At 40.9% G+C, this 72089-nt stretch overlaps 2 protein-coding genes, 1 long non-coding RNA gene and 1 pseudogene across 13 annotated transcripts in view; 3 read left to right on the top strand and 1 right to left on the bottom strand.

The window, feature by feature from the left end:
* The first annotated feature begins 36266 nt into the window (after positions 1-36266).
* LOC114315488 (putative pentatricopeptide repeat-containing protein At5g52630) lies at positions 36267-39681 on the top strand (annotated as a pseudogene). Its single transcript, XR_014361178.1, has 4 exons — positions 36267-37961; positions 38220-38374; positions 38811-38907; positions 38991-39681. The product of XR_014361178.1 is annotated as a putative pentatricopeptide repeat-containing protein At5g52630 (transcript).
* On the bottom strand, positions 36950-38714 carry LOC145820143 (uncharacterized). Its single transcript, XR_014361179.1, has 2 exons — positions 38215-38714; positions 36950-37953 (listed from the first exon to the last, which is right to left on the bottom strand). It is a non-coding gene; the product is annotated as an uncharacterized LOC145820143 (long non-coding RNA).
* On the top strand, positions 38787-39674 carry LOC145814670 (uncharacterized). Its single transcript, XM_082911651.1, has 3 exons — positions 38787-38971; positions 39161-39434; positions 39552-39674. The coding sequence occupies exons 1-3, from the start codon at positions 38787-38789 to the stop codon at positions 39672-39674; spliced, it is 582 nt and encodes a 193-aa protein (XP_082767777.1).
* Positions 39682-70797: 31116 nt separating the features above from the next.
* Positions 70798-72089, top strand: part of LOC114315490 (uncharacterized) — an 18666-nt gene continuing 17374 nt past the window's right edge. For 3 of the 10 annotated variants that reach the window (XM_082914910.1, XM_082914908.1, XM_082914906.1), the window contains exons 1-2: positions 70822-71068; positions 71158-71253. Coding sequence is in view for 6 of the 10 variants with exons in the window: in XM_082914903.1 (XP_082771029.1) it covers positions 70924-71068 (145 nt within the window). In the remaining 4 variants the exon portion in view is untranslated. Of the gene's footprint in view, positions 71069-71157; positions 71254-71523 lie in introns of all 10 variants that reach the window. The other 7 variants (XM_082914911.1, XM_082914902.1, XM_082914909.1 and 4 more) reach the window with 6 other exon arrangements.

Raw genomic sequence — 72089 nt, 5'->3', positions numbered from 1 at the left:
CAAGTTTGGCGACTAAACTGATTTTAGTCGCCATTTGTCCTACTTTCAGCGACGAAAATACTTATTTTAGTCGCCAATTCTGCATTTTCTTGTAGTGTAAGAAAGGGAAAAACAGAAGGACCGAACTAAGGATGAGTTCGGTTTATTCAGTGGCTCTGCATAGCCAAGCTTATTTCGGTCATGTAGTAGTTCGGCCAAAGTAAAAACCATCCCACTTGGTTTAAGCAGTGGGGGAGGGTGTAAAAGGATAAGCATTATCCTTAGGAGTATGAATCCTAGGAGGACTCTGCATGGAGAAATAAAAGTCCTACTAGGATTATGCCACTCGAAACCTATAAAAGCTCACAAGCATCACCTTGGATGAGGTAATTGAACACAATTTTTCTAAGAACTTAGAGCTTTGTCTATTTGTCAAGTTTTCTGACTTAGGCATCGGAGAGGTTTCCGGCACACACCCGCCGGCCAGCTCACGTTTGTGTTTTCAGGTGACAAAGCGACGTCGTACGGAGGAGCGTGGACTTGGTCAACAGGATTATACGAGGAAAATTATTTCTTCCCCGTACAATTGGCGCCGTCTGTGGGAACAAACAGACAAGAACAAAAACCTCTTGACTAAGCTTCTCCTTTTCTCAATCAATGGCACACATTGAAGAACAACCGCAGTCCGCCGTCGACGGGCTAACTCCAGACGGGGGCGCAAGGCGAGAAGGATTACCCTCTGTCCCTCCTATGGCAGATCTGGAGCCCCAACAACTTAACTCCAGGAGGAGTGGCAGGGGAAAGCGGAATAACAGCCCTCGTCACTCTCAAAGTCCTGACAGGCAAAGGAGGAGAATTGATCCTCAAGCCCTGGAAGATCGCGTAAAGGAGCAAGATGAACTAATTCGGAAGATGGCGGCGGACATGGAGGCATTAAAACGCCAGATGAAGACTAAAGATGTGGCGACAGGAGAGAGGCGCAAGCACAAGACGCCCCCTCGCCACTCAGAGAATCGTAGTAGGAATATTACACCCTCCCAAGGAGGGAGCAGAAGCCTCAGGACAGGCAACATTCATTCCTTGTCTTCCAGGACTCGTTACTCCAGGTCTGAGAGGACGAGATCCGAAAGATCATACACTGAAGGAAGCACGTATTGGCCTTCACATTCACACCAAACCAGATCTAGACAAACAGAGCTGCCCAGGTCATCCGACTTACGAACCGTGCTCGAAGAAAAAGCACGATGCAAGGAGGATGCCAGGGCAAGGGATCCACACCGAGTTTCGGCCTTACAACGGTTGGCTCCTCGGACGCATGGAAGCGTCGAGGTTGGAATGCCAATACCGCGACCGGCCTACGAACCAATGGACAAAGCATTGGCAAGACTACAGACTTCGCCGTTTGTTCCAGCAATCGAAAACGCGCCCCTACCATCAGGCTTCCTTCAGCCGAAATTCACTACATATGAAGGGAAGACGGACCCGTATTCACACTTGAGCCACTTTCGCCAAGTCATGGCTGTGTACAGGCGAAACGAGGCCTTAATGTGTATACTCTTCCCATCAAGCCTTGGCGACTTGGGCTTGACTTGGTTCGAGAAACTCCCAGAAGGCAGCATAGCCTCCTGGGCTCAACTGGTAGAAGCATTTGTAACAAGATTTCGAACAAACACTAAAACGCTGGTGGAGATAGACCAGTTACTCTCCATCGACATGGGTGAAAAAGAGACCCTCAGATCTTACAACAGTCGCTACTGGGAGACATTCAACCAGATTGGAGACTGCCCCACCAATCTAGCCATTGCGCAATATAAAAGAGGCCTACCAGTAGGGAACAGACTAAGGGATTCGATTACCATGATGCCACCCCTCACTATGGAGGCCCTGATGGAAAGAGTGCATCAGCACATCAGGGTAGAAGAGGATGGCGCACGTGCAAAAGCAAAATCTAGTGCAACCACGGTACCAGAAAAGAAGGCCTCAGCAAAGGTCAACACAGTAGATCGGCAGAATAAAAACGGGCGTGGCAGACGAGATAACGGAGAAGACCCAGACAAAAGATGGTTGAGAATCCGCACTGCCATAACAACGATGTTCAAAAAACCAATATATCGGATTCTGAGCGAAATAAGAGACGAGCCTTTTGTCAAGTGGCCAGCCAAGCTGGGAGAAGCTCAGAAAGACTATGACGACAGATCACGGTGCACCTTCCACAAAGAAAAGGGGCACCGGGCTGAGAATTGCACACCACTAAGACAACACTTGGAAGAACTGGTGGCAGCAGGCCACTTGGACAAATATATTGAAGGAGGTACACAGCCAGCCCCCCAGGATCATAATAACCCCAATGGGATGCCGATCGACGCCCCACCACAAGGCATCATCAATGTAATACATGGAGTCTTTGAACCTGAGCGTGTATGCGAGCTCAGAGGATCAATCAAGAAGGCTGAGCACTTTAGGGAAGTATTAAGTGCCCAACCTGCCATCAAGAAAGGGAAGACAGAGGCAACAAACGTCATGTCTTTTTCGGATAAAGACCTGGATCGAATATACTGTCCTCACAATGATGCTCTGGTTGTCACTCTCCGAGTCAAAGATTTTGACGTCAAGCAGATTCTGATTGACCAGGGTAGTTCATGTGAGATCATGTACTACGACACATTTAAACAACTGAAGCTGCAAGACAAAGACTTGGCGCCTGCAGTTTCTCCTCTGATTGGATTCAACTCCATGCCAGAGTGGCCTGTCGGCAAAATAATCCTTCCAGTCAGAGCAGGGAGTGTAACAAAACAAGTGGAGTTCTGGGTATTGAAGGTCCCCTCCACATACAACATCATCTTGGGCAGAACATGGTTGCATGCCATGCGTTCGGTAGCATCATTATACCATCAGGTAATGTGGTTCCCCAACGACACCGGCATAATTGAAGAAGTCTATGGCGATCAGATCATGTCAAAACAATGCTTCGCCACAGCGAATGGAAGCCGAGCTGCCAAAGGATACGTTCATTCGGTGGAAGAACCAGAAAGTAATGAACTATTCGCAGACGTCGGCAAAGTGGCGGATCAAAAAGCAGTGGAGGACTTGGTGGAGGTCAAAATAGATGAGAAGAACCCGGATAAGTTCTTCTTGCTTGGCTCATCGTTGTCCAGCGCTGAGAGATTAGAGGTCTTGGAATTCTTGACCTCTAACATCGAAGTGTTTGCCTGGACGCCGTACGACATGCCAGGCATTGATCCAAACTTCATCAGACACCAACTCAATGTCCACCCATCCGCGAGACCAGTCATTCAACGCACACGCAGATCGGCACTCCACCACGCCGAAATAGTGGCAGAAGAGGTAGGCAACCTGCTGGAGGCAGGAGCAATAAGGGAAGTGCACTACCCAAGATGGATCTCCAACACGGTCGTAGTGCCAAAAAAGAATGGTAAATGGCGTGTCTGCGTCGACTACAAAACTGTCAACAAGGCCTGCCCAAAAGATAGCTTTCCTCTACCAAGGATAGATCAACTGGTGGACCTAACGGCAGGGCCTAACCGACTTAGCTTTCTGGATGCATACAGAGGCTATCACCAAATCGCCATGCATGAGCCAGACCAAGAGGTCACATCCTTCACAACACCAAGGGGATTATATTGCTACAAGGTCATGCCCTTTGGCCTAAAGAACGCAGGGGTGACATTCCAACGGATGGTCACCAAGATGTTTGAACCATTGTTAGGCAAAACAATGGAGGCTTACATCGACGACATGGTGGTCAAAAGCAAGAATGAGAATGACCATCTTAAAGACCTAGGCGAGATGTTCCAGATCTTGAAGAAACACAAGTTGCGCCTCAATGCGTCCAAATGCGCATTCGGAGTTGGATCTGGCAAATTCTTGGGCTTCCTGGTGACCAACCGGGGTATAGAAGCAGACCCCTCTCAGATTAAAGCAATCCAGGAGTTGGAGAGACCAAACTCTGTCAAAGAAGTGCAGCATCTCACTGGTATGGCGGCTGCGCTCAACCGGTTCATAAGCAGGTCATCAGATAGACTACGACCATTCTTCCAAGCTTTAAAAGCCAAGTTTGAGTGGGATGAAGAATGCGACCAAGCTCTGGAAAGCTTGAAGGAGTACATGTCTTCCCCACCACTACTTGTTACTCCAGTACCTGGTGAAGAACTCTTTTTGTACCTGGCAGTCTCTCAGCACGCAGTTAGCGCGGTGTTGGTTCGTGCAGAAGGAATACAACACTTGCTCATCTTTTATGTCAGCAAGACATTATTGGGAGCCGAAACAAGGTACTTGCCCTTGGAGAAACTAGCATTAGCATTAATGATGGCCTCCAGGAAATTGGCGCACTACTTTCATGCCCACACCATAGTCGTCCTCACAGCCTTTCCACTAAAAGCTCTGTTTGAAAGGGCAAATTTTAGTGGGCGAATTTTGAAGTGGGCAGCAGAGTTGGGACAATTCGACATCAAATTCCAACCCAAGACCGCAATAAAAGCCCAATCTTTGGCAGACTTCGTCGCAGAGTTTACTCCTGGAAGTCATCATATCTGCCCAGTCGACCTAACTGACACAACCGAACTAGGGACGGAAGTTGACGCCGGAATAGCGCAACCCCTAGTAGAAGGTAGTCAATCAAGCACCAAGGCAGACCATACTAAGGACAACAAGGAAGAGACAAACAAAGGCTCACCAACAGTTCAAACAGAGGACGAAGGGCAGACAGCCAACATGGACCTTGAAGAAAACACCATCCTTGACCCCACGACATCATCTGACCCCTCCACTTGCTGGAAGTTATTCGTTGGAGAGATGTGGAAGCTCTTTGTGGATGGAGCGTCCAACCGGCATGGTACAGGGCTTGGCATAGTCCTCATCTCCCCAAACGGCCTGGTTGTAGAGCAAGCAATCAACCTTGGCTTCCCAGCATCCAACAACGAAGCGGAGTATGAGGCGCTTCTCGCAGGACTCAAGTCAGCCTACTACCTGAAGGCCACCGAACTAATGGTATACAGTGACTCCCTACTGGTAGTAAACCAAATCTCTGGTGACTACGAAGCAAAGGATGATAGGATGGCCAAGTACCAAGAATTGGTCAGAACAGAGATCAAGAAGTTTGATGTAGTAAGGATAGAACAAATTGGAAGGGAGGAAAACAGCCGTGCGGACGAACTAGCAGGCTTGGCCTCAATGGCAGATACATCAATCCCTCATCCATTACTCATCGACTACTTACCAAGACCAAGCATAGAAGACCCCGAAGCAGAAGAAGTATGTTGCACAGAACTAGGCCCCTCTTGGATGGATCCTATCATCCTGTTCCTAAAAGACGACATCCTACCAGAAGAGAAAAAAGAAGCCAACAGAATAAGGGCAACGTCACAGCGATTTTGGCTATCTCCATCTTTGGCATTGTACAAGAAGTCATTCTCAGGGCCTTACCTAAAATGTGTTCATCCCAGCAAAGTGGAAGCATTCTTGTTCGAAATACACGAAGGGGTGTGCGGAAGTCACCAAGGGGGAAGGTCGCTAGCTTACAGGGCTATTTCGCAAGGATATTGGTGGCCATATATGCAAGCAGACTCTGAGAAATATGTGAAGAAGTGTGAGAAATGCCAGAAATTTGCGCACCAAATACATCAGCCAGCAAGAGAACTCCTACCATTAACTAGCCCATGGCCTTTCGCAATGTGGGGCTTGGACATAGTAGGACCACTTCCAACAGCGCCCGGCAGCAGGAAGTTCTTCCTCGCAGCAACAGACTACTTCACAAAGTGGGTGGAAGCAGAAGCATTGGCATCAATCAAAGAAAAAGATGTAAAGAAGTTTGTTTGGCAGAACATCATCACTCGGTTTGGCATTCCAAAAGCCCTAATTTCAGACAATGGCACTCAGTTCGACAGCAGAATCTTCAGAAGCTTTTGTGAAGAGTATAAGATAGAATTCTACGATTCTACACCGGCATATCCTCAAGCAAATGGACAAGCAGAAGCATCAAATAAAGTCGTCCTGGATGGATTAAAGAAAAGGCTAGAAAAGGCTAGAAAAGGCAAAAGGCAAGTGGGCAGATGAACTTCCTCACGTTTTATGGGCTTACCGCACCACACCTCGACGATCGACAGGAGAAACACCATTCTCCTTAGCCTATGGAATGGAGGCAGTAATCCCACTAGAAGTTGGCCTCCCCACAATTCGAAGCGAAAATTTTGATCCAAAATTAAATGGAGAAGCCATAGCCTTAGAACTCGACCTTGCAGAAGAAAGAAGAGAAAGAGCACTAGTCCACATCGCCTCATACCAACGAGAGTTAATCAGAAAATACAGCAAAAAGGTCCATCCAAGACAATTCAAGATTGGAGATTGGGTACTGCGCAAAGTAATGGGAAACACCTCAAACCCAGGAGATGGCAAGTTAGGCCCAAACTGGGAAGGTCCTTATAAGGTGGTTGGGTTAGCAGGCAAAGGGGCATACCACCTAGAAGACAAGGATGGCAAAGCAATCCCTAGGCCATGGAACACGGCCAATCTCAAGTTATTTTACTTTTAGCTTTTCTCTTTTCAAACATATGTAATTTTTTTCTCCTTCAATAAAACAAGCAATTCTTTTCAGCACAAGATGTTCTTTGTAAAAGTTAGCCTTAGTAAAGATTAGGTATATTGCAAGCATTGTTCTAAGTTAGCTGGAAAAAACTAACTTAGAGGTTGGCTGGAATAAACCAACACTTGTTACTCTTCAGCCGAAGTAAGTGCATGGCTGAAGAGTGGTTGGCTGGAATAAACCAACACTTGTTACTCTTCAGCCGTAGTAAGTGCAAGGCTGAAGAGTGGTTGGCTGGAATAAACCAACACTTGTTACTCTTCAGCCGAAGTAAGTGCAAGGCTGAAGAGTGGTTGGCTGGAATAAACCAACTCTTGTTACTCTTCAGCCAAAATAAGTGCATGGCTGAAAAGTGGTTGGCTGGAATAAACCAACTTTTGTTACTCTTCAGCCGAAGTAAGTGCAAGGCTGAAGAGTGGTTGGCTGGAATAAACCAACACTTGTTACTCTTCAGCCGAAGTAAGTGCAAGGCTGAAGAGTGGTTGGCTGGAATAAACCAACTCTTGTTACTCTTCAGCCGAAATAAGTGCAAGGCTGAAGAGTGGTTGGCTGGAATAAACCAACTCTTGTTACTCTTCAGCCGAAGTAAGTGCAAGGCTGAATAGTGGTTGGCTGGAATAAACCAACTCTTGTTACTCTTCAGCCGAAGTAAGTGCATGGCTGAAAAGTGGTTGGCTGGAATAAACCAACTCTTGTTACTCTTCAGCCGAAGTAAGTGCAAGGCTGAAGAGTGGTTGGCTGGAATAAACCAACTCTTGTTACTCTTCAGCCGAAGTAAGTGCAAGGCTGAAGAGTGGTTGGCTGGAATAAACCAACACTTGTTACTCTTCAGCCGAAGTAAATGCAAGGCTGAAGAGTGGTTGGCTGGAATAAACCAACACTTGTACTCTTCAGCCGAAGTAAGTGCAAGGCTGAAGAGTGGTTGGCTGGAATAAACCAACTCTTGTTACTCTTCAGCCGAAGTAAGTGCATGGCTGAAGAGTGGTTGGCTGGAATAAACCAACACTTGTACTCCTCAGCCGAAGTGATTGTATCGGCTAAGGAGTGGTTGGCTAGTAAGCATAGTTTAACCAGCCAAAACCGAAATAACAGTTGGAGTAAATAGAAGACATTACAAGTGAAAGCATATGAATCAGAAACCGGAATAAGAGTCCAACAAAATTTTCATTCATTAAAAAGCAAGTACAAGAGGACATAGCCCGGTTACAACAAAAAGGTAACAAAAAAGGAAAAAATCAGGAAAAAAGTTCTTCAATTTCGGCGTCAAAAGCCGCGTCACCAGCGACTTGAAGACCGGTTTCAAGAGGAAGTTCACTCTCGGTTGCCAGGATGCTTTCGGTTGGAACCACGGTTTCATTTGGCTGTTCGATAGGTAGGTCCTCTACCATGGGTTCCAACCGAAGTGATGGGTCTGCACTAACAACCGGAATGTCTTCGGGAGCAGAGAAGTCATCAGAATCGGAGTCTTCCAGAAACTCTTGTTGCAAGGCATCCGCATACTCCGCAAGGGACTTCGGTATAAAGTAAGCTGGAGGGTCGAAGACCTCGGTCTGCTGATCATGACTGAGCTTCTCAACAGCCGCCCTCCAGCCGCACTTGAAGAACAGCTCCTTGGCAGCGTCGCATTGTTTAACATAGGCATCTTCTGCCTTCTTGTAACCTTGCTTGTACCCCTCCTTTTCGGCTTCCTCCGCGCTCTTTTTGAGTTGAGTTATTTCGGTGTCTTTTCTCTTCTCAAGCTTCACCAACTCCCGCAGATACTTGTCCTTCATAGCGATGGCGGCTTTCTGCTTCTCCGCTTCAGCCGAATTAACCAGATCGGCAAGTCGGCCGTTCTCTGCTTGCATCTCGGCCATTTTCTTTTCAGCTTCTTCTAGCTCGGCCACCTTTGCCTCGGCTTCCGCCATTGCATGCCTTGTGGTTTTTCTAAGCTCTTGGACTTTCTTGTATGTGATGTTGTTCTTCTGTAAGGCCTGACAAAACGAAGACTTCTCTTAAGCCGAAGTAAAAGTTAGAAATCAGACAGAAAAAAACTGACAGGGCTACTTACCAAAATCATGGACTTCGATGCGGACCGGATTGACTTCATTTCGGTGTTTAGCTGCTTCAAGTGGTGCTCCATATCTTTTGGGAGGCACACACTCTTGGCCAAGTTGAATGCCAACAAATGATCTTTTTCAGCTACAACCGAATCGGAAACTTTGATATCTCGGTCGTTGAAGGTTAGCTTCGGAGACCAATTGGAAGGTTCAGCTCGGTCGGTTTGCTCCGGTTGGAGGATAGGTGGAGGACTCTGGGGGATGGATTCAACCTCATCGATAAGTTGCTGTTTGGTTGATGTAGATCGGGCGCGTTTGGAAGGGCGAGAGGAAGAAGGCCGTTGTGAAGGGAGGGCCACAACGGCAGGCTGCGTTTCGATAGTTGGTGGTACTTCGGCCCTGGTTGTTGCAGTCAGAAGGGCCCTAACTCTGCTTTTCTTTGCCATCTCTTCTTCAGCAGTTAACGGGACAAGTCGTATTTCGGGCAAGTTTGGGTCCGGTTCTGGTGCTTCCTCAAGAAGGAAGTCGGTCACTCGGGCCTTTCGACGACCGCTATATCGGTAGGTCGGTTCAAAGCTTAGAAGCTTGGCCCAACTTCTTTCTTTAATCCGTAGTGCGGCTCGGAGTGTGTTCAGATGTGGGTAACTATAGTAGGAAGCAAGGTGGGCCAAGTCTGCAAAAAATATACGACTGTTAGATCGGTCATGACGCCTGAAACCGAAGTAAAAGAAAGACATGCATAAAACCGAAGTAACTTTACCAGGTTCTCCTTTCTTCCAGTTAATACTTCGGCCTGGGATTTGGGCTTGGTGATCCTCAAAATTGCCCGATACCCAGAAGAAGTCGTCGTCATTAACATCCTTATCCGGGGTATCTTTTATTATCTTTTCTCTACGTCGGCGTATCCTAAGGTAATAAACCCAGCCATCATCTTGGAACCTATGGAGTACTGGTGGAAGATTTCGGCTAAACCGAGGTTCAAGCCTGCTTGGCGGTTTAGCTCGGCAATACCCATTATTATCCGGTATGTATTGGTGGATAGCTGGGTTGGGCATAGTCTGGTTTGCCTAAGAAATTCGCAAATTAAAGGTTGGACCGGGAACCTTAGTCCGGTTTCTATAATAGATAAAACAGTAAAGGGGACAAAGCCTTGGTTGTTCCACGGAATGGTTTCCTTTTTGGCTAGGGTAAGGTGTACATCATCTGGAATGCCATAATCCCTTCGGAATTCGGCCATGCCACCTGGGGTATCTACCAGATACCTATACTTACCCATTTGTGGTATAAATTATTAATAAGTTATCTCGGTCGGAAGATTGGACTCAAGTAGCTCGGTTGGGCACAAGAAGGAATGCCTGGGCAACCTAAGTCTGCAAAGTAGAAAACAAAGGGGTTAAGCACAGATCATAGGACCGTGCTACAAATTAAAAACAAGGTAAAAATGCCCTATTTCGGCTTTAAGGGCAGGTGATATCTCGGTTTGGCAAAAGGTTTGGTAAGCTCGGTTTGAGCAAGTTGCTTATTAGACCAGTTCGCCATCTAGGGGCAGCTTTCTTAGTTCGGTCTAAAAACTAAGAGAGCTGGCTTAGCCCCAGGGCCTAAATCGGTTGACCTATGTGTTTTGTTACTTTGGTTGAGCCTCTAGGGGCAGCTTTCGGAGTCTGATATAGAAACCGAGAAAGCTGGCTTAGCCCCCAAGGCTTAGCTCGGTTAATGACTGAGGTTCCTGGTTTATTGAGTTTATACTTCGTTCGGTGATCTTATTTCGGCTGAATTGAATCGGAAATTTGTTTTTCAAGGCTACTATCATCTTACAAGTTCTAGTTCGGTTAATTGTCTAAGATAATCTACCGCTGTAGCACAAAAACAGTATCCTAGTTCGGTTGGGGCAAGATTTTGGATCAGAGACTAATTTTCTACAGAATAGTTCATACACATACATGAGTTCTACTGAGAGTTCAGAAGCAAAACAGAAAGCGAAGAACATGTTTTGCAAAAACACATTAAACCGAATACGTAGAACAGATACGAAAGCAAAATGAAGGAAGGAAAATGAGTTTACTTACCAAGATTGAAGAAGAGGGAACTAAAGATGTGATGATGGCAGCAAGATCAGTCTTCAGAAGCAACGAAAGAGCAGCAAGAACACAAGGTAGAGAGAGAAGAAAGGAAATGATAGAGTAGTTAATCCAAAGGTGAATGGTTCAAGTATGAAAAGAGTGTTTTGTGAAATGAGAGAGAGGGAAAAGAAAAGGGAAGAAGCGGGAACTGTTCAAAAATTATGAAACACGAAGACGGCGTTGACAGCTGTCTTCTACGAATGGGAGCATGCCACGTGTATACGGAAAGAGAAGCGTTACAGTCGTGATTGAAGAGACGTTTTGACCGGACAAAGTGAAGCCCGAAGTAAATTTAGCTCGGCTGGAGAGGCTAAAGGGTTTTTAGCTCGGCTGGAAAAGCTTAATAACTTCAGCTCGGTTGGACTGATAATCCCAATCATGCTGTGCAGATGGAATTAAGGGGCAATTGAGAGGGTAATTTTTGGTAAAAATTGGGCCGAGCTATGAGATGGGCTTTGTGGCCCAAAGTGCCAAAAACTTGGTGAAAAGGCCGCAATATTACTCCGGCCCAGGGAAGGCCGCAATGTTACTCCGGCCCAGGGAAGGCCACAGTGTTACTCCGGCCCAGGAGAGGCAAGGCTACTCCGGCCTAAGGGAGATAAAGTTACTTCGGCACAGTGACTATAAAAGATACTTCGGTCCGAAAGCAACTTGGAGTTATACCGGTATTGGGGTTAGACTGGCCGAAAGTCGTTGGTTCGGTCCAAGACCGTACCATGGGTTCTACATGGAAAGCTGAGATAAGAAAGGGAAAAACAGAAGGACCGAACTAAGGATGAGTTCGGTTTATTCAGTGGCTCTGCATAGCCAAGCTTATTTCGGTCATGTAGTAGTTCGGTCAAAGTAAAAACCATCCCACTTGGTTTAAGCAGTGGGGGAGGGTGTAAAAGGATAAGCATTATCCTTAGGAGTATGAATCCTAGGAGGACTCTGCATGGAGAAATAAAAGTCCTACTAGGATTATGCCACTCGAAACCTATAAAAGCTCACAAGCATCACCTTGGATGAGGTAATTGAACACAATTTTTCTAAGAACTTAGAGCTTTGTCTATTTGTCAAGTTTTCTGACTTAGGCATCGGAGAGGTTTCCGGCACACACCCGCCGGCCAGCTCACGTTTGTGTTTTCAGGTGACAAAGCGACGTCGTACGGAGGAGCGTGGACTTGGTCAACAGGATTATACGAGGAAAATTATTTCTTCCCCGTACAGATTCTATTCTATTTTTGATATCACACTTATGAGCTTGCACCTCACATATTTTTTTTTAAATATCTTGTATAAAATCTGGATGCTCTTGCTAGAGATTGATTGTTAGATTATGCTCAAATTGATTGTTAGATCATACTCAACTGCTTCACATATACTTTTAACAATTTGGTATCTCCTTAGCTCTTGCTTGAAAATAGATTGAAATAACATGAATTCTTCATAATGGATAAGCTCATTGATTCATTGTTGCCGTATTATCTTACCACAACAGCATGTGTGTCTCATTCTTGACCTTTGGAACTTCTTCTTATTGCACCCATGGCATTTATCTAAACTTGATGCTACATTGTGATAATACTAGTGCCATCAATTTAAGCACAAATCCAGTTCAACACTCACGAACAAAACATATTGAAATCCGACATCATTTTTTAAGAGATCGTGTTTAAAAAGGGGATATTGTACTTGAATTTGTAAACACCGACAAGCAATTGGCGGATATTTTAACAATTTGCTATTCTCCTTAACAGTTTGATATTCTCAACTGTGTAATTTTTTTTGGGTTATGCATCTTGAAGTAAAATTAACTTTACATACATTGATTTTTTTAAACCCTCATGATATTTTTTTTACATTACCATTCCAGCAACACCAACGTCCCATTAAGTTTAATTTTTACTGGTATTATTTTATTTTAATTTATTTTATTTTTTTATTTTGCTATTAAGCTTAATTTCTTTTATTTTTATTTTTTTTCCATTATTATTTTTTGTTTGGGTTTAATTTTCTTATTTTTTTTACTTTTTAATTTCATTTTTCAGTACTTAAACATAAAAACAAAAACAAATCAAAATACAAATATTTTCATAAAAAAAACCGTTCATTTTTTTACGGCCACACACCGATCAAAATAAACATAAAAAAAGAAACAACACCCTTCATTTTTTTCCGGCCATACGCCGATCTTACTTACTTGCCTTTTCCATCGTTTTCTTCTTCTTTTTATCACCTTGGGCGACCCTTGACACCCTTGCCCCCGTGCTTTCGTCGAGAGCGACAACTCCTCGCTGACTATCAAAGGCTAAGAACGACGTTGCTCCAAATCAGGCTATGGAGGTGGTATTCTGTTTAAACTCTTTATTTTCGGCCTTCAGTGCGCCTATTTTTGCTCGCGTATCCTTGTACATGCGCTGGAGCAAAGAGAGTTGGACATTGACTTGGTGGAGCTCACTCGTTTTGTTCTGTAGTCGATGCGCCAATTTTGTGACTGCAGTCACCGTCTCCATACAGGACATTAGTGTGAAATGATTGGCTTCAATATCTGATTGTGCTGTCATTATTTGCTCAATCGACATCATAGGAAGGTTGTGAAGAGTAGGCGCCGGGGCACTCGGCCCAGCAGCGCTTGAGGGGTCATTCATGTCCGGAAAGAGAGTAAGAGGACGGGATGAGGCCATGCAGTAGAAGAGAGAGATGTACTCGAAAGGAATGTCATTTTTTGTAGCCTTTCTGCTCTGCTCAGTCTCTATATTCTGTCTCTTGAGGAAGAAGAAGATCAAAGAGAGTGATGCAGAAGAGATAGCAAAAGAGATAGAAGAGAGTAAGGTGAAGAAGAAGAAGCAGACGCGTGTGATTAAGAAGAAGGCTGAAGAGAAGAAGAAGAAGGAGAGAGAGATAGTTGAGGCGAGCTGCAATTGAGGAGAGCTACTTTTGTCGGCTGACACAAAAGCAAGGACGCGTGTCCGACGTAATTTTCGACAGAAAAGAGAGAGGCGTGTGAATCGTATATATATATATATATATATATGTATATATATGTTTTGAATTGTATAGATTCCATTTATCCCTATCATTTTCCTCCTCTTCCTCCTCCAAATTCTGACCCATGATTTCCTTTTGATAATGTCACAAGGGGAGAAAATTATGATGTTATGTATTATGGTATTATTTTCAAATAATGGAATTATTTTCAAACTAATCTGATGTTATGTATTTATAATTTGATATCTTAGTCTCATATCATGTTTCTAATTAAAGCTTATTTATTACACATGTTCTAACCTATATTTTTAGAAATGAATTCAAGAATCATGACTTGAGAAGGAGCTTTTCTTACTCCCAAATCAAATCAAAACATCATTGTGTGCCATCATAAAAAAATGGGGAGATTGTTAGATTTATTTATTTTGATGTTTTATTTAATTATATTTTAATTTATTTGAAAGAGAAAAATAGAATCAAAATTTATTTTGATGATTTATTTGAAAGAGAAAAATAGAATCAACATTTATTTTGATAATTTATTTAATTATGTTTTAATTTATTTGAAAAAAAAATAGAATCAAAATTTATTTTGCCCCATTATTTCTCACCTAAACCTTTATCCTAAATGTTGTTAGAATGTATTTAATATTTGATTAAATCAAGAGTTCAACTAGCCCAAAAATAGAGGTCAAACAGCCCGGCACATCAGCAGTTCAAAAGGTTCAAAAGGTTTCAAGTGAAAGATATTCAAATTAGTAATGATGGAGTATGACGGCTATAAATTCAAATGAATACAACGGCTATAAGTTTCATTATATATATCAAAGCCTCTAATGTAAACAAGTTACAAAAAAACCAGAAAATATTCTTTGATCTATAATCACTCACATCTATTCTCTGAAAAATTCTCTGGGAAGTGTTTTTCAATTTTTGTTTACATCCTCTCTCAAAAATTATACACTGAGCCTTATAGCATTAAGCTCATATTTCTTGTGTGAGGTTTATAGAAAATTCAGAGCTTTATTTTTATATCTGACATGGGTAAGCCCATAAAGATTATAGCTCACCATTTGGGGCCCAATACATAACTCAAATGCTAAAGCCCAACACTACTGAAGCCCCATGTAGCAATAAGAACCAATGACATCAAGACACATGGTGAGAGAAGGGCAAACCACATCAGCAGAGAAAGATCTGCAAAGTTATTGCCACGGCACATCGCCATTAATGAGGCCCCTTACAGCATTTATTGCGATAACCCCTCTCCGTCAGAATAGAACGCCTTCACCATAAACAAGGTAAGCTAGAGCATAGACTTTCGGCCAAGGTAACAGGTCAGAAGGGACAACGAAATGATTACCACAAGATATTAGCAAAGGTCGAAGACAGAAAGAAGGTTAAGTTTTTTATCTCTAATTCATCTCTATACTCTACTTCTCTCTCTAACTTGCTTGTCGGTGGGTTCGCTGGGGGACTCCCCATTCCCCGTTGAACTCTTGTGCAGGTCTTCGGGTGGGCTTGGTTGCTCGAACACTGGCCAGAGGAGCGTAGATCAGTCCGACCCGTTCCACTTGGAACGAACTGCATCATCAGTTGGCGCTATCTGTGGGAAAGTTTTCTTTTGTGTGCCAGTTGTGTTCATTGTCGCCGGAGACCCTCTCCGCGTAACCCCCTCCTACCACCTGTGAACGTGGATGGTCACAACTAGATCCATGGTTTCTCACCCCAATGTTGCCGACCATCAAGCCGACCCTCCCAATCCAAACAACCCACCACAGTATTTCACCGAGCTCACCAACAGCATTAACCGCCTGGCTGAGCAAAACCAAGCCCTGATTAATGCTTTACTCCAAAGAAACCTTCATATGCCTCCTTCTCCACCTCCAGATATCCCACCCAACCAAGAGCGAGCCCGAGCCATACTATCCAACAGCCTAATCCACCCAACTTGGAAAGCTGGCGACCCTTTTCCCCAGATATAAATCCACCACTCCGCGCCCCACATCCATCAATCCTGGCACCAACCCCTGAAGGAGAGGCCAGCAGCGTCCAGCCCCCGCTGCCCTCCGATGGTGACAACATTCCTCTCTAGGATGCAGAACTCCGAGCTATGAAGCTCTAACTCCAAGGAGTCATGCAGAACATACAACATAGACCCTCCACCACAGCCAACTCACCATTCGTCGCCTCCATTTGGGACAAACCTCTACCCCCCAAGTTCAAAAAGCCCACCATCAACTCTTTTGACAGTACGACGGATCTAGTCGACCACTTGGAGACCTACAGAACCCTCATGATCCTCCATGCATTCCTTGACGAAATCATGTGTCGGGCTTTCCCCGTGACACTCAAGGGGTCAGCTTGACTTTGGTTTAGTCAATTGCCAGCAGACTCTGTCTCCACTTTCCAGCACCTTAGTGACTCCTTCCTCAGCCATTTCATTGGAGCCCAGCGCCAGCGGCGTCCGACAACCCGACTCCTCAACATCCGTCAGACCGAGGGGGAGTCGCTGCGCAATTTCGTTACCTGCTTCAACACCGAAGCCTTACAGGTAGCGGAAAACGATGACAAGGTCATCCTTACGGTTTTCATGGCCGGTTTATGGTCGTCTGACTTCATTTTGTCCCTCTCTAAAAACCCCCTGACCTTCATGGCAACCCTACTCTTCAAAGCCCAAAAATACATGAATGCCGAAGATTCCCTAGCCGCTTGCCAAGACCCTACAGCAAAAAACCCGACCCCTCGAGAAAAGCAAAAAGACTCAGAAACCAGAAATACCCAGTATAATAACCCAATAAGTCAGTATACCGACCGACCCCCCCGAGCCGACCGGTCGACACCAGCCCGACCGCCCGGGCGGTTCGAGCGGTACACACCCCTCAATTCCTCCATGGAACAAGTCCTCAATCAGATTCAGCGGGGCTACCCTCTAAAATGGCCCCAACCATCACGGACTCCTTCCAGTCGGAGAGACTAGTCCAAATATTGTCGTTTTCACCAGGACCACGACCATAATACCGAGGAGTGTGTTAACCTCAAAGATCAGGTCGAGGGCTTGACTCGCAAGGACGTCTCAGTCGATTCACGGATGCTCGCCCTCAGTAGAGGCCACGGACTGAACCCATCAGAAACAACCGCCAGCGCATCCCTCCCCGACAACCAGCGCAACCTAACCAAGGTCATGATCGCCCTCCACAGCAACCTCGGGCATAAGGCAACCCCACCCCGCCTGTTGAAGAAATCATAGTTATTTCCGGTGGGCTTGCTTGTGGAGGACCATCCCGCTCGGCTCAGCGGGCAAAACTCAGAAAAATAAGGCAGGGCTTAGACAAAGAAGTTGCCACATTGGACCGACCCCCCAAACAGCCCTGGCAGTGGACCGAGCCTATTACCTTTATGGACACCGACTGCACAGGCATCCGTTACCCCCATGACGACCCTCTCATCATTTCTGCTTTCCTCTCCAATTACAAGGTCAGACGAGTTCTCGTCGACAACGGCAGTTCTTCAGACATCATCTTCCTCAATTGCTTCCGCTAGCTCAAGATCGGGGAAGAAAGTTTGTCTCCTCTCCAAACTCCTTTGGTTGGTTTTACTGGCGACCGGGTGACCTCCATCGGCTCCATCGATATTCCTATTACAATCGGCGAGTACCCGCGACAGACCACAAAGTTACTCACCTTCCTTGTTGTTGACTGCCCCTCTGCCTACAATATCATCCTTGGCTGCACTACCCTAAATGCTTTCCAAGCTATCACATCCACTTACCACCTTGCCATCAAGTTCCCCACCGATCTTGGGGTTGGGACAGTAAGGGGAGAGCAGACCGTGGCCAGAGAATGTTATGTCGCCTCACTTAAAGAAGTCAAGCTGAAGGAGGCTATGATCATAAAAGGACTCGATGTCAGAGACGAGGACGAGCTAGTTAGGGGCAAACCAGTGGAAGAACTTGTCGAGATCCTCATCGATCACACCAACCCAGCAAAAACTGCTAAGATCGGCAGCCAACTATCCACCTAGGCAAAAGCCGACCTTACCGCCCTCCTGATCGAGCACAAAGATGTATTTGCCTTGACCCACTCTGATATGCCGGGTATCGACCCCTCCTTCATAACCCATCGCCTCAGCATTGAACCCCATTTTCGACCCTTCCGCCAGAAGCAGCGCATCTTTCATCCAGAGCGCAACACTCTTATTGCCGCAGAGTAGTAGATAAGCTTCTTGAGGCATAATTCATCAAGAATGTGGACTACCCTAGATGGTTGTCAAACGTGGTCTTGGTCCGTAAGAACACCGGTAAATGGCGACTCTGTGCCGACTACTCCGACCTCAACCGAGCTTGTCCCAAATACAGCTATCCCCTTCCTCGCATAGATCTGCCGGTTGATGCCACGGCCGGTCATCAAATGCTCAGCTTTATGGATGCCTTCTCTGGGTACAACCAAATTTTGATGCACCCGTCTGATCGGGAACACACATCCTTCATCACCGACGTGGTACCTACCATTACCGTGTGATGCCATTTGGGTTGAAGAATGCTGGGGCCACCTACCAACGGTTGGTCAATGCTGTCTTTCATCATCAGATAGGCCGAAACATGGAAGTATATGTCGACGACATGCTAGTCAAGAGCAAGCTTTCCACTGATCATCTGGCCGACCTGCGAGAGACCTTCGCCACCCTACGAAAGTACCAAATGAAGCTCAATCCGGAGAAATACGCCTTCGGTGTAGGATCTGGGAAGTTTCTGGGTTTCATGGTCAGTCAACGGGACATTGAAGCTAACCCTGAAAAGATCAAAGCCTTGATTAAAATGCAGTCACCCAGAATGGTTAAGGAGGTTCAGAAACTTACTGGCTGAGTTGTCGCCCCCAACCGCTTCATTTCTCGTGCAACGGACAAGTGCCTCCCCTTCTTCAAAGTTCTTCGGCAAACTTTTGAGTAGACGGCTGAGTCCGAAGAGGCCTTTCAACAATTGAAACAGTGCATGGCCAATCCCCCCTCCTTTCTCAGATAATCACGGGCGAACCCCTCTTCCTCTATTTAGCCGTGTCAAACACCGCAGTCAGTGCAGCTCTCATCAGGGAAGACAGCTTCGTCCAACGGCCAGTCTACTACATTAGTCGGGCTCTCAGGGGAGCGGAACAGAATTACCGATTGTTAGAAAAAATGTCCTTGGCTTTGGTCACTGCCTCCAGACAACTCCGTCCTTACTTCCAAACCCATTCCATAGTGGTCCTCACTGACCAACCATTGAAAAAGATCATACAACAACCAGAGCTCTCCGACAGACTTATGTAATGATCGGTCGAACTCAGCCAGTTTGATATCTTCTACCGGCCTCGGACAGTGATTAAGGGGCAGGCTGTTGCCGATTTCATCCTGGAATTCACTAATCTCATCCCAACTACAGCTCATCCACCCCTACCAACCCCTACCGAACTAGAAGACCCCCACTCATGGACCCTCAATGTCAACGGATCATCATGCAAGGAAGGCAGTGGGGCTGGTCTTATCCTCACCGCCCCTGAGGATGGATATTTCAAATGTGCCCTCCGTTTCTTGTTCGATGCAAGCAATAATGAAGCCGAATATGAGGCGTTGATTGCAAGTCTCCGCCTCGCCAGAGACATTGGTGTCAGCCATATCCAAGTGTTCAGTGATTCCCAGCTCATTGTCGGTCAAATCATGAGGAAATTCGATGCCAAAGATGACACAATGCGGGCTTATAGGGATATTGCACTCCCTCTCGCTCGCCTCTTCACCAGTTTCCATATCAAGCACATCCCTCGGACCGAAAACTCCAAGGTAGATGAAATGACTCAGTTGGTTTCGGCAGACCAGTCAAACCTCAGCCACGGTGTTTGCCTCGAGTACCTGACTCACCCTGCCATTTCCCCAAACCAGCAGCAAGTCTACTTTCTCCAAAATAAACCTATCCCCTGGGCAGCTGATATCTCTCTATTCTTGACAACGGGGGAACTGCCAGCCGACAAACAGCAGACTGCCAAAGTCAGGGCCCGGTCGTCCAACTACATTCTTGTCGGCGACCTCTTGTACAAACGTGATTTTTCACGCCCATACCTCAGATACCTTAATCCTGCTCAAGCAACCTACGTGATAAGGAAAATCCATGAGGGTATCTGTGGTAATCATTCGGGCACGCCGGTCCCTAGCCCACGAAATACTTCTGTAGACGCGCTCGCGTGGAGCCCTCGCTACAGTTCGGACTCGATTTGTGTCACGGTTCTTAATCTGAACCAAAGAGTCCAAATCCGGCAAATCATTTTTGAGAAACAGATTTTTTGAAAAGAAGTGCCAAACATGGACTGCTTTGCTAGATACAGAGTCGCCACCTAAATATTTTAAAAATTGGAGAATTTAGGAAACCCTGACTCGGTGCCAAAGGCCACGTGTCCGTCATCACCAAAGTTGCCTCGGCTCGGGAACTTGGGTACGATTGGGGAAGGTCAGCTATGAGCACCCCCTCTCGCCCGATCGGAAGATCGGCCTCTACTAACCGTGATATCCAGTTTTGAAAACGTTATGTGTTCTTGTTCCATTTATTAGCCTAGAATTACTATGTTATGCGCACAGCACACAAGTATAGACTAGATCGCCTAATTTGGAAATAAGCATTGCATATCCGTTTGTCTTGAAAAATATTTTGGAATTTGCTACTCGCAAGTAGGCTAAAATACGGGTTTCAACGAGCTATTCCAACTCAGGCAATCCAACCTTCACCCACAGGCATTCAAACAGTTTATCACAGAAGCATCTAGTCACATGGTAAACATGCTGTCATGATAGCATTCACACACATGCGAGGATGCTAAAGCATAAAAATACTTACATCGTACTCCGTGCCAAAACAATAAACTAGTTAGCCAACATGCATGGTCCTAGTTCATGTCAAATTGACTAATGCAACACATACCGGATGCAATTAGAGTAGGCTCGGCTAACCTAAGCATGGCATGTGAAATGCAGTCAATTGATGCACGTATTCAATTTGGAATTGAAGTACGAATGCGGTTAGCATGATGTACCGAGCCCGGTGCATGCAAGACAAGTGTATGGGTACATACATGCGTAGCATAAGGTATGCTAACTTAAATATGACCTAATACTAACCATCAAAAGCAGGTAAGTAAAAGGGAGAAAGAAATGGGGGTTGGAAGACATGCACACACGCACCCACACTTATTACAAATTTGCCCTCGCTGGAGGGACCAAATAAATATTACAAATTAAATAACTCGCAAGCTAATTAATTATTACAAATTACCTAATTAGTTAACAAACTAACTAAGCTAGGAAAAACAGTAAACCACCTCGGGAAGAGAGCTCAATGCAATGCGTGCTCGAGTTTGCTCGGAAGTGCACCGCCATGCATAGGCTGCCTCTGTTTTCCTTACTATACTCCTCTGGAGACTTCCACAGTCTTAGGATTGCTTCCCTGGACATTGGGAGACATCACCGGCTGAGTAGGATTACCACCGGCAGTGGTATGTGGTCACCGGCCATTAGTGAAGTTATCGGCAGAGGGAGGATTACCGGTCGGCACTTAGAACTGCCGGTCGGCAGAGAGCTCCTGCAGAATCTGCAATTGACAGCAACAGAGGGCAAGGCAGAGCATGGCAATACAATTCAAGCAATGTATGCACCAATCATATCCCTTATCATGTTAGTGACTCAAAGGGCCATGATCCTTGGTTCTTGGACCATCAATTGCGCATTTCAATGCGTGATGGACCAAGAGACCAAGTTATGCATGTTGATGTCAAATGTAATGCAAACCAACAAACCAAAGCCCAATTCCTATCACTTGATCAAGGGACAAGGTATGCATGCTAGATGGAATGCAATCCTAAGCATGCAAACTAGCATGCAAGCATGAACATGGGCAATGCACAAACATGCAACAACATGTTAAGTGGCTAAAGGAGAGAATACATGCCAAATGTATTACAACCTAAGCATACAACAACATATCATGCAACTCAAGCACTTCAACAAAATGCAATTACGCATGGCATGCAATCATAAGGTGAAATGGAGCGAATATGTGATGGTATGCAAGGCATACATGCAATGACATAAGAGGATGGTCTTGCACTAATTTGGACAGCCCTATGCTAGGCCCAAAACAGTGGCCAAAGCCAAAGAAATGAAGCCCAAAACACACGCACACATGTATGCAAACATGGTCCAATTTCTAAGGCCCACCAAAGAAGCATTGAACTACACTTAGTGCAACCACACATGGCATGAATTAAATGACTAAAAACAGAATTTTAGCATATTAAGACAAGGCCTAAAGATCACTTAGATGGCATCCAAATGACCTAAATTCAAAGACATGCACAAATGCCAAAACATGGAGCATGCTACACAAGCTTTCAAAGCATTAAAGAGGTGTCCAAGGCAAGCATACAAGCATGTCAAAGGGACTGAAATTATGCTACCAATGGTGCCAAACCACTAAAATAAAGCAAGGATGCATGCTATACATTCACACACTTAAGGCCAACAAGCCAAAAATGCAAAGGGGCTATACAATGCATGCCATGGCCGACCCAAACAACTATGGACAGACCTTAAACATGGCAAAATAAACACAAAAGCTTCACAAAGCTAGACCTAAAACATGCTTGAACAATGGTTTACAACCTAAGGCATGTTAAGGCCTAAACATGGCATTACAAGGTAGATATGCTAAGCATGCATGGTGTACCAAAACCAATTAAAAACAGAGGCATATTATGACATAATAAGCACAAAAATCAACTAAGGCATGGTCAACATGAAGCTTAGCTAGGTGCTCCCTCAAGAGGCCAAAAATGGTCCTTTTCAAGGACAACAAGGAGAGGGGGTGGCCCTCTCCTCCCTAGGACCTCAAGGCACCATCCTCACCTCTGAAATCCCTCAAGATTTCAGTGGTGAGGAGGCCCAAACACCAAGGTCCCGGAGCTCACTCAAAATAGCACAAAATGGGGCCTCTCAAGGCCTAAGAGGGGTCAAACACCTCCAAACCACAAAACACTCTAAACAAACTATTTAGAGGGCCCAAAAAAAGAACTTTTTTATGTTATACACTAAGCACAAAAACAGTTCTAAGATAGGCAAAAATAGTATGCAAAAACGGGGAATAAAAGGGCAAGATTGTTACCCTTGAAGACCTCTTCAACAATGGTGGACCAGCTGCTCCTCCAAGCTCAAAACCACCCAAGAACTTCAAGAACAACCTCTTAGAACCTCAGTAGCCAAGGGAAGGTGTAACACTATGTGTTTGTGTGCAATAGTAAGACACAAATGCACCTAGACACACACAAAGGTAAAAAGAGAGAGAGAAATAGAGATAGGTGTGACACAAACCCTAACCCTAATCCAGAGCTCTCCTCTGTATATTTTCTAACCTTTTTGTCCAACCCTAAAGCCAAGAGGGGAGGGCTCCTCTTATAGAGGAGCCAATCTTGTAAAGCTTACAAGGTAAGTTAACAAGGGAGCCATCCCTCCATACACGTGTATAGAGGGGAACAAAATGCCATACAGCTGTATTAAAATATCTGCAAAAGCAGATGAACAGTAGTCGGCTGCTCAAAAATGCCATTTTGACAAAATGGAGTGCCGACCGGCAACAAAGAATGCCGACCGGCAATATACATTGCCGATGGCAACAAAATACCAGCCGGTGGCCTCTGGCCATGGTCGGTGATGTGTGGGGATGCCTCACAAGGCATTCCCTGCCCCTCCAAGGCAAAACACAAGTGTTTGGTGCAAAACCAGACACTAAACAGTCGAGTTCGAAGATCCTAAGACAAGGCGCGTAGCCGAGACCTCCGGGAACTCCAAACGAACACAAACATGGATGATCACCGGGTGTTCAAACGGTGACGTCCAAGTCTTGAGGACGGTCAAAAATGGGGTGTCTACAACTTCGCACTGGTTATTTCTGGCCTACTCTTAATCAGGATACGACAGACTTTGTGCTCAAATGTGATAAGTGCCAGCGTTTTGCCAACATTCCCTATGCTCCTCCTACAGAATTAATCACGCTTTGCAGTCCTTACCCATTCGCCAAATGGGGGATCGACCTAGTTGGCCCATTGCCCACTGGCCGAGGCCAAACCAAATTTGCCATTGTTGCCATTGATTACTTCACTAAATGGGTGGAGGCAGAACCCCTTACCACAATTACCAAGCGTAACACAACCAGATTCATTTGGTAGTCGATCGTATGTAGATTTGGCATCCCTCAAGCCATTATCTCCGACAACGGCAAATAATTCGAAAATACCAAGTTCAGGAAATTCTGTGCAGAGCTTCGAATCCAGCTATGTTTCTCTTCCCCAGGTCATCTCTAAGCCAGTGGCCAAGTTGAGGTCACCAACCGTTATCTTCTGAAGATCATCAAAACCAAGTTGGAAGCTGCTAAGGGACTCTGGGCTGAGGAACTACCGAATGTACTCTGGGCCTACCGCACTACCGCTCGAACTCCCACTGGAGAGACCCCCTTCCGCTTAACATACGGTGCTGAGGCGGTCATTCCAATGGAAATCGGTCTTCCTACCCCAAGGGTTCTACAGCAGAATTCGGAACTAACTAAAGAGCTGCGTCGGACAGACCTGGACCTAATTGAAGAGCTCCGAGAAACCACTGCAGTCAGACGGGTCTCATACCAACAGAAAATGAGAACACACTACAACCGCAAAGTCCGACTGAGGGAATTCACAGTGGGGGATCTTGTTTTGCGAGAAGCAACTCTTGCTACTAAAAATCCGACTGAGGGTAAACTGGCAGCCAAGTGGGAAGGACCTTACGTTGTGAAAGCCAGACCTCATCCGGATACTTACCGACTTCAGGATATGAAAGGTTGAGACCTCCCCCATCCTTGGAACGCTGAGCATTTGAAGTGTTATTTTCAATCAAAGTTGTATTTTTACATTGATCAATCGCTGTATTTTCTTTTTGACAATCTACGCACTTGCATGCTCTCATTCTCTTCTCATATGGTGTAAATTTATGATCAAATGGGCTGCACTTTGTATGACAACAAGCTTCTATCTCAGTTATTTGTGCGGTGTTTCAATAACGCCTTGATTGCAGCCTCAGCCAGACTGAACATGAAGAGCTCGGCCAGACCGAGTTACTTAAAGCCCCAGCCAAACTGAGCATGAAGAGCTCGACCAGACCGAGTCACGTAAAGCCTCAGCCAAACTGAACATAAAGAGCTCGGCCAGACCGAGTTACTTAAAGCCTCAGCCAGACTGAGCATGAAGAGCTCGGCTAGACCGAGTCACGTAAAACCTCAGCCAGACTGAGCATGAAGAGCTCAGCTAGACTGAGTTACTTAAAGCCTCAGCTAGTCTGAGCCACCATTACAACTTTATAATCGTGGCATAGTTGCCATACTTAGTCAAATTCCGGTTCAACGTTTTCCAAGTCAGACTGGCTCCTTGCTGGGTCATGATTCACAACTTCACTCTGCATTGAGGTTTTCTTACATTTTAAACTTCACTCTGCATTGAGGTTTTCTTACATCTTATACTTCACAATGATTTATACACAAACCCTGTGCAAGTCACCATTCTCTTTTATTCACACTGATTTACAGAATTACAAACATGAAAACAACAATGTGCCAAACACAATTCACAATTTTATTTATTCACAAGTTTATACATAAGTTTATTACAGAAATTTCAAAAACAAACAAACAAACAAACAAACAAAAACAACAACCCAACCTCCAAGCACAAATTTTGTCCAAACCATTTACTCCTCTTCACTTGAGATGAGGTCTTCTTCTTCAATACCCTCGTCTAGGGGGGTCTGGGCCACGTCGTTTTCATCAATCTTTACACTGCTGAGGTCCAAGTCTGGGAACAGCTCTTCTTCTTTGCGTTTAAACATCTTCCAGCCGCTGTCCCAGTACTCAACCATCTCGTGTTTGTAGAAGTCCTACCGCTGGAAGCTCTGGATTACTTCTTCTTCACTCCTGCTCCCAGCGGTCGCTCCCGACGGACCAGCCCCCCCAGACGCCTCCCTTGCCAAGTTACTGGCGATCGCAGCATCGATCGCCATCTGGAAGTCAGCAGACCCCTTGAACTGCTCTACTGCAGTGACGCACAAGTCAGGGTATGCTGCCCTCTCAGAGGTTGCCTTGGTCTTCTCTTCCCCTAACTCCTTCTCTAACCTCGTCTTCTCCTCCATTGACTTGGCCTGCTCGTCCGCCAACGTCCTCTCCAGCTCAACAATCTTCAGATCCAACCCTTCTTTCTCTTTGATTGACTGAGCTCAAAGATCTTCGTTACTAGACATGGCCTCTTCCCACCGATCGTTGGCGACGGTGCAGGCTGCCTGGGCCTCTTCTAGTTTCTTCTGCTCGTTTCCTAATTAGAACTCGAGCGACACCACCTTGCGGCGTTCTGCTTCCAGCTCCAACTTGGTTGCGAGCAGTTCAGCATTGGCTCGCTTGGCTGAGTACCCTTGTACTATCGCCAACACTTGCATCTTCTTAGCCTTCTAGGTCTCTTCCAATCCCCTAGCGCACACACTTTGCGCGGTCTCCCTCCATCCAGCAGTTTCTCTCCTTAAACTTGTAAGTTGGGCCTTCGCCTCCTCCAACTTTGCCTTCAGAGGTTTCACTTCACCTTTTGTAGCCGCTGCCTATCTCAGCAGAGCCCCTGCTAAGGTGGTCGCCTTCATTTGGGCAGAGAACAGCCCCTTAGTAGCTCAGCCTCATTGAACTTGGCCACCGAGCGCACGGCTACTTCATCCACTACCCCCAAAAGACGATCTGCAGCTGCCCTGGCTTTGCCTTCTTCTCTCTCCAGTCGCCCAGACATTGCGCGAGCATGATAGATGACAACCGTCAGCCTGACCCCCTCTCCTTGGGGCGCAGGACCCCCCTTGGGCTGTTGCTCCACCCTCTCTTCAGGACTAGCTGACCCACTCTCCACTTGCATCTTGGGCATGGCATTCATGTGCTCTTCTTCCTTTTGGCCGCCCTGTCCTTTGTCCCCCTGCACCTCTGGGACAACCACCCTTTCTGTGGTAGCCCCCGCTCCCTTCTCCCCTGCCTTCTCCGCCATAGGAGTGTCCTCTCCACCGACCCTCGCCTTCTTTGATCCAGGCGCATTTGTAGCCCCCTCAGGGGCACCCCTCCTCTTCTTTTTCTTCTTCTTCAAAGCCTCCCCTCTTTGTTTTCCCTTTCCTTTACTGGATCAACTGGGGGCGATCGTGGCTCAAAACTGCCCAAGTCCTTTTCCCCCAACGACATGGGGCGCAGTTGGATTCGCTGCCTCGCGATCGGCTTCGGAGCAGGCCCCAGTTGGGTCTCATTGTATTTGTTCGCTCGGGCAAGCAACCTTCTCTCCTCCTCCTCCTCCGCCTTCCGTTGCCTCTCTAACTCCTCCCTTGCCGGATCCTCTTCCAGCGGCTACGGCCCCAAGTTCAGGGCAAACAACTTTGAAGGCAAGACCAGCTCGTCCCACCTCACCCCTTCTCTTCCCTCCATTCTCTCGCCCTCTTCACACGGTCCTCCGCTGCCTTGTCCAACTTGGGCTCGACCGATTTGGTGGGCACCTTCCACGTCGTGCGAACCCCAACTCCACCATTCGCCGTCACGAAGAGCCATCTCGACCTCCACCCCTTCACCGAAGATAGAAGACCCGCCACCAGCCCTCGCCCTGCCACTGCTTGTAGAGTCACCCAGGTCTCCTGCTGACCGGAGGCCTTGTAGCAGGAGAAGAACTCGTCCACTGACATTGTCGTCCCTCCGGTCGCCTCCAGCCAGGCACTCGCGCACGCCATTACTATCTTCCAGACGTTCGGCATCAGTTGCCCTGGCATCGCCCCTAACTTATTTAACACCTCCACCACTACTTGGGGGAGAGGTAGCTTCAAACCCCCTCGCAGTGCTTCCTCGTACAAACTGAACTCGCCCGGCCGCACATCCGATGCCCTCTCCTCGGATTCGGGCAGTCTTAGCCCTATCTCCGAGGAAATTTGATACTTCTTCCTTATTCCCTCCAACTCCTCCATTGTCAGCACGGATCTGTCTGGTTTGGTGTACCAATAGTCCGGCTCCACCTGGCTAATAGGTCTCGCGACGGAAATCACTGTCCTGGGGCGAGCCCGCACAGCCTGACTCGCTTCTTTTCCCTCCCTACGCTCCGTATGGTATTGTTCCACCAACTCTACCGCATCATCGTCACCCAATAGATCAACTCTTACTTCCTCTTGGGCCATCTCTCTTGTGTGTCTGCGAATAGCTTCAGATGCGGGCGCAAGAAAATTCACAAAGTGTTGTAGGGGTGTATCGCTTGCAACGAAAGAGTCTACACTTGGAATGTTTTAATTTTTTGCACAAAGGTAGGTAAAGCGAATAATACCAAAGCCCCAAGGCTTGCCTGTATTCCAAGGGTCACAATTAAATTTCGTTAGTTTGAAAAATTTCAAAAATCCGCCAAAACTGTCTTTTCAACACCCTATAATGACCTATTGTTTGACTTATTGCCCAACGCCTAACCTTCCCCACTACGAGATTCTGTCACGTGTACGACCATGATCCACTGCCCCTTTTCCCCTTCCCTGTCTATTCCACTTCAGTTCACCACGTGCCCTGCCGCTTCTCGAGCCCGCGCCGTACCACCAACCCCCCGCGGTCGGCTCTCCCCATGTCGGTCTCTCCACTCGGCCACCCTTCGCGGTCGGCCCTCCCCATGGTCGGTCTCTCCACTCGGCCACCCTTCGCGGTCGGCCCTCCCCATGGTCAGTCGCTCCACTCGGCCACCCTTTGCAGTCGGCTCTCCCTATGGTCGGTCTCTCCACTTGGCCACCCTTCATGCTCGCCCCTCCTCATGGTCGGTCCTTCCACTCGGCCACCCTGGGCGGTCGGCCCTCCTCATGGTCGGTCAACCCTCTCACAACCCTCATTTTCTTCATTATTCCCTTCGTTGGACTAAAGCTGCACTTGGGAATGGGGGACTACTGACATGGGTAAACCCATAAAGATTATAGCCCACTATTTGGGGCCCAATACATAACTCAAATGCTAAAGCCCAACACTGCTGAAGCCCCATGTAGCAATAAGAACCAATGACATCAAGACACATGGCGAGAGAAGGGCAAGCCACATCAGCAGACAAAGATCTGCAAAGTTATTGCCACGGCACATCGCCATTAATGAGGCTCCTTATAGCATTTATTGCGATAACTCCTCTCCGTCGGAACAGAACGCCTTCACCATGAACAAGGTAAGCTAGAGCATAGACTTTCGGCCAAGGTGACAGGTCGGAAGGGACAATGAAATGATTACCACAGGATATAAGCAAAGGTCGAAGACAGAAAGAATGCTAAGCTTTCTATCTCTAATTCATCTCTATACTCCACTTCTCTCTCTAACTTGCTCGTCAGAGGGTTCGCTGGGGGACTCCCCGTTCCCCGTTGAACTCTTGTGCAGGTCTTCGGGTGGGCTTGGTCGCTCGGACACTGGCCAGAGGAGCGTGGATCAGTCCAACCCATTGCACTTGGAACGAACTGCATCATCAATATCTATCTTTGAGTGATAATTTTTGTAGTTTTCTGTGAAAGCAAAAATACCTTATTTTCAACCTTGTAAGAGTGTAGTACACTCAGTGTTCTTGACTTAGAAAGTCTGTGTAAAATCTGTGGAGGATTGCTCCATCTGTAAAAAGGTTGCTGGCACCCTATAAAGTTAGAGTATAATGAAAAATCTCAAGTGAAGCTTGAGGAGTGGACGTAGGTCGAGTTGAAGTCGAACCACTATAAATTTGTTTGTCTCTCTCTCTCCCTTATCTCTTTATTTTATTTAAATTGCCATAACTATATTTCACATTTTCACTGTGCTAAAATCATTAACTGACATAGTTGTTAGAACACTTGTTTTAATTATTTTTATTTCATTAACTATATTTATCTATTGTGCTAGTCATAATTTTTATTAGGGTATTATTATTTTTATTTGTAAAAACCTAATTCACCTCCCCTCTTAGGTTGCCTTTTGGGTAACACATCTCAACGATATTAATTTTAAAAAAGATCAGATTTATATTTTAAAATTTATACATAGTTTATAAAAATAAAAATAAAAAAGTCACTAAAATTATCAACAAAAAAATATCAAATGTATTTTAGCACAAAAAATAGTTACAATAAATTAGTGTAAGTGAAATTCATCCTGGTTGGTTGAGTTTTCAGAGTTTTCAAAATTTATCTTCTTTTTTTTTCTTTTTTTTCTCTCTAATAAAATGAAAAACAAGTTTAGGAAAAAAATATAAAAATATTCATCATTTTTATATAATTCTATCTTTTGTGGGATTTAAAAATAACTCTATCTTTTGTGGGATGACAATAAAATTTGAAATTTAAAAACATTTTTTGATGTTTATATTTTGCAATAAAATTTAAATTAGTTTGACAAAATAAACATTAAACAAATAATGCAACTCGCAAAGCCAATCTGTGTATGGGTGTTGTGGCGGAGTCAAGTGTCCCCTGGGTTTTGGATTTACAATTTTTTTAACATATATATATATATATATATATATATAAATTTTAAATAAAAATAATATTTAGAATAAAATGTCAATGATATTTCTAAATTTATGAGAACAATAATGATTGTTTTATTGAAAATGAAGGGATTATAACAAATTATATTTTCGTGTTTGAAAATTTTGTAAAAAAAAATCTCGATATAAAGGTAATATCCATCATTATTGATGTGAAAATATAATTAATCTCACTATATATATGTAAAAGTTACTAGAGTGTTAATTATATTTGCATGTGGAGTTCACCCTTTATATGTTGCTTTACTATTAGTTAGTGATATCATAATGATGACGTGATATCACTATTGTATGAAATTTTTACTTAAATTTTGTAAAAATTTAATTTATCTTACCATTATATAATTTATTTTAAGACTTAAATATATGACTTTTACATTGTTCATGATATACTAGTTATACGCAATACTTTCATTTCGATTTTAGACGAAATTAATTGTAAAATTTTGTGAAATACTTTTGTAATAATTTATTTAAGTTTTGTACTTAATATTAATTTAAAAATTATTATTATCTTCTTATTGTTGGTTATGAAGAAAAAAAATTATAGTTATAACTAATAAGTGTCCCTTTTAATTTAGTTTTCTGGCTCCGCCAATGTATAGGTGCAAATCCCTTTGTACATAGGTGCAAGTGCATTCTGTGCTTGGGTGCAAATTCGACCTATGGATGGGCGCAAGCATGGTTTTAAAAACCGGACCGGACCGGCCGGTTCAACCGGTTGAACCGGTGACCAGATGGGGTTCCGGTCCGGTCAGCCCCTTAAACCAGCCAACTGTAAAAACCGGCCTATTTTTTGAAAACCGGTGAACCCACCGGTTAAACCGGTGAACCGGTCGACCCGGTCACGGGTTGATCGAACCGGACCGGTTTCAAATTTTTTTTTTATTATTTTTTCTTTGTTTTTTTTTATTTTCTTTCTTTTCTTTCTTTCTTTCTTATTTTATATATATATATATATAAAATATAAGAATATAAGAAAATTTTAATTTGAAACTCTTTTTCAAGGGTCTCCTCTTGTGAGGAATCCCATTAAGAGTTTGATGAAATTATTGTGAAAGTCTTCACCTATTTATAAGAAAAAAACTCTTTCAAAAAAACTCAAGAAATCCATGTGGGATTCAATCAAATGTATTGGAGGGAATATTGAAATTTTGATATCCCTCCAAAATTTTTGTTTTCCTTTCAATCAAATTATTTGAATTAAAATCATATGGAGGGAATATTAAATATTTGATTTCATCTTTCAAAATTGAAATTAACAATATTTTAAAATATATTATTATATTTTTCAGTAAAAAAAATATTAGGACAAATATTTAAGATAATTTAATATTTTTAATATTTTTAATTTATAATTTTATTACTTATATTTTTATTTAAATATAATTTTAATATATTTATTACGTCACGGTTTGATTCCGGTTCAACCCGACGGTTGAACCGGTGACCCGTCCACCCGATACCTTTTCCGGTTCGTTCACCGGTCCAGTTTTTAAAACATTGGACGCAAGTGCAATATGTGCCTGGTACACGTAGATGCAAGTCTAATATGTGCCCAAGTACAAGTCCAACATGTACATGGGTGCAAATGCAATTTGTGCTCAAGTGTAAATCCAACATGCATGTGGTGGGTGCAAGTGCAATATGTGCCTAAGTGCAAGTCCAATCTGTGTGTGGGTCCAAGTCCTATTATGTGCCCGGGTGCAAGTTTAACATGTGTGTGGTTTATTACTAAACTATTCTAAATCATAGCAAAGATGCCGACAAACACACACAAAAAAAAAAAAAAAACTATAGCATGGAGAAATGAAATTATTAACACACTTTTGGAGTGCGAATAAAACACATAATTGATTGGCCTAAACTGTAGACCCTACATTTAAAAAGTGTAGACTTCATTTAAAATTGTAGACTCATGATGTTTTTGAAAGATGGTAAAAAATTGACTTTTAGTTTCTTACCAAGTTTTTTAACTTTTTTAAAAGTGATTTGAAAAGTTAATAAAAAGTTACTTTTAGTTTTTTTGATTAATATTATTTAGGGCAAATTACATATACACCCCTCGAGGTTTGGCTAAATTACAAATACCCCCTGAGGTTTGAGAAATTATAAATTCCCCCCTGAATGCTATATTTGCATAAGAAATTAGGGGGTAATTTGTTATGAAATATAAACCTCAGGGGGTAAATTGTTATGAAAATACAAACCTCAGGGGGCGGGATGTAATTTCCAAAACCTCAGGGGGGTATCTGTAATTTAACCAAACCTCGAGGGGTGTATATGTAATTTGCCCTATTATTTATGATGTTACATCACAATCAAATGACCAAAATATCTCCCAATTTAATAATTTACATTTTCACCCATGTATAACTCAAATAACATGAAGGGTATAATGATAATTTCACATGTAACTTTTTTGGACTTCCCAAATGACTTTATGCTAAAAAAGCCAATCTAACTTTTTACTCGCAAGCTACAAAACGCAACTATTAAACTTGGTTCCCAAATGGGCACCTTATTATTTTAAACCAATCAAAACTTGTGTTTTTTGTTCCCTCATAAAATGAACAAAATCGATCTCGTAAAAAGGAAGAATGGGAGTAACAAGAATATACTCATTGATTACTCTTTATTCCTCCTAATAATTCAAGTTCCAAATAGGTTTGATTTATTTGAAAAAAGTGAAAACAAAAGGTGAGACTACACAAAAGAAATTTTATTAATGCGAAACTAACGAATATTTATTTGGATGGACCTTTCGTTTTGCATTGAACTTTTAGTTATTTATAATAATGTCAGGAAACTAACAAACATACGAGTCTTGTGTATTTGTTAGTATGTTGATTAGTGTTATGAATATGACAAAATAAGTTAACAAAAAAATAAAAAATAAAAATTATCTAGGTTGAATACAAATATTATATTCACCAAAGTCAAAATGCCCAAAAGTATGTGATGGGAGAAATTAGGGTTTAGTTGATCTAGGTTGAATACAAATATGATCCATTTGTTTGTTGGCATGTTACAAAAACATCAAAACACTTAATCATATCATTATCTTTAATTTATATATATATATATATATATATATTTATAAAAAGTTAAAAAGTCAATTAAAATAGTTAATTTTCAGACGAGTTCTTTTGGTTTGAAAATAGACTATTTTAGTACTTTTTTTGATTTTTTTGTTAAAATATGAGGTGAAAAAGATTAATATATTTGAGATAATTTTTTTATTTTTGAGGAAAAAACATGCAAAAAGTGCAAAAAAATAGAACTTTTGATTTTTTTATATAAGTATTTGATTTTTAATTTTTTTTAATAATTTTTTGAATATTAGAAAGAATGAGCTAAAGTTCTGAGGCATAGAGGAATACCTATTAGGGGTATGAGTTGAACTTACCTCAAGGTGTTGCATGAATGGAAAATGCTCTGATTTGCGATACATATCATATGTAATTCTATAACAAAATTATGTAAATTTTTACGCACTTAAATAAGTAATTTTATAAAAATACATAAGTTAAACAAAAATTTATGAAAATTTAAAACTTATGCGAATTTATATTTAACTTACGTATTATTATAAGATCAATCATATAAATACGTAAAAAATTATGTAATTTTGTGTTAGGTGTGCACGTTGAAGAATTTTCTTACATAAATATTAGGTCACTTTGGTCTCTGACTTTTTAATTGTGATATGTTTAACTATGAATTTTGAATTTCGTTTCAAATAAGGACAATTTAAAACACTGTTGTTCCATTTTAAGAGCAAAATCGTTAATTTGATAAAATATAAACTAGTTTGACAAAATAAATGTCAAAAAATTATTTTTGAATTTTTAAAAATTATTTCTACCCCCAAAGATAAAATTATATAAAAATGATAAATCTTTTACAGTTTTTTTTTTAATTCTTTACCAAATTAATTTTTAATATGTGTTTGGATGATAATCATATAATAGTTGGATGTTTTTATTGATATTTTTAAATAGTTATCATGTAATAGATGGTTATATTTGTTGTTAACAGATATTTTTAGATGATTATTATTTAATAGATGATTATTAAGTTTTTAATGTGTCATTGATATTTTTAATATATGAAATATTTTTATTTTTGAATTTTTTGATTTAGTAGGTTGGTTTAATAATAACATCAAAATTGTCGTTATGTTTAACTTTTGAAAAAATAGAAATTAATTTAATGAAAATAAATATAAAAAAAATTTATTCTAAAAAATTATTTCTACCATTTCAAAAGATAAAATTATGTAAAAAAGATATATTTTTAATTTTTTTTCTAATTTAGTTTTTAATTTTTTTAAAAAAATTCTAAAATAGATCCTGAAAACCAAATGAAACGTAACTTTATAATCAAGAAAGTTCTAATATTATTCATTAAAAAAAAGGTCATTACATTTCAAACAAAATATAAATTAACTAATACAAAATAAATTATATAACGATTTTACCTTTAAAATGAGTCGTTTGCAAGGAAAATATCTTTAATTATCTTTGTTTAAATCAAAATTTAAAATACACATCACAACTAAATAAATCAAGTGTGAAGTGACACAAAGCCCAACCTAGTTGCATTGTAATTGGTCCTAAATTGTATTAAGGTGTCGTTTGTTTAAATCAAAATTTAAAATATACATCACAACTAAATAAATCAAGTGTGAAGTGACACAAAGCCCAACCTAGTTGCATTGTAATTGGTCCTAAATTGTATTAAGGTGTCGTTTGGCAAATTTGATTTTTTGATTTTTTTGACTTTTTTAGCCTGAGATTTTTTTATTCGTTTGGTTTTTTTGTTTGGTTTTTTTGACCTTTTTTGTATTGGAATGACAAGATTGCCCTTCACTTGAAAATAATTCTTTTTTGACTTTTTATTTGTATATGTGTCAATTTAGTAATTTTGTATCAAAAGTCAAGTGTTTTGTCATTTTATGACTTTTTTTTGTCCTTATGTGCTTATTTAGATATGTTTACCAAACCAAGACTAAGGATTGGTTTGACATAAACTAAATAATATAAAAAGTCAAAAAATTACTATCCTATTTAAGTTACATTATTTTATTTAAATCACATTACCTCTATCACATCAAACTCAACCCAAACCCAACTCATATAAACCAATAAATAAAAAAGTACGTTTTTTTAAAATATCTCAAATCAACTTTAAGTAGTACTAGCGGTTGGGCACACACGATGTGTGTGCAAATTAAATAAAGAGGAATAAAAGAAAATAATAATGAAATTAATATTATAATGTGTACTTAGCTTAAGTGGTATGAGTCCTCATATTTAAACCCATCATCTCTTTGTTTAACTTTTTTTTAAAAAAATAAAAAAGACTGCCACATGGCATGAGGAGAGTAAAGCAAGCTTCAGGACACCATATTATGTGTTCACTTTATAATAGTACTAGTGGGTGGCACACACGATGTGTGTGCAATTTAAATAAGTAGGAATAAAAAAAAATAATAATGAAATTAATATTGTAATGTGTACTTAGCTTAAGTGGTATGAGTCCTCGTATTTAAACCCATGGTCCTCGTACTTAAACCCATGGTCATGGGTTCAAGTCTTGCCCATCTCTTTGTTTAACTTTTTTTTAAAAAATAAAAAATAATGCCACATGACATGAGGAGAGTAAAACTTCAGGACTCCTGTTCACTTTATAATAGTATAGAATCTCTTTGTTTAACTTTTTTTAAAAAAATAAAAAATAATGTCACATGACATGAGGAGAGTAAAGCTTCAGGACTCCTGTTCACTTTATAATAGTATAGATAGATAGATTGATTAAGACGAAGCTTTCGCCGAAGTGAGCAGCAGCAACAAATACAAATTCCGACCAAATACTTCAGCTGCTGTTCTTCGGACTCCCTCCCTGCGCTTCCTTCTTCCCTCGCCTGCCTGCTGAGCCTCCTCTTCTCTGGATTCTTCTCCGCTCTGCTCCACACCCGAACCGTAAACCTATTTCCACATTTCCACACACAAATACAATTGAAAAATGCTCCGATCCAAATGTTTTACTAATTATTTAAATATTTTATATGAGTATAGCACTTATGTATTACGTGGGTCTCATATATGTTGGTAAAATATTTTGCATCCTACTCCATGCCCACATCATCAAATCAGGATTTCTATCAATCCCCACTCATTTCCCACCACCTCATCAATTTCTATTCCAAGTCCCAACAACCACTCCATTCCCTCCAAATTTTTGAAGAGACCCCAATTAAATCATCCACTACTTGGAGCTCAATCATCTCTTCTTTTGCCCAAAATGAACTCCCTTGCCTTGCTATTGTTTTCTTTCGTCGAATGCTCCATCTTGGGGTTCGCCCCGATGACCGTATATTCCCCAGCGCTACCAAAGCTTGCGCTGTTCTTTCGAGGTGTGACATTGGGCGCTCACTCCATTGTTTTGCTCTCAAAACTGGGTTTGATGTTGATGTGTTTGTGGGGAGTTCTGTGGTTGATATGTATGCCAAATGTGGGGATATTAGAGATGCCCGGAAAGCGTTTGATGGAATGCCTGATAGAAATGTTGTTTCTTGGAGTGGGATGATATATGGGTATACTCAATTGGGTGAAGATGAGGAGGCCTTGACTCTATTTAAGCAAGCATTGTGGGAGGATTTGGATGTTAATGATTTTACTTTTTCGAGTGTCGTATGGGTTTGTGGAAATTCTAGGCTTCTCGAATTGGGGAAGCAAATACATGGTTTGTGCTTGAAAATGAGCTATGATTCATCGAGCTTTGTGGGTAGTTCTCTCGTTTCTATGTCCTCCAAGTGTGGAGTTATTGAAGGAGCTTATCAGGCTTTTGATGAGATACCTGTGAAGAACCTAGGCATGTGGCGTGCAATGCTTATTGCCTGTGCTCGGCATACACACACAAACAAAACGTTTGATTTGTTCAAACAGATGGAAAGTGTTTGGATGAAACCAAATTTCATCACTTTCTTGTGTGTGCTCTATGCCTGCAGCCATGCGGGACTAGTTGAAGAGGGACAACATTACTTTCAGCTAATGAAGGTGTATGGGATTGAGCCGACAGATCAGCATTATGCTTCCATGGTGGACCTGCTTGGGCGTGCAGGAAAATTGCAGGTTGCAGTTTCAGTTATCAATGAAATGCACATAAAACCAACAGAATCTGTATGGGGAGCTTTATTGACTGGTTGTCGAATTCACGGGGACACAGAATTAGCAGCTTATGCAGCTGATAGGGTCTTTGAGTTGGGTCCTGTGAGCTCGGGAATGCACGTGCTACTGTCTAATGCATATGCTGCTGCTGGAAGATATGAGGAGGCAGCCAAAGCCAGGAAAATGCTGAGGGACCGAGGGGTGAAAAAGGAAACGGGTTTGAGTTGGATTGAGGGGGGAAATAGGGTTCATAAGTTTGCTGCCGGGGATAGGTCCCATGCAAAATCTAGAGAAATTTATCGAAAGTTGGAGGAATTGGGAGATGAAATGGAGAGAGCTGGTTATGTTGCAGATACTAGTTTTGTGCTGGGAGAAGTGGATAGTGATGAGAAGAATCAGGCAATTAGGTATCACAGTGAAAGACTGGCCATTGCATTTGGGCTTATTGCTCTTCCACCTGAAAGGACACTTAGAGGGTGTTTGGGAAGTGAGTTTTTATGTAGGTTATTTTAGTTGTAGGATATTATTAGATAAAAAAATTTTAGTGTTTGGGAAGATAGTTGGGTTTTTTTGTGGTTGGATGTGATGTTTGTGAGAGAAAAAGTGAAATGATTATGGGGTTGGATGTGATATTTTGTTTGTATTTGTTTTTTTTTGGTTTTGCAAAACTTTTGTCTTTTAGTGGAAAAAATGAGAAAAAAATTTGGGAACCAAGTTCCCAAACACCACCTTAGAGTTATGAAGAACTTGCGTGTGTGTGGAGATTGTCACACTGCAATAAAATTTATGTCAAAGTGCAGTGGAAGAGTAATTATTGTGAGGGATAACAGTCGGTTTCATCGATTTGAGGATGGGAAATGCTCGTGTGGTGACTATTGGTGATTAAATTGTAAGTATACGTTCAGTAGGACCAAATTGTTTTACTAGGAAATTAGAAAAGGAAACTTGTGTCTCGTAACAATTGATGATTCAAATGTAACAAATTCATGGAATTCACCATTTTTGACATAGGAACTGCATGGAAGATGCAAAAAAGAAAGATGTTCGTGCAGTCTCTATTTATTAAGTTAAGGAAATATTGTTGGCATATAAGCCTTTTGGCAAGACTGACTTCAATTTGGTTATTGGTTAGGCGTTTTTAGTTTGCTCTTTTTTGGTTTCCTTGTGTTCTTTGCATCATCTTGATGCTTTTTCAATAAAGTCTAATTATTTATCAAAAAAAAAAAAGACTTATTACTATTTGTTCTGGGGATTTAAGTGTCCTGTATGCTATTACTTGAATAACATTCAACAACTAAATGATGATAGTTTCTTCTCGTATACAGGCTAGAGGCAGGGATTCATTTTTACATCCTGTTGTGCTCAAAATTAGGAACACTATAGAAACCGTCTTGTTGTGGCCTTCATTTGATGGAGATGAAGGTAACAAGTTTGCTTTTCTAAATTTGCCGATCCTCATACTGTTGCTAAAGCCTGATGTCTGCAAGTTTGTTTCTCCCTTTCAGTTTTCCAAAGCTCAGCATGGGTGTATTGATTGTCTAGCACTGATGCATGTACTGAACTACAAGCTCCAGAATCATTCAGAGACTTGACCTCAAAGAACACAAGCCTTGTGACAGTTGTTCATGTCAATATCTCATTTGCTCTTTGCATAAGCACTTTTGTTTTTCACAAGAATTCAACTGATCTCTGTGATGTTAAATGCTGGGGATGTTGCAATGAGAGATTCAGTACTCAGTTATGTGATCCATCAATTAACACATGATAAAAATGAGGTTGTTTGGTCTGCCAAAATGGGCAATGAGGACTGCACGTATGAGGCATTGATATCTACATCATTTGTTCTATGCATGGCTAATGTTCTCATCAGTGCTTGTCGAAAGATCCCAGACTCTTGCAAGAAACCCTTTGCTTGGGAAATTCTTCCACGTTTCATTCAGTCGCAGGAAGTATGTTATAATAAAGGTCACAATTGTTGGGTTCAAGTTGTATTGACTTTCAATATCTAGGGTCTCCACATTTTTCTTGTTACCATTCCTCTTTATTCATCTTGGTGGTGATAGCAGGTGATGATGGAATCAGAGCATAGAGCTGCATGCCTCCAGGTTTTCTTCTCAGCTGTATATCATCTGAAGTCTATAATTCTTCATTACACTTCAGATCCTCTCAAAGTCTCTGAAATCTCTTAGAGAAGGATCAGAAAAGGTAAGAAATCCACTACGATGGACCTTAGTACATCCATTTTCAGTTTTCTAGTTTAACATTCAATACCAATTTATTGGCAAGCAAGCAACTTATTTCTTTTCTGAGCTATTTTGTGCAGGCTTGTGTTTTTGTGTGTACAGGTGCGTGCATGTACTATTGTCTAACTTTAGTTATCGTGTTCTTCTTAAACTGCTAGTTAATATGGAATCTGAGTTCTGCCTGTCAAAATTTTCCACATCTGTACACCATAGAATCACTGAAGCACGCACAAGAATAGATTTATGTCCTCCTTATATTCTTTATACGCAGATTTAATTAATTATGCACTTCTTAATTTCTGAAGTATATGACTCTTTCTGACCTGGAAAACATTAGGGCCATATTGAGATTAAGCAACTAAGAAGGACGTGTTGGACAATCTTCACTGTATTTAAAAGATTTAATTCTATTGTGTACACAACAACAAATAGAATTTAAAGAAATAAAGAAAAGGAGAGAATTTGTTTGATTACAAAAATCAAACTCGAAATAAAAATAAATAAATAAAAAACACAGATTTTATTTTGTTACAAAAACAAAATTAAAATCTGATTAAATAAACAAATAAAACCAGAATTAAATTAAACAACTTACTTGGTTAATTTATATGAATAATTTTTCTGATCAAGTCCAGTGTTTAACACTGTGTCCTTAAGACAGATTCGTCCTCTCCACGGTGCTTTTAGAATTTGGACGTCTATCTCCCAGGATGAAATGATCTTACCACAAACAATAGCAGCACTACAAATTGTTTGCCTTACGAACACACTAAGTGTTTACACTCTTTCTTTCGGAAATAAAAATGCAGCAAGATGAAGAATATAATTTGCAGAGTATGGAGTACGAAAATTGGAATGAAATCCAAATGGGAGGCTAGTCTATTTATAGATGTAAAGGTGGCTTTTGGATTTGAATTGAACAGGTATGAAACCTATTAGATTCAAATTTAAACAGATTTGAATCTGTTTATTCAAACAGATAGAAACGGGAAGGGCTCTGTTTGGATGAGCAATAAATCCAAAATAGTTTAATTCTGTTTGAAAACGGGAAGGGCTCTGTTTGGATGAGCAATAAATCCAAAACAGTTTAATTTTGTTTGAAAACGGGAAGGGCCCTGTTTGGATGAACAAAAAATCCAAACCAATTTAATTTGAATTATTGATTTTATTTTAATAAAAAATAAAATAAAATTCAAATGTTTTTGGCCCAAAAAGATTAGAAGCCCAACCCAACCACGCACCCGCGCCCAGGCCCAGCCCGCCCGACCGGACGGACGGCGGCGGCGGCGCGCGCGCGTGTGGTGATTTTTGGGTCCAATGGGTCTAGCCCATTTTGCCCATAACCTCTCCCTCTAAAACACTTGGGTACCCCTTGGGGCACACCCCAAGTATCTCACCCTAAGCCTTATAAACCCTTTCAAAACTTCCCACCAAATCAATGTGGGACAAGCCAATTTACAACCTTAAGGAATTTCCACCAAAACTCCATTTCCATGGAGCACACTTTGGCTTCAATTTCCCATTCACTCGGTAATGGTTTTGAGCAACCAAATATACCACGTGAATCACAACGCGGCATAGAACGCGTTACCACTTTGACCCGAGTAAATCGACACTCGGGGCCCACCTAAAAAATAGACCGAACTTAGGAAAAAATTCTGGTTTTATCCAGAATTTTATAACCATTTCCAACAATCCCCCACATAAATGGAATTTGATGACAACGGAAATGCAACAAAATGCAGACTTTAACGAAAGAGTATAAGTCGAAAATATCTTGCATCAGGATAGTTAGTTTTCGGCTTTGAACCTTCCCTAGTGATAACCTATCGGACTTACTGGCTAACCAATGGACGCGATGCCTTGAATTGTTCAGCCGTTTGTGTAAGCCAAGACAATAGATTTCACACAAAATATCTTCTAACACATCGTGGTTCTCACTGTTGTGTTCATTTTGGCCTTGAACGCGCCTGGTTTTCATAAGTGTTTCTAGAGAATTTAGCCTTTTCATTCTCATAGAACCGGCCCCAGTTCAACACTCATATAGGTGATTCTTATTGTGAGTATCTCCTTATACTCATCTTGATTTTATGTCTTAATCAAGATATAAGTAATCATTAAAAGCAAAGCTTATCCTTATACCCCTGCAGACAACATATGTTGCAGATATCACTCTCACCATAGGAATGGGTAGGAATATTAATCCCTTGGTGATTTCTGGCGAGCCATACATAACTTAGTTGTCCCTTTGAACTTAGTTCTTGGGATCTCCAGTCATATAAGTAGGGTTACCATTATGACGACTCTTATGTAATAGGCTTTAATCCCATCCCCTTTGATGAACTATACACTAGCTCTTTTGTCAAACCTTTTGTTAACGGATCTGTAATATTCTCTTTAGATTTTATATAATCTATTGAGATTATTCCGTTTGACAACAATTGCCTTACGGTATTATGTCGACGACGAATATGTCGTGACTTACCGTTATACATGTGATTCTGTGCCCTGCCTATTGCAGATTGACTATCACAATGAATGCAAATAGCTGGCACAGGTTTTGGCCACATTGAAATGTCTTCTAAGAAGTGACGAAGCCATTCTGCTTCAATAGATTATATAAAATCTAAAGAGAATATTGCGGATCCGTTAACAAAAGGTTTGACAAAAGAGCTAGTGTATAGTTCATCGAAGGGGATGGGATTAAAGCCTATTACATAAAGAGTCGTCATAATGGTAACCCTACTTATATGACTGGAGATCCCAAGAACTAAGTTCAAAGGGACAACTAAGTTATGTATGGCTCGCCAGAAATCACCAAGGGATTAAAATTCCTACCCATTCCTATGGTGAGAGTGATATCTGCAACATATGTTGTCTGCAGGGGTATAAGGATAAGCTTTGCTTTTAATGATTACTTATATCTTGATTAAGACATAAAATCAAGATGAGTATAAGAAGATACTCACAATAAGAATCACCTATATGAGTGTTGAACTGGGGCCGGTTCTATGAGAATGAAAAGGCTAAATTCTCTAAAAACACTTATGAAAACCAGGTGCGTTCAAGGCCAAAATGAACACAACAGTGAGAACCACGATGTGTTAGAAGATATTTTGTGTGAAATCTATTGTCTTGGCTTACACAAACGGCTGAACAATTCAAGGCATCGCGTCCATTGGTTAGCCAGGAAGTCCGATAGGTTATCACTAGGGAAGGTTCAAGGCCGAAAACTACCTATCCTGATGCAAGATATTTTCGACTTATACTCTTTCGTTAAGTCTGCATATTGTTGCATTTCCGTTGTCATCAAATTCCATTCATGTGGGGGATTGTTGGAAATGGTTAATTTTTCCTCAAGTTTGGTCTATTTTTTAGGTGGGCCCCGAGTGTCGATTTACTCGGGTCAAAGTGGTAACGCGTTCTATGCCGCGTTGTGATTCACGTGGTATATTTGGTTGCTCAAAACCATTACCGAGTGAATGGGAAATTGAAGCCAAAGTGTGCTCCATGGAAATGGAGTTTTGGTGGAAATTCCTTAAGGTTGTAAATTGGCTTGTCCCACATTGATTTGGTGGGAGGTTTTGAAAGGGTTTATAAGGCTTAGGGTGAGATACTTGGGGTGTGCCCCAAGGGGTACCCAAGTGTTTTAGAGGGAGAGGTTATGGGCAAAATGGGCTAGACCCATTGGACCCAAAAATCACCACGCGCGCGCCGCCGCCGCCGCCGTCCGTCCGGTCGGGCGGGCTGGGCTGGGCTTGGGTGCGTGGTGTGTGGTTGGGTTTCTAATCTTTTTGGGCAAAAAACATTTGAATTTAATTTTATTTTTTATTAAAATAAAATCAATAATTCAAATTAAATTGATTTGGATTTTTTGTTCATCCAAACAGGGCCCTTCCCGGTTTCAAACAGAAATAAACTGTTTTGGAATTAATGCACACCCAAACAGGGCACTTCCCGTTTTACTATCTGTTTGAATTGATTCAAATCTGTTTGAATTCAAAACCCAACATGTATGATACCTGTTGGACAATCTTCACTGTATTTAAAAGATTAAATTCTGTTGTGTACAAAACAACAACAAGAATAAAAGAAATAGATAAAAGGAGAGAATTTGTTTGATTACAAAAATCAAACTCGAAATAAAAATAAATAAATAAAACTACAGATTTTATTTTGTTACAAAAACAAAATTAAAATCTGATTAAATAAACAAATAAAAACAGAATAAAATTAAACAACTTACTTGGTTAATTTATTTGAATAACTTACTGTGTCCTTAAGACAGATTCGTCCTCTCCACGGTGCTTTCAGAATTTGGACGTCTATCTCCCAGGATGAAATGATCTACCACAAACAATAGCAGCACTACTAATTGTTTGTCTTACGAACACACTAAGTGTTTACACTCTTTCTTTCGGAAATAAAATGCAGCAAGATGAAGAATATAATTTGCAGAGTATGGAGTACGAAAATTCCTGAATAGAAAACATCAAATGAGGGTGGTCCTATTTATAGATGTGAAGGTGGCTCTTGGATTTGAATTGAACAGGTATGTGGCTCTTGGTTTTGAATTGAATAGGTATGATACCTGTTGGGTTTTGAATTTCAAACAGATTCAACAATTCAAACAGATAACAATTACGGGAAGGGCCCTGTTTGGGTGTGCACTAATTCCAAAACAGTTTATTTCTGTTTGAAAACGGGAAGGGCCCTGTTTGGATGAACAAAAAATCCAAACCAATTTAATTTGAATTCTGGATTTTATTTTAATAAAAAATAAAATTAAATTCAAATGTTTTTGGCCCAAAAAGATTAGAAGCCCAACCCAACCACACACCACGCACCCGCGCCCAAGCCCAGCCCGCCCGACCGGCCGGACGGACGGCGGCGGCGCGCGCGCGCGTGTGGTGATTTTTGGGTCCAATGGGTCTAGCCCATTTTGCCCATAACCTCTCCCTCTAAAACACTTGGGTACCCCTTGGGGCACACCCCAAGTATCTCACCCTAAGCCTTATAAACCCTTTCAAAACTTCCCACCAAATCAATGTGGGACAAGCCAATTTACAACCTTAAGGAATTTCCACCAAAACTCCATTTCCATGGAGCACACTTTGGCTTCAATTTCCCATTCACTCGGTAATGGTTTTGATCAACCAAATATACCACGTGAATCACAACGCGGCATAGAACGCGTTACCACTTTGACCCGAGTAAATCGACACTCGGGGCTCACCTAAAAAATAGACCGAACTTAGGAAAAAATTCTGGTTTTATCCAGAATTTTATAACCATTTCCAACAATCCCCCACATGAATGGAATTTGATGATAACGGAAATGCAACAATATGCAGACTTTAACGAAAGAGTATAAGTCGAAAATATCTTGCATCAGGATAGGTAGTTTTCGGCTTTGAACTTTCCCTAGTGATAACCTATCGGACTTACTGGCTAACCAATGGACGCGATGCCTTGAATTGTTCAGTCGTTTGTGTAAGCCAAGACAATAGATTTCACACAAAAATATCTTCTAACACATCGTGGTTCTCACTGTTGTGTTCATTTTGGCCTTGAACGCCCCTGGTTTTCATAAGTGTTTCTAGAGAATTTAGCCTCTTCATTCTCATAGAACCGGCCCCAGTTCAACACTCATATAGGTGATTCTTATTGTGAGTATCTTCTTATACTCATCTTGATTTTATGTCTTAATCAAGATATAAGTAATCATTAAAAGCAAAGCTTATCCTTATACTCCTGCAGACAACATATGTTGCAGATATCACTCTCACCATAGGAATGGGTAGGAATTTTAATCCCTTGGTGATTTCTGGCGAGCCATACATAACTTAGTTGTCCCTTTGAACTTAGTTCTTGGGATCTCTAGTCATATAAGTAGGGTTACCATTATGACGACTCTTATGTAATAGGCTTAAATCCCATCCCCTTCGATGAACTATACACTAGCTCTTTTGTCAAACCTTTTGTTAACGGATCCGCAATATTCTCTTTAGATTTTATATAATCTATTGAGATTATTCCGTTTGACAACAATTGCCTTACGGTATTATGTCGACGACGAATATGTCGTGACTTACCATTATACATATGATTCTGTGCCCTGCCTATTGCAGATTGACTATCACAATGAATGCAAATAGCTGGCACAGGTTTTGGCCACATTGGAATGTCTTCTAAGAAGTGACGAAGTCATTCTGCTTCTTCACCTGCTTTGTCTAAAGCAATGAACTCGGATTCCATTGTGGATCGTGCGATGCAAGTTTGTTTCGTGGATTTCCAAGAAACAGCAGCGCCTCCTAGAGTAAAGACATATCCACTAGTGGATTTTGAATCTTTAGTATCCGATATCCAATTGGCATCACAATAACCTTCGAGTACTGCTGGATATCGCGTAAAGTTCAAACCATGATCACGAGTAAATCTTAGTTATCTAAGAACCCGAATGATCGCTTTCCAATGGTCTTCTCCAGGGTTATTAGTGTACCTACTCAATTTACTTATAGCATAAGCTATATCAGGACGAGTACAATTCATTAGATACATTACGCTTCCAATGATTTGGGAGTATTTTAACTGAGACACTGCATCACCTTTATTTTTTGATAAATAAAGACTGATGTCTACAGGTGTTCTAGCTAAATTCAAATCATTCTTGATAAATTTATCAAGAATTTTCTCAATATAATGAGATTGAGATAATGCATATCCGTCAGATGTTTTAGTAATTTTCATTCCTAATATAACATCTGCGACCCCCATATCTTTCATATCAAATCTTTTGTTAAGCATCTGCTTAGTTGATTTGATCATGTTTTGACTGCTTCCGATGATAAGCATGTCATCCACATAAAGACAAACTATGACATATCCTTGGTCAGTGTTTTTAACATAGACGCATTTGTCACATTCGTTTATCTTAAACCCATTAGTAAGCATTGCATGATCAAATTTTTCATGACATTGCTTAGGTGCTTGTTTTAATCCATAAAGGGATTTTACAAGTCGACAAACTTTCTTTTCTTGCCCTGATACTACAAACCCTTCGGGTTGTTCCATATAGATCTCTTCATTTAGATCACCGTTTAAGAAAGCTGTTTTAACATCCATTTGATGTATTTCTAATTTAAACAACGCTGCTATAGAAATAAGCATGCGAATGGATGTTATTCTTGTCACAGGGAAATATGTGTCAAAATAGTCCAGACCTTCCTTTTGTCTGTAACCTTTAACAACAAGTCTTGCTTTATACTTGTCAATTGAACCATCTGCTTTCATTTTTCTCTTGAATATCCATTTATATCCAAGAGGTTTAGAACCTGGTGGAAGATCCACCAATTCCCAAGTATGATTTTGCATAATGGATTCAATTTCATTATTAACAGCCTCTTTCCACAAAGGTGCTTCAGGACCTGTCATTGCTGCCTTAAAGTTTTGAGGTTCATTTTCTAACAAGTATGTCAGAAAATCTGGACCAAAGGATTTTGATGTTCTCGCTCTCTTACCTCGTCTAGGTTCATCATTAGTTAAATCCTGTTGGTCGAGACTATTACTAGTCTCTTGTGTTTGATTGTCATTAGTCTCTTGACTTTGTGTACAATCATAAGTTCTTTTCTGGGAACTTAATTCCTGTCCTTTCTTGTAAGGAAAGACATGTTCAAAAAACACAGCATTCCTTGACTCTATAATAGTGTTCACATTTATATCAGGTATATCTGATTTATAAGTCAGAAACCGATATGCACTACTATTCTGAGCATAACCAATAAACACACAATCTACTGTTTTTGGTCCAATTTTAGTCTTTTTAGGAACAGGTACTTCAACTTTTGCCAAACACCCCCACACTTTTAAGTATTTGTAGGAAGGTGGTCGACCTTTCCACAATTCATAAGGAATGCTTTTGGTTTTCTTGTGGGGTATTCTATTAAGAACATAATTAGCAGACAATATTGCTTCCCTCCACAAGTTCTGTGGTAAACCTGAACTTAGTAACATGGCATTCATCATTTCTTTTAGGGTTCTATTCTTCCTTTCAGCAATTCCATTTTGCTGTGGAGCATAAGGGGCTGTAGTTTGGTGAATAATGCCATGTTGTGCACAAAATTCATTTAATGGTGCATCATATTCACCACCCCTATCACTTCTAACCATTTTAATGGTTTTACCAAGTTGATTTTCAACTTCTGTTTTGTAGAGTTTAAACATTTCTAAGGCTTCATCTTTACTTCTAAGTAAATAAACATAACAATATCTTGTGCAATCATCGATAAATGTTATGAAATACTTTTTGCCACCTCTAGTTTGAATAAACTTTAAATCACATACATCAGTGTGAATTAATTCTAGAGGTTCGGTTTTTCTTTCAACCGATTTAAATGGAGCCTTAGTTAGTTTCGCTTCTACACAAATTTCACATTTATGATTTGGAAAAATTCAAATTAACCTGCTTATGTCCAAAGTCGACATAACAATTTATCATTCCAAATCACTTGAAATTATTGTTAAGAAATAACTTGAGTTGATATCATACATGCATATCAAACGCATCAACTAAAAATAATAAATTAACAAAATAAATTAATCATGCACAATCCCATCACTTGTGTACGGGGAGCAAATATTCCGGCGTGCCCGTATTCCTTTCTTCCGGGCTCCGTCGATATCCGATCACCTGCGAGCAAATAACGGTGAGCTACCCGGCGGTGTGTGGCCGGAAAAACCCTCCGACGGTCAAGTTAGCACACACCTTAGAGGGAATAGAGAGAAGGGAGAGAGTGTTTGAGTGTAAGGATTTCTTACAGAGATGTTCGTGTGTCCCGTATGGGGGGCGCAGGCATGCTTTTATACCTTCTGAACCCCATATCCACTCCCAGTCATCTCCTGACACGTGGCTCTGCTATTCCATCTGTCAGCATAAACCATGTCATTCACCACCTAACCTCAACTGCTTGACTTCACAGCTGGAGCTCGGCAGCCGAGCTGTTCTACCTCGGCCATGTCATGCTTCAAACCCATGCGCCTAGCCGGACAAACACATGAAGGACCGGGCTAGGCGGCATCTCGGCAAAGCCTAGCCCGGGCTCCTCCTTTGGTTGGCCTTCTCGCCGGTCAATCAACTACCTCGGCTGACCGCGCCTTTCCGGGCGCCGGTCTCTCGGTCTGTCTGGTTTCGACCATCCTCGGACCGAGCATCCTGGTCTGACCGGTCACTTCCTGGCCGAGCAGCTTCCGTACGGTCCGGGGCGGCACACACTCAGTCCAAACTCTGCCCGGCCCAAGTTCTGGTAGCCCATCTCTGGGTGAACAGTCGATCATCTCGGCCCAATGCACTGCTGGGCTCTCAACTTGCTCGGTCGATACCTCGGCCCAACACCGGATCATAAATCACCCTCTCAATTGCCCCTTAATCCCGTCCGCGAAAGCGTGACTGGGATTACTCACTTCGACCGAGATAACATTTCTCCGGTCGTCAAGTCGCTAAGCCTTCACCGAGCTAATCTGCTATCCTTCCCCGGTCATGTTCCTCGGCTTACAGCCTTTTCGTCGAAAGTAGCTCGGCGGGCTCTTCGTCTCTTCATCCCGTCGCTTCAATCCTGACGTAGCCATAAATGGGGACACGTGGCGAGCTCCCATTGGTCATCGAGAAGCCAACCTGCCGTTCTTGTCAGATTTTTGAATTTGGGCGGCCTTTCACCCTTACATATACATCACCCTCCTCAAGCCATTTCTTCCTACTGCCTTTCTACTATCTGACGATCCAGAGCTCAAGCCCTCTCCTCTATCTCGACTGCCATTTCTCATTCTTGGAAGAACAGCCCCCATCCTCCAAAGGTAAGGTTTTCGATCCCCCTAGTTGCTATTTTCTTTCATTTTACACACATTAGGGCACAAAATCGTAGCATTTAGGGCAAAGGCCATAGAATCTGTCCCAAACCCTCCACTGTTCTTGGTGTTCTTCGTCTTCCTGAAGAACGCTGAAGAACTGGGGTGAACCGGGCTCTGGGCCTTCTTTTGATCCAAAAAACCAACCAAACCGGGCAAACAACATGTTTGTTTCAACCCCAGCGAAAACCGAGATAACAAAGGACCTGACCGTTCAACCGGGCTAACATCTGGTCCGCTTGGGCGACCGGGCTCCTTAGATAGACAACCGAGGTGGTTTGGCACCCTTAATGACCGAGGTAAAAACCAGCACCTTTCGCGCGACCGCGCTGACACTTAACACTTGCCATCCTTTTCCTGCAGAGTCCAAGGGGACCACTGTCATTCCTGAGGCTCTCAGGACCGGGCAACATCCAATACACAGAGCCAAACCCCTCAGCCGGGATACCCTAAGCCGGCCAAAAATGGGGAAATTCCGCTTCCTAGTGGATACTCCGGCTGCGCTGGCTACGTTCAGGGAGGAGTACGGCGTCCCGGCCGATGTCCACCTGCAGCTCGCAGAAGAGGAGACCACACCTTGGGGTAGGGAGGAGTGCCCCTTCACCGTGCTATCCATCGTTGAAGGGGGTCTTCGTTTCCCGCTCAACCCTCTCATAACCGAGTTCCTCCGCCGCACCGGGCTGGCACCCACACAGGTGTCCACCAACACTTATAGAATAATCAACGGCGTTCACGAATTGAACCAACGGCTAGGCACCAACTTAGGCCTAGCCGAGATATTGAGGCAATACACAATGGGCCACACCGGTGACGGCCTAGCTTACTACTTGAAAATAAGACCGGGCAAGGAAAAGATCATAACCGGCACCCCGGATAAAGACATGCACGACGACGATTTTTTCTGGGTGTCCGGCAACTACGAAACAGCCGAGGTACCGGGCTGGTCTATAAACAAAAACTTCGGTTCTTCATGTAAGCCGCTCACCTTGCTCGGTTGGTCTAACTCTTTACTCTGCATCTAACCGGTTTTCCTGTCTCCTTTGCAGCAATCCAAGCCTTACAAGCCAACTATCAATTCCCAAACGTCGAGGCAATTCGGGCCGTGCCTAGGTACCGTCACCGAGATTGCAACGAACTGCTCGGCTACACCCCGACTTACAGATATTCAGCTCCGCGCCGGAGCAGAGTAACTGACTTCCTCAGGGCTCCTTCGCCACCCCCAGATCCTACCCTTCCTGACGTACCACTCATTCGCCTGACCGAGGAACAAGAGATGGCAAAGCGCAGCAGAATCAAAAACCTTCTAACCGCTACCTCAGCCGAGATACCGAGCGTCACCACCCGCTCCCCGGCTGCCGGTCAGTCGAGTGCAGCCGTGGTAGCCCTTGCTTCTCCAGCTCCAGCTGCCGGGCAATCTGCCAGAGAAGCGCGCCGGGCTGGAAAAAGACCAAGGGCAGATCCCTCCGCCGAGCTCGTCGCCGAGCTGACAACCGAACACCCAGCTGAAACTCCTGCTCCCGTGCCCGCTTGGCGTCCTCAGCTGAAGCACCGGGGACAGGACATCCCGGCGACGGCTTCGATCAAGGCTGACAAAGAACATTTGCTCGCATTCGATCTCTCCTACCGGGCGATGTGGTCGGCAGCGACCACGTCCCTGACACCCGGCTGGTGAAATCCTCAGTCAAGTCCATGGCCAGGGTAAGTCGGCGTTCTTCTGAAAATTTCACGAAGTGTTTGCCCGGTACTTTTTCTGCTCGGTCTCCTTTCTAATCTACTTTGCTTTTGTGCAGGCCATTCAAAAACAACATCTTGTCTTGGAGCGCATCCACCGGCTTAGGCAGAAAGCCAACGACACTGCCAGCCAGGTTGAAAGCCTTCAAGCCGAGCTCGGTCGGGCTAAAGCTTCTCTCGAGATGGCCAACAATGATAACAACAGACTGCTCGGCCAGCTGGATGCAGCCGAGAAAAAACGAGATGAGCTCCAAGCCGAGGTGGACGCTCTGAAGAAGTCGAAGAAGAAAGCTTGCCGGGCTGCAAACACCGCTGGCTTCAACGAGGCCGAGGAGAGCTACAAAAAGTAGGTCTTTGCAACCCAAGACATCTACTTTAAGGCCGGTTGGAAGTCCGCCTGCGAACACCTCGGCCAAAGTTCTGACACCGACGTATTTGCCAACCCTCCTCCAGCTTCTCTACCGGTCTACCTTGTGCCATATGCAAACGATGTTTTCAGCGCTTTACAGGCTGAGGCCGAGGAGGGACTTGAAGATGGGGACGGGGAGACAGATTCTGAGGAAGAAGAGGCCGAGGTGCCTGAGCAGCCCGGCAACGATGAGCCCGGCGCCCAAGAAGCAAGCCAAGCTATTGACCTTGATGCTGATGCTGCCGAGGATGCGTTCACCAATCTTCCCCCCTTAGTTTAGGTTACTTTTTCCTTGTTTTTGTATTTTTGCTTCCAACTCTTTTGATGTAACCGGGCTCTGTCCCCTCCGTTTGTAATGAATTTCTTATCAATGAAAATTCAAATTTTTGCAAGTGTATGCACGGTTGTAATCAGTTCTGTTTTCAGCAAAACATCTCAGTATAACTCATCGAACCGGAATACATAACACGGTCTAAGCACTTCAGCAGAACAAGACAAATTCATGAACCGGAGTAGCCACTTCGGCTGTAACTAAGTCGAACAAATCAACACTTCCAACCGGAGTACATCATCTCGGTTGGGAATCCAAAGTTGGACAAGACACCAACTCTTCCAACCGGAGTACATCACCTCGGTTGGGAATCCAAAGTTGGACAAAACGCCAACTCTTCCAACCGGAGTACATCATCTCGGTTGGGAATCCTAAGTTGGACAAAACACCAACTCTTCCAACTGGAGTACATCCTCTCGGTTGGGAATCCTAAGTTGGACAAAACACCAACTCTTCCAACCGGAGTACATCCTCTCGGTTAGGAATCCTAAGTTGGACAAAACACCAACTCTTCCAACCGGAGTACACCATCTCGGTTGGGAATCCTAAGTTGGACAAAACACCAACTCTTCCAACCGGAGTACACCATCTCGGTTGGGAATCCTAAGTTGGACAAAACACCAACTCTTCCAACCGGAGTACACCATCTCGGTTGGGAATCCTAAGTTGGACAAAACACCAACTCTTCCAACCGGAGTACACCATCTCGGTTAATTTCAAGTTGGCCGCATTCCATGGCCGGGGTATAGCTCTTTCCTCTAGATCCTCCAAGTGGTAAGCCCCCTTGCCAGCCAGACCAGTGATCTTGTAGGGTCCTTCCCAATTTGCCCCTAGTTTGCCTTCTTCTGGCACCAGGGTGTTGCCCATAATCTTCCTCAAAACCCAATCTCCAACTTTGAACGGTCTGGGGTGCACTGTCTTGTTATACTTCTTGGAGAGCTCTTGTTGGTAAGCGGCCACATGGATGAGGGCTTTCTCCCGGCGCTCTTCCGCTAAGTCCAGCTCCAAGGCAATAGCCTCGGCATTTAGCTCGGGCTCAAAACTCTCGGTTCTGAGGGTGGGCATTTCAACTTCCAAGGGTATGACCGCCTCCATGCCGTAAGCCAAAGCAAATGGAGTTTCCCCGGTTGAACGTCGCGGGGTTGTTCGGTATGCCCAAAGTACACTGGGCAATTCCTCAGCCCACTTTCCCTTGGCCTTTTCCAGCCGTTTCTTCAACCCATCCAGTATAGTCTTGTTCGACGCTTCGGCTTGACCATTGGACTGCGGGTAGGCCGGGGTGGAGTTGTAGAATTCTATCTTCAGATCTTCACAAAATCCTCTGAATAGGCGACCGTCAAACTGGGTGCCGTTGTCAGAGATCAAAATCTTGGGGACGCCAAACCGCGTGACAACGTTCTGCCAGACAAATCGCTTCACGTCTTTCTCTTTGATGGTTGCCAAGGGCTCAGCTTCAACCCACTTTGTGAAGTAATCTGTGGCCGCGATGAAGAATTTCCGGTTGCCCGGTGCTGTTGGCAACGGTCCCACTATATCTAGCCCCTACATGGCGAAAGGCCAAGGACTGGTGAGGGGAAGAAGTTCCCTGGCAGGCTGGTGGATCTGATGGGCGAATTTCTGGCATTTCTCGCACTTGCGGACATATTTTTGCGCGTCGGCCTGCATGCACGGCCACCAGTATCCCTGCGAAATAGCTCGGTAGGCCAAGGACCTGCCCCCGATGTGGCTGCCACAAATGCCTTCATGAATTTCAAATAAGAAGGCCTTCACACTGTTCGGGTGCACGCACTTGAGATAAGGACCGGTGAAGGACTTCTTATACAACGCGCCTGATGGAGAGAGCCAAAACCGCTCTGACTTCACCCGGATTTTGTGTGCTGCTTTCTTGTCCGCTGGAAGAGTCCGGTCTCTGAGGAACAAGATCAAGGGGTCCATCCATGAAGGACCTAGCTCGGCGCAGAGTACATCCGTCTGCCCGGCGTTTTCAATGCTCGGCCGCGGAAGAAAGTCAATCAACAGGGGGTTTGGAGACGTACTATCTACCATGGATGCGAGGCCGGCGAGTTCATCAGCCCGGCTGTTTTCTTCCCGGCCAATCCGTTGGACTCTGATTGCCTCAAACTGCTTGATATGGTCCCTGACCAGAGCTTGGTACTTCGCCATCCTGTCGTCCTTCGCGTCATAAATCCCTGAAACTTGGTTAACCACAAGCTGGGAATCACTATATACCAGAAGCTCGGCAGCCTTCATTTGAATTGCGCTCTTGAGCCCAGCAAGAAGCGCCTCGTACTCAGCCTCGTTGTTAGACGCCGGGAAGCCGAGTGTGATAGAATGCTCAATGGTTAGGCCGTCCGGGGATATAAGAACGATACCTAGGCCGGCACCATGACGGTTGGACGCTCCATCAACAAAAAGCTTCCACATGTCCCCCACAAAAAGCTTCCAGCAGTCAGATGGGTCCTGAGAGTTGCGAAGGGCAATGGGATCACAACTGCTCGGCTATGCGGTGTCAAGTTTGGTGTTGACCGGTTGAAATTCAGTGCTCCTTGGTGATTCGACACCGGACTCAGCAAGTTGGTCCGTAATGTCCAAGTCCGTAGGCGAATCACCAGGTTGCGGTGTGAAGCCGGCCGCAGGTTCTGAGCTGTCTGGAACCATTCCTCCCCCCCTTGATGATTCGGCACCGGACTCAGCAAGTTGGTTCAGAATGCCCAAGTCCGTAGGCGAATCATCAAGTTCTGAGCTGTGTGGAACCATTCCTTCCCCCCTTGGTGATGCGGTACCGGACAGAGTGGATGGGTTGGTGATACACAACTCCGTCATCGCAGCACCGGGAGGTATTACCGTGCAAACGGAGGGAACTTCGATGGTGCGCGCTAACTCCGCGGCGCGACCTTCTGCAGCTGGTAGTTCCTCGGTTGGCATTGTGTGCGTCTCATCAGCTGCCTCGGCAATATCGACCGGGCATACCGGATGAGTGCCAGGTGAGAACTCGGCAACAAAATCGGCCAAGGTTTGGGCTTTGATTGCGGTGCGCGGCTGGAACTTCACATCGAACTGTCCCAACTCGACCGCCCATTTTAAAATTCGGCCTGAAAAGTCTGCGCGCTCAAACAAGGCCTTGAGGGGGAACTCGGTCAGTACGACGATGGTATGGGCGTGAAAATAATGTGCCAATTTCCTCGAAGCCATCATCAGTGCCAACGCAAGCTTTTCCAGCGGCAAGTACCTCGTCTCAGCCGGCAGCAAGGTCTTACTTACGTAAAAAATTGGGAGGTGCTTGATTCCGTCAGCCCGGACTAACACCGCACTTACTGCGTGTTGGGAGACGGCAAGGTAAAGGTAGAGTTCCTCACCGGGCTCTGGTGTAACCAACAGCGGCGGAGAAGACAAATAATCTTTGAGCTCGGCCAAAGCTCGGTCACACTCGTCATCCCATGAGAACTTTGACTTCAATGCTTGAAAGAAAGGGCGGCAGCGATCTGATGACCGGCTTATAAATCGATTAAGCGCGGCGGCCATCCCGGCCAGATGCTGCACGTCCTTAGTCGAGCTAGGCTGCTTCAATTCTTGCACGGCTCTAATCTGAGTAGGGTCTGCTTCGATGCCTCGGTTCGTGACTAAGAATCCCAAAAATTTCCCGGATCCCACCCCAAAGGCACACTTCGAGGCGTTCAAGCGCAGCTTGTGCTTCTTCAGAATGGCGAACATCTCGGTTAAGTCGGACAAATGGTTTGCCTCATGTCGGCTCTTTACCACCATATCATCGATGTAAGCCTCCATTGTCCGACCGAGCAAAGGAGCAAACATTTTGGTCACCATCCTTTGAAAGGTTGCCCCGGCGTTTTTCAAACCAAAGGGCATAACTCGATAGCAGAAGAGTCCCCTTGGAGTCGTGAAAGAGGTGATCTCTTGGTCAGGCCCATGCATGGCAATCTGGTGATAGCCGCGGTACGCATCCAAGAAACTGAGTCGACTGTGTCCAGCCGTCAAATCCACTAGCTGGTCAATGCGCGGCAAAGGGAAGCTGTCTTTTGGACAAGCTCGGTTGACTGTCTTGTAGTCGACACAGACTCACCACTTTCCATTCTTCTTAGGCACCACTACCGTGTTGGAAATCCACCGAGGGTAGTGCACTTCCTGTATTGCTCGTGCCTCAAGCAAGTTTTTTACCTCCTCCGCTACTACCTCGGCGTGATGCAGCGCCGATCTCCTTGTTCGCTGGATGACTGGCTTTGCTCCAGGGAAGACATTGAGGTGATGGCAGATAAAACTTGGGTCAAGGCCAGGCATGTCGTAGGGCGACCATGCAAAGACTTCGATATTCGCCATAAAAAACTCAATCATCTCGGTTCTCTCCATGGCCGAGAGACTTGAACCGAGCAAGAAGAATCTGTCCGGCTGCTCGGCATCAATCCGCACCTCAACCAATTCTTCAACAGCCTTGTCTTCGGCTTTGGTGCCAACATCATCCAAGACACTCCGGTCCTCCGGTCCCTCGATCATTTGAACGAATCCTTTGGCAGCCCGGCTCCCGTTGACCGCCACGAAGCATTGCTTGGACATGACCTGATCCCCCCAAATCTCCTCAATTGCCCCCATAGCCGAGGGGAATCTCATCACCTGGTGGTAGGTCGATGCTACGGCCTGCATGGCGTGAAGCCATCCTCTTCCAAGGATAAGGTTGTACGTTGAAGGCACTTGTAGCACCCAAAACTCCACTTGCATGACCACGGATCCCGCTTTGACCGGCAGGATAATCTTTCCCAATGGCCACTCCGGTTGCGAGTTAAATCCAACCAGTGGCGAAGTGGCCGGAGCCAAGTCTGTCTCACTGAGTTTGAGCTGTTTGAACGCATCATAATACATGATCTCGACCGAGCTTCCCTGATCGATCAAGATCCGTCTAACATCAAATTCTTTGACGCGTAGTGTTACTACAAGAGCATCATTGTGCGGCGTCTGGATACGCTCTAAATCTCTTGAGGTGAAACTAATCACGTCTTTCTCTTCTGTCTTCCCCCTTTTGATGGCGGGCTGTACTGACAAAACTTCCCTCATATGTTCTGTCTTCTTGATCATGCCCCGGAGTTCGCAGACACGCTCCGGTTCCACGATGCCGTGGATGACATTAATAACTCCTTGTGGTGGTGCATCTCGGTCATCCTGTCCCCTGGGATCGACTAGAGCCTGATTCGGTTTCACGCCGCCATCAATGTAAAGGTCCAGATGCCCGGCCGCAACCAGTTCTTCCAAGTGTTGTCGCAAAGGCAAACAATCCTCAGTCCGGTGGCCCCTCTCCCGGTGAAACGTACATCGATACCGCGGATTGTAGCCCTTTTGTCCATCGCCCAACTTAGCAGGAAACCGGACATACTCCTCGTCTCGGATTTCACTAAGTATGCGATAGATTGGAATCTTGAAGACCGTGGTTATGCCAGTCCTCGCCTTCATTCTTCTGTTTGTGTTCTCAATGTCATCCCGGGGGTAATCATCGCGGTCATTCCGACGTCCTCTTCCCCGGTTTTTACGATTTGAACCTCGGTCTGATTCCTCTGCTCGGTCATTTGAGCGGCTGGACTCTTGCCCAACTGCGTGCACTTTGCCTGCTGTCTTCTTGTCTGTTCCGACCGGAGTGGCCTTCACGGTGGAAGCTGATGCATCATCCTCTACTCGGATGTGCTCATTGATGCGCTGCATGAGCTGGCCCATGGAGGTCGGCTGGTGCATGGTAAGCGAGTCCCGCAGTCTATGTCCGACCGGGAGACCACGCTTATATTGCGTGATTGCAAGGTTGACCGGGCAATCCAGGATCTCGTTGAAGGTTTCCCAATACCTTGAATTGTATGCCTTCAGTGTGTCGCACGGTTCCATCTTGACACTCAGCAAGTGATCGACTTCCTTCGGTGTTTTTGTGTTGGTTTTGAAGCGCGTAACAAACGCTTCGGCCAACTGATGCCACCGTTGTATGCTCCCTTCCGGCAACCTCTCAAATCACTTTAAGCCCAGCTCACCCAAACTGGACGGGAAGATTAGGCACATAAGTCCGTCATTTCGCCTATGTCCGGCCATGACCTGTCGGAAGTGGCTCACATGCATATAAGGATCGGTTTTGCCGTCGTAGAGCGTGAACTTAGGCTGGTGGAAGCCTGCCGGAAGCGGTGTTGTTTCTATTTCCAGGGAAAATGGGGTGGCACTCAGCCTGGCCAAGTCTGTATCTTCAAATATTGGCACTGCTTGGCGGGGTGGAGGCATTCCGACCTCCTCGCTGGCGTGAGCCCCATAGGAGAGCCGCTGGAAAGCTGGTATTCTCTGAGCTTCGCGCCGGCGAGCCCGCTCCCTTAACACTGCCCGTAGGTCCTCTGACTGAGCAGAATAAGAGTACCTCGACGTCGTCGCCGGACGTGAGGGTTTGTAGGTACTGTCTTGCGCGCTAGACCTTTCTACATGCACGTCGGAATCACCAACCTGGTAACTCCTGGTGATGGAAATGGACTGAGTACATCGCTGACTCTGATCGCCTGACCGGCGGGACGGGGTGCGCTCACTGTGGTCTCCCACTCCAGCTACACCTTTCCCTTTGACATACCGCTTAAGATCCTCCATCTCCGCCGCCATCCGTCTGATGACAGCGTCTTGGTCCTTTAACTTGCTTTCCAGTCGCCTGGCGTGTGAGTCTCTCCGCCGGTGACCGTCTGGACTCCGTGAACGCCCATGACTCCTTCCGCGCTTATCCCGCGCGTCTCCTGACTGTCCTCCAGCGGGCGTCCCCAAGTCAGCCATTGGATGGACGGCAGGAGGTCCCTCTCTCCTTCGGGTATACTCCGGGGTGGCTCCGTCGATGGCGGACAACGGGAACTCGTCGTTGTTCGCCATGGACAACGATCAGATGAACCTGGAAGACAAGGTTTTGTCTGTCAAGCTTTCCCACAGACGGCGCCAATTGTACGGGGAGCAAATATTCCGGCGTGCCCGTATTCCTTTCTTCCGGGCTCCGTCGATATCCGATCACCTGCGAGCAAATAACGGTGAGCTACCCGGCGGTGTGTGGCCGGAAAAACCCTCCGACGGTCAAGTTAGCACACACCTTAGAGGGAATAGAGAGAAGGGAGAGAGTGTTTGAGTGTAAGGATTTCTTACAGAGATGTTCGTGTGTCCCGTATGGGGGGCGCAAGCATGCTTTTATACCTTCTGAACCCCATATCCACTCCCAGTCATCTCCTGACACGTGGCTCTGCTATCCCATCTGTCAGCATAAACCATGCCATTCACCACCTAACCTCAACTGCTTGACTTCACAGCTGGAGCTCGGCAGCCGAGCTGTTCTACCTCGGCCATGTCATGCTTCAAACCCATGCGCCTAGCCGGACAAACACATGAATGACCGGGCTAGGCGGCATCTCGGCAAAGCCTAGCCCGGGCTCCTCCTTTGGTTGGCCTTCTCGCCGGTCAATCAACTACCTCGGCTGACCGCGCCTTTCCGGGCGCCGGTCTCTCGGTCTGTCTGGTTTCGACCATCCTCGGACCGAGCATCCTGGTCTGACCGGTCACTTCCTGGCCGAGCAGCTTCCGTACGGTCCGGGGCGGCACACACTCAGTCCAAACTCTGCCCGGCCCAAGTTCTAGTAGCTCATCTCTGGGTGAACAGTCGATCATCTCGGCCCAATGCACTGCTGGGCTCTCAACTTGCTCGGTCGATACCTCGGCCCAACACCGGATCATAAATCACCCTCTCAACTTGCATCATGAAATAAAAGGATTCTCAACTCATAAATCAAATCCAACACATTTAAACTTTAAACTTCAAAATGACAAAACATACCTTCATTTAATAAGTTTGATTTGTACATAAATAAACAAATTAAATATGCATTAAAATGTTCTTGTGAATATATATATATATATATATTTTCCGACTCAAGTGCAGAAACAATTCAAGACTATGAATCCATATTGTAATAAAAATAAAATTAGTTTGTAAATAGAATTAAGACAGACTCCTTTTTGGGTATCTTCATTGTATTTAATTTTCTGTGTTTTCAAATTAATATTCTGGTTGGAAAAACAAATAGTGATTTATGCTATTTGACAGATAGTAGTAATATACTGTCTCTTTTCTTTGACAACTACTAGTAGTACGATACTGGTGTCATTAACAATTCAGAATATTATTTGGTATTACAGAAAATTCTTGTGATATTTTATTTTTCTAGTTTTAGTAACAAGGAAAATAAAATTATTTTGTTGTTATAATTATTTTCTGGTTTTAGTCCCGATGCAGGATATTTCCATAATGTACTCTCTCTTTGTCTGCATGTTGTTGCATGTCCTTTTCGTAAATTTCATTCATGTGGGGGATTGTTGGAAAATTTGAATTTAATTTACTTCAATGGTTGTGTCTCTTGAAATGAAAGGGTGTGTCCTTTTGAAGGATCACAACCTTTTTGAAGAGTCACTTAGAAGTCTTTATATTCCATGTCCCTCAATTCATTTTGAATGGTGAATGGCCATTCTTCTTCACTTTGCATTTTTCCTTCATTTTTCCCGAGTCTAATTTTCCTATAAAGAGAGTTCATGCACAGCAAAGTTCGCTAGGCTTGCAATAGTAGTGCTGCTAGTGCAAGACATTGATCGTTGTATCCTGGGAGATAGACGTCCATTGAATCCTAAGCACCGGTGGGAGGACGAATCTGTCTTAAGGAAAGAGTGTCACACACTCGACTCAATCAGGTTTTATTTTTTTATGTATTGTAAGTTTAATCACGTTATTATGTTGATTTATTTCAGTTTTTGGTTTTGCCCAAAAAACGTTTGCATAATTTTAAATTATATTTTCCATTTAGTTTGGTACTATTTTCCTAACAGGACGAACACAAACAAGCATACATGACAATTTAAAAAAAAATAAATAGGACACGACACATGGGGATACATAAAATATGTTGTTTAATATATTTATTATATGTCATATATAATGAATAATTCATTTAAATGTAATTAAAAAGGGTAAATTACTTTACACCCCTTGAGATTTGTTTAAAATACGGATTGTCCATTGTGGTTTGAAAAATTACAAACACCCCCATTATCAGAATTTTTTATTTAAAAGAATTAACTGAAAAAATAAATTCCTAGTTGCTCTCTTATACAATAATAAAATTATCTAAATTATTAATTGAAATAAATTTCTGATATCATTCAAAATAGTTAATTGACTTGGTGATTTATTAATAAAATGAGCCATTTGTTATAGAAACTTCAAGGGGTGGGATGTAACTTTCAGAATCACAGGGACAATTTGTATTTTAAGCAAATCTCATGGGGTGTGTTGGTAATTTACCCATAAATATATACATATAAAAAAATAAAAACATAAACGGAAAGGCTGAATACATCCATACAAATGCATAACCACATACCTTAATCTATGTTAATATTCTCTAATAATGAAGGCTGAACGAAGTTTATTATAACCCTTTCTTTTTTTTTATTAAGTAGAGACTTAGAGTGAATAATTTCATAAATGAAAAGCTGTTGTGATCCTTTGAGAGTTTGCAATTACTTATAATTTGTAACTGTGTAGAGTAAAGGAGATTGGAAAAAATGTGAAAATGTGAGTTTTGCTAAATAAATGGGTATAATTTGAAAAAGAGACAATTTTGAAATAAAATGATTTGACAGAACATCTTCTCTTTGGGTGTATAAATGTTTTTTGTTGTTCTCAAAAAAGAAAAAAAAGAAAAAATATATATATTTGTGATTTATATGCATATTACGGGCCTAATGTATCACCTTTTCACTTGAGAGAAGTGAATACACCTTTTTATATTTTGGGTAAAATCACACCGACTTTCCCTCATATTTGAAAAAATACAATAAGGTTCATAAATTTGACAAAATTACATTGAGTTCCTTTAACACTTGACTCTCTTCCTTTTTTTTTTTATCAATAACTATATGGAATGAAACATGATGTCATCTTTTTTTACAATGAAATATATATTTTATCTTATTTATCTATATGTCTTTACACCATTTGCATTAGTTTTGGTCACTTTAGCCTTATCAAAAAAGAGGTTAGTATAATTATATCAAATTTTCACCTATTTCTATCTCTGTGTTTTCTATTTGTTCTTATTTTTTCAATCATGACCAAGTGAAAAATGTTTGTTCAGTTTCACCTGGTAAATTTGCTAACTAAATGGCACATTGGCATAATTTATTTATTTATTTTTAAATACTAGCTAAAGAAGAAAATGGTATAACTAAAAGTGCATATGATATGGGGGTGTGCATAATAAAATTCTCCTACATGACCGTTGTCAAAGTTAGGTCTTTAAGTATTCTATCTAATGTCGTTAAATTAATACATTTCGTACAATTTGAGAGGAGCAAAAATGCAATTTTCGCTATATATATATATATATATATTGTTAATGAGAATTTCATAGACTTCAATAGTGTTTGATAAAATTAAAAATTGAAAGTTTAATTTTTTAAATTGAAAAACTGCTTGATAAAAAATTGAATGCTGAACTAAAAAAACTTTAATATGTACAAGATCAAATTTGAAACTTTAATATTTTATAATTTTCATGATGGTGGGTTGGTAGTGGTAGAGGAGGTTGTGATGACATTAATTATGCGCCAATGACAATAGTGGTAAAGATTAAAGGACGGTGCTTGTAATGATGACTGTAGTGATGACGGAAGGAAAATATTATGGAGATAAAAAATAATAAATAAATAAATAAATGGCTAACAATAGTCGTGAAATGATGGTGATGGTTGTGACAGCAGTGACAATGGTTATGAAAGTGAAGAGTTGCAGTAGTTATTGTAGTAGTAACAGTAATAGTAGTGACGATGGTGGTGGTGGCAACAACAGTGGTTGTGGTCACAGTGACTGTGCTAATGGTGGTAGCGATAATAATGACAACAATGACGATGGTGATGCAGATGATGGTAATTGTGACGACTCCGTCATATATAATATTTTACTTTTTATTAATCAAGGTGATTTGGATTTTAATTAGTTATTATTCTGATTTAATTGTGGAATTGATAAACACTATTGGGTCTAAACATATCTTTACAAAGTTGTTATTCACAAATAGCTCCAGAAACAGATCAGACGGACAGTGGCTCATGACCTACACAAACAGAAAATAGATACACATTGAAACACAATAATATCACTTCCTTGATTAAACTTAACTTTTCTTATCCTTTTTTGTTTCCTATTTCACATATTCTTTCATTACTAAATCTTTATTTTCCAAATAGACCGATTTTTTACTTGGCTTCTTAATCAATTACTACTAAATCAATGACTCATCTTTGGACCAACTAATTTATGTTGATTGTTAACTTATTAATCTTTATTGAGCTAGAAATCATGTCTAAAATGCTCAAGATCGTAATATGAGCAAAGTATAATTTTTTTTTTTTTTTAATCTTGAACCTATACATATCTTGGTCAAAACTTTGGAAACATATCAGAGAACATAAATGTTTATTTATTTATAAATCATTTGCTCGAAATCTCATTCAATGGTCAATACTTAAATCAAAACTTCATGCATGTTTATAAAAAGTTTAAATAATTCTTGTCTCATGTAAATCTGCACAGCTCAATGGATGATGTATATTTGTATTTTACTTTCGCTAGGTCCTAATAATTTGATTTATGTTAGAGAGGCCTTCGATAATTTACGGATTACTGGCCGGTTACGATACTAAACTTATAGGGGTAGGTTTAGGTTGTGACAGTAGTAGTAATAGTAGTGATAGCATTGGTGGCAGTCAATACTTATATTTAGTATTTTATAAATTCCGTCAGAATTAAGTAAGTTTCATTTTATATTTTGAGAGGCAATTGATTTTTTTTAAGTGATATCAATTATAATTATCAAACGAGTTTAATTAATTATTATTTAATACATTCAATTTTAAGTACTAAATTTGATTATCAAATTCAAATTTGATGAAAAAAGTAGACTTTTGTTGCTCCAACCTTTACATCAAGCCAATATCAAATCTAGAATTTTTTAAAGTTTTTATTAAATTGAGAATGGTTGTACCTTTCATCAATTTATTGTTCATAGTCGTTGGAGATGCTGGACATACACTATCACCGAACGACCACTTCTTTGCAAAAATTTGTAAAAAAATTACATTGACTGATCGACAAACCGAACATCCCTCGATCGTTCTCTCGGTCGACTGGTGGTTTCATGAAATTCTAGATTGCTCCGTTGGAACATGCGATATCAGATGAAGCTTTTACTCAAATTTGATTAAAAAAAAAGGGTTAAACGTTAGAAATACTCTTAGTCCATCTCCAATCCTTCATTAGATCTTAAATTTCATGAAAAGTTAATGAAAATGGTGCTCTAACCATTTCATCAGTTTAATATCAAATAAAAGGAGCATTTAACTTTTTATCAAATTTATAGGTGACCATTGGACCGGACGTCCGTCCGGACGCCCTCCTGGACAACCGATTGTGGAATGAGTTTGATAAAAAAATTTATATTAGCCGGTCGACACCCGAACATCCTCCCGATCAACTGATAATTTGATAAAAATTTAGCATTAGAATGCTTGATATCAGATAAAGTTTTTAATCCAAATCTTTACTCAAATTTAATGGACAAAATACAAATAAGCGTTGAAAATCCTCTTCAACCTTTGAAAATTATTACATATTATAATATGCTTTGTAAAAATCAAACAAAAGATTTAAATATTTATTAGGGCAAATTATATTAATGGTTCCTATAGTTTGGGACTTATGTCACTTAAATCCCTGTCTTTTCAATTGTGACACATTTGACCTTGAATTTTGAATCTTATTTCAAATAAGGACAATTGAATATATTATTGCTTAATTTCAAGGGCAAAATCATCAATTTGATAAAATATAAACTAATTTGATAAAAATAAATGGTAAATTTTTTTTTTAATATTTAAAAATTATTTCTACCCACTAAAGATAAAATTATGTAAAATTAATAAATATTGTAGGCATTTATTTATTTATTTATATTAAATTAATTTTTATCATGTGTTTTAATGATGATCGTGTAATGGGTAGTTTTATTTTCATAAAATTAGTTTCTATTTTTTCAAATGTCAAATATGGCGACAACTTTAATATCATTATTAAACTAATCCATTAAATTAAAAAATCCAAAACTAAAAACAATTCATATGTTAAATATATCGATTACACATTGTAATTTTAACAATCACCCATTATATGGTCATCATCCAAGCACATCATAAAAATTAATTTCGTAAAATAAATAAATAAATAAATGTCTAAAAAATTTATCAATTTTATATAATTTTATGTTTGATGAGTAGAAATAATTTTTAAAAATTTTAAAATAAGGACAATAAGGGCAAAATCTTCAACTTGATAAAATATAAATTAACTTGATAAAAATAAATATCAAAAAAATATTTTTAAATTTTTAAAAATTATTTCTACCCATCAAAGATAAAATTATGTAAAATTGATAAATTTTTTACACATTTATTTATTTATTTATTTTACAAAATTAATTTTTATTATGTATTTGGATGATGACCATACAATGAGTGATTGTTAGGATTATAATGTGTAATCGATATATTTAATATATGAAATATTTTTAGTTTTGGATTTTTTGATTTAATGGATTGGTTTAATGGTGATATTAAAGTTGTCGCCATATTTGATATTTGAAAAAAATAGAAAATAAGTTAATGAAAATAAAAACTACCCATTACATGATTATCATCTAAACACATAATAAAAATTAATTTGATATAAATAAATAAATAAATAAATGTCTAACAGATTTATCAATTTTACATAATTTTATCTTTAGTAGGTAGAAATAATTTTTAAATATTTAAAAATATTTTTTTGACATTTATTTTTATCAAATTGACGATTTTGCCCTTGAAATTAAGCAATAATATATTCAATTGTCCTTATTTGAAACAATATTCAAAATTTATGGTCAAATATATCACAATTGAAAAGTTAAGGATTAAAGTGACACAAGTCCCAAACTACAGATACCGTTCATCCTATTTATTATTATATATTAAAACTTTAATATTCAACGCTTCAATTACTACGTCACTTTTGTAAGCCCCAGTTCTTGGATAAGGTCCTTTAGAAATAATTAGCGAATACTGCTAAGTCAGTAATGCTACGGATTAGACATAAAAATTTAAAAATTATTCAAAATTTTATATGAAGGACACAAATTTATTTTACAGAAAAAATTGGTCTAACATTTTTCTCTAACTTTTAATAATGGGAAATGTCTACAATAAATTTTTTTGTAGTCTAAGGTCCTCACCCATACCCATATATAACACCCACTCTTTCATTCTCTCTCATCTTTCTTCTTGCACCAAACAACTCCTCTCTCTCTCTTCTCTTTGTCTGCAACACTCTTCAAAGCTTCATTGACATTGACTGCGACGGAGGAATTCGCACTAGCAAGATTTATAAAGTTTTGCCGATGGAGAACGTCGATTTATATGATAATTCCTGATAATGCTTTATACAACAAAATTTATATGAAGCAGAACACTAGTCCTCATTGTTGTTCCTGATAGTGCTTTATTCATCATTGTTGCTCTTACTTTTTTCTTGTTTCTTCTTTATTGTCTTTATTGTTGATCTCAGTAAACTAAATCTTAAAATCTTCATACAATATTTAATGAAGAAATCCACATAAAAAGGTGTATTCGGGAGCTGGGGACATGGATTTAGCAAAGAAGATATTTGATGAAATGCCAATGAGAGAATGTCTAAAGTCCCTTAAATCAATCCAGAGAAATTTCAATCCAAACCATAGAATTTCTCTAGACCAAACCAGAGAAAATTCAATACAAACTAGAGAAAATTCAGTACAAACTAGAGAATTTCTCTAGACCAACTGAGAGAAAATTCAGTACAAACCAGAGAATTTCTCTGGACCAACTGAGAGAAAATTCAGTTCAAACCAGAGAATTTATCTGAACCAAACCAGAGAAAATTCAGTCCAAACCAGAGAAAATCCAGTTCAAACCAAAGAATTTCTCTAGACCAACCTAAAGAAAATTCAATTCAAACCAGAGAAAATTTAGTCCAAACCAGAGAATTTTTCTAGACTAACCTAGAAAAAATTCAGTTCAAACCAGATAATTTATCTGGTCTAAACCAGAGAAATCAATCCAATACACGAAATAGAAGCAACGATTGTTATGTACAAAAGTAAAAGACAATCCCGCCAAGAAAACACAACATCTGCTTGGTCGAAGATGTGCATCTACAGATGTGAACAAAGCCAAAAAAAATTGTGAACAGAGTTGGGACCATGAATTCGTTTAGTAACTTACTACTGTGGATCTAGGGTAGGGCTTCATCTGCAAGGTTCAACTCATTTCTTTTGATGTTTAGAGACGTGAGAAATCAAGACGGCCAAATTTATCCAGATCTAGTTAGGTAGGAAAATTATACAACACAAAATGCTTACTAAGGATTGGCATGTTGGTTGGTCCTTGTATTTTTTGAATGTTTAATTCTAATGTCATTGTAAAGGGTTTTGTAAAAATATTAGTTTATACATAAATTGGATATGGAGTAATGGTCAACAACAACAATATTGTTAATAAACAGAAGTTGAAATAAGAAAAGGAAAAGAAAAAGGAAAAGGAAAAGGAAAAGGAAAAATATTTATCTAGTTTGAATTAAGAGAAATTTCAATTTTCTTTAATTTGAACCTAGAGAAATTTGATGTCGGTGATGTGAAAAATTTTATTTGTAATGTGTCCAGAGAAATTTGGTGTTAGAGATGTGTAAAATTTCTCTATGATGTGTTCAGAGAAATTTGAAATTTTCTCTGTGATGTGTCCAGATAAATTTGGAATTTTCTCTGTGTTTTGTCCAGAAAAATTTTCTGGATCGAATTTTCTCTGGATCGATGTTAAGGGACTTTAAATATTATGAAAATATTGAGTGTCCTTTATGGTATAAAATCTTAATACCAGAGACCTTAACAAAAAAATCCCCTATTTTATATGTGAATGTCATATTTTGTCAATTTAATTTTCACTATCATACCTATTTTTGAGTAAATTATGGATTTCAAATTTTGGAATCCTATTTTTTTAATTTTTTTTTATGCTAAAGTCTCAAAAAACTTAGAAAAATTACAATCAATGCAAGTTTTGAAAACAAATTTCAAATCAATAGTAAACTTTACCAACCTTAATAATTAAAATGATAACTTTCTGAAGAATTTTATAATACGCAGCTTTTATTATTTTAAAATATTTAGTTATACAAAATGTAATATTTGATTATATATTTTTAATTATAAAGGGTATATTCCCTAAACTTTTTCATAATTTTGTAATGTATTTTTGTTCATCACACCACATATTTGCAATTAAATGTCATGGATGTGGGACCACATAATCTGACGGCCGCAAAACGAGAGGAATTAAAAAAAGAACACAAAGAAAAGAGGAATGTTACCTTTCGTAGAGTTTTATAAATATGATTTGAGAGTATGAGTTGTATTTTGAATTTGTGAGTTATAAAATTATGATTTTAGTATAAAAAATTTGTTTGGTTATGATTTTTGAATTGTATATGGAATTGAGTTTTGAAAGTTTGATATGACATATGAAATAAAAAAATTTGTTTGGTGATGAATTTTCAAAACTTAATTCAACCTATAATTGATAATCAAACATATAACTCATAATTCGATATTCGTATTTTTGATTAACAGTCATAACCAAACTATTTTTAAAATATTCAAATAAAAAAATGATTTTTTTTTTCAATTAATTGTTTTTAGGTAATTTTTTTGAATAATTTTTTTTTCAAATAACTTCTACGCCAATTATTTTATGTCAATTAATTTTTCTGTCAATTCAATTTTTAGGCCTGTATAAACATTAAAATATTTAAAATATTTTAAAATTATTTAGAAAATTAAAATATTAAAAATATTTGGAAAATTAAAATATTAAAAATATTCCAAAAATTAAAATATCAAGAATATTAAAAATATTCCTAAAATCAAAATATTAAAAATATATTATTTTCAAAATAAATATTCAAAAAATTTAAATCATAAATATTTAAATAATTTAAATAATCTAAAATTTTAATAAGTAAAAAATTAAAATAAATATTCAAAAAATTTAAATCTTAAAAATTTAAATAATTTAAATATTCAATAAATTTAAATAATTTTAAATTTTAATATTTTAAATTTAAAAATAACTCTACACTCAAATCATAATCAAACATATAAATTAAAACTCAATTAAGAATTATTTTTAAAACTTATAACCAAACACATAACTCGAAACTCCATATTACTTTCACAACTCTACACACAAATCGTAATCAAATACATAACAAAAAAATTAAAATATTTAAAAATATTTTTATAAAATAGAGTTTGAATTTATTTTTATAAAATATTTTAAAATTAAAAAAATTAAAATCGTAATATTTAAAAATATTCAAAAAATTTAAAAATTGTAACATATTTAAATATTAAAATATTTAAAATCTTAACAAAATTAAAATATTTTTAATATATTTAAATATTTAAAAATTTTAAATATTAATTTGAATTGAGTTTTGAAAAGAGTTTTGAATTATGTGTTTGGTTATGAGTTTTGAAAAGTATTAATCACCTTGCTTGTTTTTACTTTTCAAAAAAAAAAAAATTTAGAAAATTCTACTGTCTTATTTTCCCTTTTTTTTGTTTTTACTGAATTTTTTTAATATTTTAAGCAATTTTTTTACTTTTTAGACACACCTAACATAAATGCACCTAAAAAGTAAAAAAAAATATAAAAAAAATCTTTTAAAAATTCACTAAATACAAAAAATACAAAAAAAAATATAAGAATTCAGTACATTTTTCGTATTTTTATGTATTTATTAATTTTTTAAAATATTTTTTCATAATTTTTTTACTTTTTAAATACATCTAAATAAGGTGCATCTAAAAAAGTAAAAAAAATGTTTAAAATTTAAAAAATATTCACTAAAAACAAAAAAAATAAGAAAACCAAAAAAGTCAGTTTTCAAAAAACTTAATCCAGAAAACTCAAACCAAACACACTGAATTATGTTTTGAATTGAATTTTGAGAAATTGATATATTATGATTTGAAAGCTTAAAACAAACACTACACTTAAATCAATGGGTGGAATTTGAGAGGTTGCCAAACGTAGCCTAACACTATGTTTAGATTGAGTGATTTGGAGAGGAAAGAAAAGAAATAGAGTGATATGTATTTCTCTTATTTGTTTAGAAAACATAAGTAGAGAGAAATGGAAAGAAATTGAGAGAAATGGAGAGAAACTCATTTCTTTTATAAGTTTCATTTTCAATCTTCCCAAAAATGGAGAGATTAGAAGAGAAAAGAAACTATTATTTTCATAATATCAATTTTATCCCTATAAAAATAAAAGAAATAAAATGATTAAAAATATAAAAAAATTATTTTGGTAATATAATATAAAATAATTTCTTTTCTTCTCTCTTAATGAAACCTAACCAAACAAAAATGAGAGAAATAACAATTATTTCTTTTATTTTATTTCTTTCCTATCCAAATAAAAAAAAAAAAAATCACAATCACTATTTTCTTCTTTTCTCTCATCACTTAACTAATCATTACTTTTACTTTCTCCAGACACAGTGTAAAGTTTTCCACACAAACAACACATCGTGAGAACGATCTCTCTCTCTCTCTCTCTCTCTGGGATCATCAGCGGTCGATTCCTAATACGTACTGATGATGGGTTTGAAAGATTCTGATATTCTCGACGATTGCGATGGCAAAGCCTCGTCCGTGTCGTGCTCGATTTGCCTGGAGCTTGTCACCGATAACGGGGATAGATCCTGGGCAAAGCTTCGATGCGGACATCGATTTCATCTGGGTAAGTCATAAATTTCTAGTCTTTTTTTTAATGTGGAATTATGTGTTTGTAATACAATCGGTTGAGATCTGATTAAATAATATTATTAGTTGATGATGTCTCTGTTGGATGGGGTGATTTGGTGAGAAAATGATAAAGATGCGAAAGACAACTCTTTTTCTCATGTTTTGGTTGAGTGAGAAATGGTGAGAAATAGACAACTCTCTTATTAAGCTTATATTTCATTTCTCTATCAAAAGTGGTCAGATTTGGTTGATACTAACATCACTCAATATTGTTATGCCTAAACCAGTTAGTTGAATTATTGGGATACATGATTTTTGTTTTATTGTTTGACAGCTATAATGAAATTTATGTTTGATTAAGATTTATAATACCAACTGAGATTAAGATTTGATTAAGATTTATAATGAAATTTATGTTTGATTAAGATTTATGTTTGAAATTTATGTCAGATTTCATTTCTCTACAACTAAAGATGCCATTTGGTCGTGTTTAACTAGCTGGCTATGTGAGTTCAATCACCACATTGTAGTATGATAAATGGAGTACTTAGTCAAGAAGGCAATGCAAAACTGCATATTGGTCCACCGGACTCTTGAAGCTGCATCAAATGATTGATTTGATATTTGTGTGTTGTTTTCAACCCCCAAATATCCTAGATCTGAATGTTTGGATCTTTAATATTTTAGAGCTCTTCTGTCATTGCAACATCAAGAAGCAACTACTAGAATAGATAAAGCTTGTACACACAATAGAGAAATGTTTTGATGAATTGTTGCTGGCAAGCCTCAAGAATATCTTTTTGTCTCAATGGGGCTGTGTAATTGAGATGCTGTAGCTTTATGGGGGAACAACTATAAATTGCCGTGTGTGGGGTAAAAAATGTTGATAATGTTTGTTTTTAACTTCCATCGTGTATGAGGTGTTGTGTGTTCCTTCAGCTGCAAGAATGAGAACACTTTTGTGACCAAGTTGGGTTCTATTTTGATGTTTTTAACTTTAGAGTTTAATTATACTT

The sequence above is a fragment of the Camellia sinensis genome, chromosome 2 (genome assembly GCF_055761805.1).
Source record: "Camellia sinensis isolate YWXY chromosome 2, ASM5576180v1, whole genome shotgun sequence".
Classification (NCBI taxonomy): domain Eukaryota; kingdom Viridiplantae; phylum Streptophyta; class Magnoliopsida; order Ericales; family Theaceae; genus Camellia; species Camellia sinensis.
This window is presented reverse-complemented; position numbering and strand designations above follow the sequence as displayed.

Excerpts from the sequence above, each read along its gene's own strand:
- LOC145814670 (XM_082911651.1), top strand. The coding sequence starts at position 38,787 with ATGATAGTTTCTTCTCGTATACAGGCTAGAGGCAGGGATTCATTTTTA. Across the intron at positions 38,972-39,160 it reads CTAAAGCCTGATGTCTGCAA|AATTCAACTGATCTCTGTGA; the intron begins GTTTGTTTCTCC and ends GTTTTTCACAAG. Across the intron at positions 39,435-39,551 it reads GTTTCATTCAGTCGCAGGAA|GTGATGATGGAATCAGAGCA; the intron begins GTATGTTATAAT and ends TGGTGATAGCAG.